We start from the raw sequence: 71,496 nt of genomic DNA, 5'->3' as shown, positions 1-71,496 counted from the left end.
TTTACTGAGAATGATGTTTTCCAGTTTCATCCATGTCCCTACAAAGGACACGAACTCATCATTTTTTATGGCTGCATAGTATTCCATGGTGTATATGTGCCACATTTTCTTAATCCAGTCTATCGTTGTTGGACATTTGGGTTGGTTCCAACTCTTTGCTATTGTGAATAGTGCCGCAATAAACATACGTGTGCATGTGTCTTTATAGCAGCATGATTTATAGTCCTTTGGGTATATACCCAGTAATGGGATGGCTGGGTCAAATGGTATTTCTAGTTCGAGATCCCTGAGGAATCGCCACACTGACTTCCACAATGGTTGAACTAGTTTACAGTCCCACCAACAGTGTAAAAGTGTTCCTATTTCTCCACATCCTCTCCAGCACCTGTTGTTTCCTGATTTTTTAATGATGGCCATTCTAACTGGTGTGAGATGGTATCTCACTGTGGTTTTGATTTGCATTTCTCTGATGGCCAGTGATGATGAGCATTTCTTCATGTGTTTTCTGGCTGCATACATGTCTTCTTTTGAGAAGTGTCTGTTCATGTCCTCTGCCCACTTTTTGATGGGGTTGTTTGTTTTTTTCTTGTAAATTTGTTTGAGTTCATTATAGATTCTGGATATTAGCCCTTTGTCAGATGAGTAGGTTGCAAAAATTTTCTCCCATTCTGTAGGTTGCCTGTTAATTCTGATGATAGTTTCTTTTGCTGTGCAGAAGCTCTTTAGTTTAATGAGATCCCATTTGTCGATTTTGGCTTTTGTTGCCATTGCTTTTGGTGTTTTAGACATGAAGTCCTTGCCCACGCCTATGTCCTGAATGGTATTGCCTAGGTTTTCTTGTAGGATTTTAATGGTTTTAGGTCTAACATATAAGTCTTTAATCCATCTTGAATTAATTTTTGTATAAGGTGTAAGGAAGGGATCCAGTTTCAGCTTTCTACATATGGCTAGCCAGTTTTCCCAGCACCATTTATTAAATAGGGAATCCTTTCCCCATTTCTTGTTTTTGTCAGGTTTGTCAAAGATCAGATAGTTGTAGCTATGTGGCATCATTTCTGAGGGCTCTGTTCTGTTCCATTGATCTATGTCTCTGTTGTGGTACCAGTACCATGCTGTTTTGGTTACTGTAGCCTTGTAGTATAGTTTAAAGTCAGGTAGCGTGATGCCTCCAGCTTTGTTCTTTTGGCTTAGGATTGACTTGGCGATGCGGGCTCTTTTTTGGTTCCATATGAACTTCAAAGTAGTTTTTTCCAATTCTGTGAAGAAAGTCATTGGTAGCTTGATGGGGATGGCATTGAATCTATAAATTACCTTGGGCAGTATGGCCATTTTCACGATATTGATTCTTCCAACCCAAGAGCATGGAATGTTCTTCCATTTGTTTGTATCCTCTTTTATTTCATTGAGCAGTGGTTTGTAGTTCTCCTTGAAGAGGTCCTTCACATCCCTTGTAAGTTGGATTCCTAGGTATTTTATTCTCTTTGAAGCAATTGTGAATGGGAGTTCACTCATGATTTGGCTCTCTGTTTGTCTGTTATTGGTGTACAAGAATGCTTGTGATTTTTGTACATTAATTTTGTATCCTGAGACTTCGCTGAAGTTGCTAATCAGCTTAAGGAGATTTTGGGCTGAGACAGTGGGGTTTTCTAGATATACAATCATGTCATCTGCAAACAGGGACAATTTGACTTCCTCTTTTCCTAATTGAATACCTTTTATTTCCTTCTCCTGCCTGATTGCTCTGGCCAGAACTTCCAGCACTATGTTGAACAGGAGCGGTGAGAGAGGGCATCCCTGTCTTGTGCCAGTTTTCAGAGGGAATGCTTCCAGTTTTTGCCCATTCAGTATGATATTGGCTGTGGGTTTGTCGTAGATAGCTCTTATAATTTTGAGATACGTCCCATCAATACCTAATTTATTGAGAGTTTTTAGCATGAAGGGTTGTTGAATTTTGTCAAAGGCCTTTTCTGCATCTATTGAGATAATCATGTGGTTTTTGTCTTTGGTTCTGTTTATATGTTGGATTACATTTATTGATTTGCGTATGTTGAACCAGCCTTGCATCCCAGGGATGAAGCCCACTTGATCATGGTGGATAAGCTTTTTGATGTGCTGCTGGATTCGGTTTGCCAGTATTTTATTGAGGATTTTTGCATCAATGTTCATCAAGGATATTGGTCTGAAATTCTCTTTTTTGGTTATGTCTCTGCCAGGTTTTGGTATCAGGACGATGCTGGCTTCATAAAATGTGTTAGGGAGGATTCCCTCTTTTTCTATCGATTGGAATAGTTTCAGAAGGAATGGTACCAGTTCCTCCTTGTACCTCTGGTAGAATTCGGCTGTGAATCCATCAGGTCCTGGACTCTTTTTGGTTGGTAAGCTATTGATTATTGCCACAATTTCAGAACCTGTTATTGGTCTATTCAGAGATTCAATTTCTTCCTGGTTTAGTCTTGGGAGGGTGTATTTGTCGAGGAATTTATCCATTTCTTCTAGATTTTCTAGTTTATTTGCATAGAGGTGTTTGTAGTATTCTCTGATGGTAGATTGTATTTCTGTGGGATCGGTGGTGATATCCCCTTTTTCGTTTTTTATTGCATCTATTTGATTCTTCTCTCTTTTCTTCTTTATTAGTCTTGCTAGCGGTCCATCAATTTTGTTGATCTTTTCAAAAAACCAGCTCCTGGATTCATTAATTTTTTGAAGGGTTTTTTGTGTCTCTATTTCCTTCAGTTCTGCTCTGATTTTAGTTATTTCTAGCCTTCTGCTAGCTTTTGAATGTGTTTGCTCTTGCTTTTCTAGTTCTTTTAATTGTGATGTTAGGGAGTCAATTTTGGATCTTTCCTGCTTTCTCTTGTGGGCATTTAGTGCTATAAATTTCCCTCTACACACTGCTTTGAATGTGTCCCAGAGATTCTGGTATGTTGTGTCTTTGTTCTCGTTGGTTTCAAAGAACATCTTTATTTCTGCCTTCATTTCATTATGTACCCAATAGTCATTCAGGAGCAGGTTGTTCAGTTTCCATGTAGTAGAGCGGTTTTGAGTGAGTTTCTTAATCCTGAGTTCTAGTTTGATTGCACTGTGGTCTGAGAGACAGTTTGTTATAATTTCTGTTCTTTTACATTTGCTGAGGAGAGCTTTACTTCCAACTATGTGGTCAATTTTGGAATAGGTGTGGTGTGGTGCTGAAAAAAATGTATATTCTGTTGACTTGGGGTGGAGAGTTCTGTAGATGTCTATTAGGTCCACTTTATGTAGAGCTGAGTTCAATTCCTGGATATCCTTGTTAACTTTCTGTCTCGTTGATCTGTCTAATGCTGACAGTGGGGTGTTAAAATCTCCCATTATTATTGTGTGGGAGTTTAAGTCCCTTAGTAGGTCACTCAGGACTTGCTTTATGAATCTGGGTGCTCCTGTGTTGGGTGCATATATATTTAGGATAGTTAGCTCTTCTTGATGAATTGATCCCTTTACCATTATGTAATGGCCTTCTTTGTCTCTTTTGATCTTTGTTGGTTTAAAGTCTATTTTATCAGAGACTAGGATTGCAACCCCTGCCTTTTTTTGTTTTCCAGTTGCTTGATAGATCTTCCTCCATCCCTTTATTTTGAGTCTATGTGTGTCTCTGCATGTGAGATGGGTTTCCTGAATACAGCACACTGATGGGTCCTGACTCCTTATCCAGTTTGCCAGTCTGTGTCTTTTGAATGGAGCATTTAGCCCATTTACATTTAACGTTAATATTGTTATGTGTGAATCTGATCCTGTCATTATGATGTTAGTTGGTTATTTTGCTCGTTAGTTGCTATAGTTTCTTCCTAGTCTCGATGGTCTTTACAATTTGGCATGTTTTTGCAGTGGCTGGTACCGGTTGTTCCTTTCCATGTTTAGTGCTTCCTTCAGGAGCTCTTTTAGGGCAGGCCTGGTGGTGACAAAATCACTCAGCGTTTGCTTGTCTGTAAAGTGTTTTATTTCTCCTTCACTTATGAAGCTTAGTTTGGCGGGATAGGAGATTCTGGGTTGAAAATTCTTTTCTTTAAGAATGTTGAATATCGGCCCCCACTCTCTTCTGGCTTGTAGAGTTTCTGCTGAGAGATCAGCTGTTAGTCTGATGGGCTTCCCTTTGTGGGTAACCCGACCTTTCTCTCTGGCTGCCCTTAACATTTTTTCTTTCATTTCAACTTTGGTGAATCTGACAATAATGTGTCTTGGAGTTGCCCTTCTCGAGGAGTATCTTTGTGGCGTTCTCTGTATTTCCTGAATCTGAATGCTGGCCTGCCTTGCTAGATTGGGGAAGTTCTCCTGGATAATATCTTGCAGAGTGTTTTCCAACTTGGTTCCATTCTCCCCATCATTTTCAGGTACACCAATCAGACGTAGGTTTGGTCTTTTCACATAGTCCCAAATTTCTTGGAGGCTTTGTTCATTTCTTTTTATCCTTTTTTCTCTAAACTTCCCTTCTCTTTTCATTTCATTCATTTCATCTTCCATCAGCGATACCCTTTCTTCCAGTTGATCGCATCTGCTACTGAGGCTTCTGCAATCTTCGCGTAGTTCTCGAAACTTGGCTTTCAGCTCCATCGGCTCCTTGAAGCCCTTCTCTCCATTGGTTATTCTAGTTATCCATTCTTCTAATTTTTTTTCAAAGTTTTTAACTTCTTTGCTGTTGTTTTGAATTTCCTCTCGTAGCTCAGAGTAGTTTGATCGTCTGAAGCCTTCTTCTCTCAACTCATCAAAGTCATCCTCCATCCAGCTTTGTTCCGTTGCTGGTGAGGAACTGCGTTCCTTTGGAGGAGGAGAGGTGCTCTGTTTTTTAGAGTTTCCAGTTTTTTTGGTCTGTTTTTTCCCCATCTTTGTGGTTTTATCTACTTTTTGTCTTTGATGATGGTGATGTACAGATGGGTTTTTGGTGTGGATGTCCTTTCTGTTTGTTAGTTTTCCTTCTACCAGACAGGACCCTCAGCTGCAGGTCTGTTGGAGTTTACTAGAGGTGCACTCCAGACCCTGTTTGGCTGGGTGTCAGCAGCGGTGGCTGCAGAACAGCAGATTTTCGTGAGACCACAAATTCAGCTGTCTGATAGTTCCTCTGAAAGTTTTGTCTCAGAGAAGTACCGGGTTGAATGAGGTGTCAGTCTGTCCCTACTGGGGGGTGCCTCCCAGTTAGGCTGCTCAGGGGTGAGGGACCCACTTTAGGAGGCAGTCTGACTGTTCTCAGATCTCCAGCTGCGTGCTGGGAGAACCACTACTCTCTTCAAAGCTGTCAGTCAGACAGGGACATTTAAGTCTGTGGAAGTTCTTGCAGAGTTTTTGTTTGTCTGTGCCCTGCCCCCAGAGGTGGAGCCTACAGAGGCAGGGAGGCCTCCTTGAGCTGTGGTGGGCTCCACCCAGTTCGAGCTTCCTGGCTGCTTTGTTTACCTAAGCAAGCCTGGGCAATGGCGGGCGCCCCTCCCCCAGCCTCGCTGCCGCCTCGCAGCTTGATCTCAGACTGCTGTGCTAGCAATTAGCGAGACTCCGTGGGCATAGGACCCTCCGAGCCAGGTGCGGGACACAATCTCCTAGTGTGCCGTTTTCCAGGCCCGTTGGAAAAGCGCAGTTAGGGTGGGACTGACCCGATATTCCAGGTGCCGTCTGCTTCCCCTTTCTTTGACTAGGAAAGGGAACTCCCTGACCCCTTGCGCTTCCCGAGTGAGTCAATGCCTCGCCCTGCTTCGGCTCGCGCACAGTGCGCTTCACCGACTGTCCTGCACCCACTGTTAGGCACTCCCTAGTGAGATGAAACCAGTACCTCAAGCAGAAATGCAGAAATCACCCGTCTTCTGTGTCGCTGGGGCTGGGAGCTGGAGACTGGAGCTGTTCCTATTCGGCCATCTTGGCTCCACCGGACCGTGAATCATTCTTGACTCCCTGTACCATCACTGCCCCCTGTGCCGTCCTTCACCCATTCCTGTTGTGCCCCTTTCTATTCTGGGAAAATCTCCCATTGTGAGTCATCTGGGTGGGTGACAGTGCGCCAGCTCCCACTATTGAAAGACAAAGTGGCTAACATCCTCCCTCTCTCTGTCTCCTGGCAGCTAAGGCATTGCCTGTGACCTGATGTTGGTTGATTGGCTGTGTCTGCCAAGAACTTTGAATATTAAGAGTAAAACCAAGAAGGTACTATTAGAAGTCATTCATAAATGTATCAGTGGAGTACTGGCGGTGTTGATCCTGCTTCCTGTATTTCTTAGCTTTCCAGAACTATCTTGGTTCCTGCCCCCCCGCCCCACCACATTTTCCATGCTGGTGTGCTAGCCCCCAGTGGATTTATCCTATAAATGCCCCCATTTGCTTAAGATACCCAGAGAAGGATTTTGTTATTTGCCACCAGAGAAGCTGTGACCAATACAGGCACTGATGTTCCAGGTAGATTCAGAGGCCATCACAAAATTTTCTCCACTAATCGGCAACCTAGCCACAGAATGCACAAAACAGCTCTCAAGATCTCTGCATGCAATTTCAGTGCCTATGGGTCCCTGTGGCCATTTCTTAGTGCTGCCCATGAGCCACCATCATCTCTGCCTCAACTTCTGTGAGAGCCTCCCACCTGGTTGTCTCATGAGGTCCTCAACTTCATACTGCAGCCAAAGCCATCTTTTCAGAATGTAAACCTGTTGGTGCTGCTCCTCTCTGATGAAATCTTTCAGGGGCTTCGGATTTCTGTGAAAGACCAAAATTCTTAAACTTTTGTGACCTTTACTCACAATAAGAAAGACAGTTTATATTGAAACTCAGTACACTTGATGTATATTTTATAAAAGTGTCACAAGACAATACTTACCCTTTATTTGATTAACAAATACTTGCATGGCAGTTACTGATTGCCAGACACTGTTCTTGGTATGCTGTGAACAGTAACTCATCTAGTCCCTGTAAGAACCCATGTGATGCACATGTTCCTATGACCACTTTAAAGCTGAGGCCACTTGGGCACAGAGAAGTTCAGTTGCTTGGCTGAGGTTGTACAGTTAATGAGTGGCAGTCTGGGTCCAGACCCGTGCTTTTCACTGCTTCTTGGTGCTACTCTGTGTTGGACTCTGATATTCTATTCTGTTTCATTTTTTAAAAACAGAGATTGGGCGTACACCACATTGCTTTCACAACCTCCTAGCAGGTCACAGTATACAGTTTAAGAAACACTGGCCTGTCTTGGGGTGGGCCCTTACCTTGTATTTCCCAGCTCCACCTGTGCCGTGCTCCTCCTTGAGTTCTATGATCTAGTTTTCATGGCCAGGCTCCTCAGAGCCATGGGGCCTTGGCCCATGCTGTTCATTTACTGAACCTCACTGTCCTCCCTGCAGATCGTGTCCTTGATTCCAAGGGAGAACAGTATGCCTATGATAGGCCCTGAAAGCCCTTGCACCTCTCCTTGGGCACTCATCATGGTTGCAGTTTGGCAGTTATCCACTTGGTGGTTTGAATAAATATATCCATCTTCCCCACTAGACTGTACGTGCTGCGAGGGTAGGGTCTCTGCGTGTTTTTAGTTCACCGTTGAGGAGGTGATCTGCCCTGAGTCCTGAGCATCCAGCACATTCTTGCTGGGTATGCACACAAGGCGAGGCCCTGACCACTCTACTCAGGCTGCTTCTCAGCAGACATTATGTTTGCAGCAGACAACCTTGAGGATAAAGTAGTAGCTCCCTCCAGCTTGGAGAGCAGACTTGCTACTGCTTGCTATAAAATGGCAGGCTCTTCAAGCTCAGTGTTCTTCAGCTGCCATGCAAAGCCACTGTATGTGTGGCATCCACCTGTGCCCCAGCACACTGTCTTCATGGGCTATGGGGCACAGGGGCTGATGCAGACATGCTCGTGCTCATGTTGTCTACTGTTCTGTCGATCATAAAGTCCTGCGCTTCTGACCCAGGAGGCTCGCATCCTGTGCCAGCATCCACAAAACAGTAACAGTCTAACTTACTAACTTGCAAGAAGGGTGAAAAGTCCAGACATGACACTAACCATTTCCTATCAGCCAGCACAGTACCTGGCCTAAAGCAGATGTTCAGTATTTATTTGTGAAACAAATGGATGGTTGGATAGGTAGAAAGTAGATGGACTTTGAGCTCTGCTTAAGGTGTTGCAGGGATCAAATCTTTTCAGAAATGCCAACCATTCTCTGGAATGATTCTGGAACTGTGGGGAAGACAATTGAGGAGAAATGAAGATTATCTTGACCTGAAGTTTCTCATCCTTTGTGTTTCTAAGTAGAGTTTTTGGATCAGCCAGCTCCTTTTCTGATATTAAACTATCTGACATGGGTAGTCCTGTGAGACAGTTGCATTTTATTCTGAATTGCCTGAATGAGTCTGATGTCCCTAACACCTAGCGAAGCTCAGTAATGATGTGTGGGGTGGGCTGATGTGGGAAGTAGGCAGCCCGGAGTGGCAGAGGCCTGGGTTCTATTTTAAAAGGGAATTCTGGGTATCACTGGGTCTCTTAGAGGGGGAGTTAGGGAGGGGGAACTGGAAAGTGAGAAAGGGAAGTTTGCACAGCAGCAAAGCCAAAGTTAGCCTTAAGTTCTCCCCAAAGGCCAGGTGGCAGTAATTTGGGACATGTTGCAGAAATTCATCTCTGAAGCAACTGGGACCAGAAAGCTTCAGACAACAACTGTCCCTCCTAGGAGGGCCTGTTCCCCTTTCACAAACAGCACTGTGTTTCCTAATATAAGCACAGTTCTTGCACATAGATAAAACTGTCTTTAGAATAGAGTGAAGAGAGAATAAGAATGTTAAATTTATAACTATTAAGATGTATTGAAAGTTGAATAATGTGCAGAAAGCAAATAGTTCTACACAGAAAGAGAGGGTGATAGAAGGGTTCTTGGAGACAGCAAGCGTGAGACTTATCTAGGGTTTGATGAGATTTTCAGTAAGAGCTTTATCATCCCCATGGGGGCAAAATTGATTCTTGGGAGACAAAAAGGAACTTAGATATTTGATGGTTTGTGGCCTTCAGAGGGTTGCAGTTGTACATAAACAGAAACACAGTATATCAGTGGTATTAAAATTTCAGGATGGGAGAGAGATTGGGGAAAATACCTAAAATGTCTCCTTACAGGGGTGATAATGAGAAGCAATGGACTAGAGGATTCAAGTGGAAGAGTTTTGATCACCAGTGAGTTTTCCTGGGAAAGTGAATTGGAAACAAGCTAAGTGCATTTTCTCAGCAGAAGGAAGATCTTACACATCACCTAGTGAATATCCAGTTGGGAATCTGAAAGCAGCAGTGGGCAGCTGAGCTGTCCCCACAGCTGTTCAGCAGGCGATGAGCTTACTGGCTCCAGGAAACGTCAGTGTGCTCAGGATGCAGCTGATGGCCTCAGGCACCAGGCCAGTCCCTGGACACACCAATAGGGTGGTGGCAATAGAGGGTGGAAGTTAAGATTCCAGGAATTAGCCCACCCACTTCCTTCCTCCCTTTCTGTTCTGTTCTCATCTCCCTCCTTCCTACTCTCTTCTCCGGCTCACTCATTCATTTTTGCTACAGGCAGGGGAATCAGGAGCAATGTTCATCAGTGAATGAAAGGAGTGCTGGAAAGAGAACCACATGCTGACATCAAAGAACCTTCAATCATATGATTTTAGTGTGGAAAGCCAGATGATACACTCTAACATCTGTGAAATCAAATCAAAACGCAAATTGGTTTTTGGCTTTCCTAATCTGTGTTTCTGGATATGTGTTCACTGGGACACGTGGTTCCTTGACAGAATAAGACTGAAGACAATTTCAAGTATAGACAACGGTTAGTTCCAATCCCACAGGTATTCAGCCTTGGAAATGGGTTCCAGTCTCTGGGCTTAAAAGACTGGACTTTGCTATCAGTTTGAAAATGGCAGTGTCGTAGAGGGGCTCTTGATGTTAGGAAGGATGGCCTGGCAGAGTCTCCTTTTTTCTCTTGCCCTATCCCTGATGCTCATTAAGGCAGTGCTGGAGGAAAAAGTTCTCATTAGGTACCAGGAGTTGCCACTGGAAACTGTTTAAAGTGCTTTACACCTATTAATTCATTTACTCACAACCAGACAATTCTGCAAGGGGAGCACTGTTGTATGGATGGGGAGCTCAGGTACAAAAATGCTAAGTCATTTGTCCAAGGTCACACAGCTTCTGGTAGCACCGGGATTTGAACCCAGATCCTCAATCTCCAGAGAACTTGCCACAATAGTGTTCTTTTAATGTGCCCTCAGCTGACTCTTGCACTTATTGATATCTTTGAACTCATGGATGAATAGGCTTAAAATTGTTTTTAACACAGTGTACTTTGGTTTGAACCTTATTTAAATAGAACAATGTGCCAGTCACCAGACCCCATGCACAGTTGAATCCTTTGGCCACTTACATAATGGATTAATTACTAGACACATGCTGCCCTCTTGTGATGAAAGTCACTCAACTGCAACCTTCTCCACTTCTCTGGAATGTACCCAGTTACTTCCTTTGTTCCAGTCTCATGGTTGGGGGATGGAGGATCTGTAGCCAGTGACGAAGCTGTTGGCTCTGTAGAGCCAAGATGTCACCTGCCATTCTGCAGGGTGCTCCTGGCCTGTGACTCCAGCCATGAGACATGACCCCAGAGTCCTGCAACTTGTAGCACCTGAATATAGGAGAAAAGATCAGGCTTCCTGAAGAAATCCTAGGAACATTAAAGAGACCCCATCTGTGTCCTTGGGGAAAGAGCTCCATTTTGCTTAACTTGCCCTAGCAGATTGGAACCAGTGATAGTGACAGGAGGCAGCCAAATGCCTAGGTAAATGGGGCAGGTCCCAGGTGAAACCCCACCTTAAAGCCAAAAAACAGCCTGGGGTGAAAGGCCAGATTGCTGGTCCCTGATGAAACCTGCAACCTAGAGTGAGAACTTCTGTTCCTGTTTGCCTGCCCTTTCCTGATTGATTCTTTCTGAATAATGCCTTTTAACCAATCAAATGTTGCCTTTTCCAATACTACCTACGACCTGCCCCTTTCCCATTCTCAGCCCATAAAAGCCCCAGACTCAGCCACAGTGGGGAGACTTTCCCACCTTTGGGTAGGGGGACCACCCCTGTATCCCCTCTCTGCTGAAAGCCGTTTCATCACTCAAACTCCTTGCCTTGCTCACTCTTCAATTGTCAACATATCCTCATTCTTCTTGGGTGCAGGACAAGCACCCAGGAACCAGTGCACAAGCCAGACTTGTCCCAGTCAGGCCGTCTCCTGCAGCAGGGTAGCATGGCTGAGCAAGGCCCAGGTGGGGCGTCGCCAGCCAGAGGTCCCTGGCTTGCAAAGTGGCAAAGAAAAAAATCCTGTCACCAGGTAATAGGTCAGTTGCAGAGTGAACTGAAGGTCACAAACCCTATCAGAACAGAGGGAAAATAAAACCAGACAGAAGCCCTGTTCTTGTTCTACCAGTAGTTAAAGTGACCTTGAGTGAGTATCTTTTGCTCTCTGACACCAGTTTCCTCACTGGGAGAATGAGGAGATTGAAATCTTAGATATTGCCAGGCAAAACATTCTGCATTTGCCTAGATCCCTTCCCTGAATAGTTTTGATAGTTTTGTTTTGCTTTTTTAAATTTTTTTTACAAATCCTGATTAATAAGATACATATTCATATTATTAGTCCTCAGTTTCCTCATTCAGGAAATAATTCTACTTCACAGGGTCATTGGGAGGAAGAAGTTTTTATTTGGCCTGATGTTCATGGGTTTAGGCAGGCTGGGATTGTTTAGGCAAAGGAAGGACACATACACACATTTATAAATAAAAAGGTTTTACATCAAGGAAAACTGATTTTAAAGATTCTGACACTTGCCCACTAGTAAGTGGTTATCTTCAACAGTGCCACTTTAAAACAGATGCTGATGTGTTGATTTATTCTTCCCTGCAGCCAGTCATTGGCATAGCACACGTATGTATGTGGGCAGTGCCTGAACACTGGTCTGGTGTGAAGGTTAGGGCAGGGAGTTTTATTCTATTCAAAGGAGACACTGCTGGCTTCACATTACATTGGTCTCTAATTTTCACTTGCTTCCAAACTTACTACACCCTTGACATAGGTTAAAAAATAATATTTCATAGCAAGGGTCTGGGTTTTTTTGTTTGTTTTTGGTTTTGGTTTTGTTTTGAGATAGGGTCACACTCTGTCACCCAGGCTTACTTACAGGCTTGACCTCCTGGGTTCAAGCGGTCCTCCCACCTCAGCCTCTGGAGTAGCTGGGACCACAGTTATACATCACCATACCCAGCTAATTAATAGCAAGAATCTTTGCCTTGATAATCTCATTCCAAAGAAATAACCATAAAGAATTTTTTAATTCCATAGAAATATTGTCTATAGTGACCACCACCACAATCTGGAAACTTGAAGGTCTAACCTGAATGTCTGGAATATTATTAAGCAAATTCTCAAACTGGTAGAATATATTAATAAATAATTACAAAGACTAACAATGTGGGAAAATGACAAAAATAACGCTAATGTACTCTGTGATTATAATTATGTAAAAGGATGTCTCAAAGTAGAGCATGGAAGATTACAAAAATTAAAATAGCCATGTTAGTGTTGTGTTATTATGAACATTAAATTTTTCCCTTTATGACATTACTGACAAGGCTGATCCCCCCTAAAATGGAGTATTTTCCTATTTGGTGCCACAAAGCCAATACACAAAATTGAAAGTGTGCATCTAGCAGTGCAGGCTTTATTTGATGCCCATAGAATTGAGATGTGAGAGCCTGGCTCACAAATCAACTTCTCAGCCCATGAGGGATAGGGTATCCCCCTATGACAGCCAAGAAATCACAAATATAGGACATTCCCCATGAGAGCCAGGAAGTCACAGATATGGAGCATCTTTAATGAAGGGGTTGGGGAATTAAAAGCAAGGGGAAAAGTATTCATGTCTTTTCTGGGAATTAGGTAGATAACTTCTCAGAACCAGAGTTTTTGTCCCCATTTTTTGGCCTTTTATGGTTTCTTCTGGTCATTGTCATGTTGATTGTCAGCTGTCTTGGCACTGGGGGGAGTGTCATTTAGCATGGAAATTAGATTATAATGAAGTTAGAGGTTCTTCAGAGGTCAAGTGAGCTGCCATCTTGGATCCCACCACTCTCAGCTGGTTTGGTCATGATGGGGAGCTTTTGACCACAGACATCCCGTTTCCTAAAGATACCCAGAGTTAAGGTGGGGAAGATATTTACTTAGGTCACACAGGCATTACACTGGGTAACAACATTACTTTGACAACAAAAATAAATGCACTTTATAACAGAAAAGAGTCCAGGAAAAAATGGAAACACTTTAATATTGTTATTGGTCTGAAAAAACACCCAAGTAGTCATGGGAAAAATTAGAAACTTGTTTAACATCTTTGCACTTACTTTATAATTTAGTATTTAAATATTTTCATTATAGATCCAGAGGGGCCTATAACCTTTTCAGTACTTAATGTCTCTAAGAGTCTTAAGCTGGTCTTGGGTGCAGTACGTTCCATTTTAAGGTTGAGAGAGTAGTGCTGGGATGTCCCCTGGTAACATGAGTCAGCCTCCTCACAATGCCATTCTACTTTCATTAAAATTCTTCATGATCCGGGGTTAATGGTCATGGTCTTGCCTTTCAGCTCTAGAGCAAGGTTTTTTTCTTGTAAGTAAGCAATTGGTTACTGGAAACAGACCTGTGGTCCACCTGGAAGTGAACCAAAATATGGATGAGCAGAAAGCGCTTTCCTGCTTGGCAAAGGCTCATGGGCCTGGCTCCGTAGGGTGGTGCCAGCTCCTGCTCTGTTCTTTTGTGCAGTGAAGACACAGGTGCCCCCTATGTTCAGTGAGTTGACACTTAAATGGCAATATGGTCTTTGGTAATGATAATGAAAACTAACAGCTATGCTTTTCACTGACAAAGGTAGAATATTGCAGGAAGCTTGATGTTGAATATTTTGGGGTTTTACTTTGAGAACTCCTAGTCCTGTATTGGACTTTGTTGGAAAGTTCCCTGAGCCTACGAGTGAGAAGAGGACAACTTGGGAGTCCCACGGTGAGTGGAAATGAGACCCGCTGGCTTGATAGTAACAGCCATATGTTGAGCAGGACCCTGTGCCAGGCTTTGTGCCAGCTACTTTCCATGACGCATTTAATCCTCTCAACAACCTTTTGAGTCAGATTCTCTCAGTTTTTTCTAGGAGGAAATCAAGATTCTGGCCGTCTTAGACTGCTCCAAAGCCACACAGCTAGGGTGCTCCAGAGAGCTAATACCACATGGCCACACAGTGGCTCCACATGGCTTTTTAAAGAAGTCCCATGTCAGCATGGACGTGACACAAGTGCAGGTATGAAATATGGGAGCTGTAGCTTCTTTCCCAAAATCAATCAAGATGTCCTGTGGAAAGAAGGAGACATAGCCCTCGTTTACAGAATTTTTTTTTTCAATTGTCTTTTTCTTGATTAGGAAAAGTCTCCATGTTTCTGCTCAGAAGCTCACCTGTTTCTAATAAGAGAACCTTTCCATCAAATTAGGAGCCTGGTCTCAGTTTTACAGGAGGAATAGAAAATCTACCACTTGCCATCTGGAAGATCAAAGTATTTTCCAAATAGAATTTAAGTCAATACCATACAAATTCTAATTCCCTAGAGGCGGCAGTTTTAATTTTGATAGTCTCTAAAAGCAATAACATTTGGTAGTTTCTGAGTAAATTTTAGACTCTGAAGGGTTTAGTTTTAGCAGTTTAATAAAATGTGAATTTTGTCTGCTGAGAAGTGAAATTCGTGGTAAGACTTGGCGAGTCTGAGGTCTGTGGCACTCTCCCTTTGGCCTTCAGTGGGCCATGCTCATTCCCTTGTTCTTTCTGGGCATATTTGCTGCCCAGATTCTGCAGTAAAGAGAGAGTTGCTGCCTTGGGGTGATTATTAGGTGAATACTCAGGTCTGGGGTTGGGAGGGACCTCGTAGGAACCACCAAAATCGAGCCTTTAAGGGAACTGCCGCCTCGTAGTTGCTTAACCATACAGGATTTCCCCCGCAACAGTCCCTTTCCTAACAGGCTGCTCTACAAAGCCAGGCTTGGACTCTGAGAACTCAGAGGTGGACCGTTGGAGGCCCCGCATGCCTTCCCCTGTCACGTGCTGCCCCGGCAGCTCGGTGCTTCTTGCCATGGGCCTACCTGGGTCCACCACTCAGCAGTGAACAGCCGAGAAAGGTAGTGGACGTCGAACCTGGCCTGTGGGCTTTACCATGGCATGGTGATGAAGGCATGAACTTTGGCTCGCTTGGCCTGTCCTGGCAGCAGCCACCCCCTACTCACAAGTTATTTCCTCTGAGAAGCCACCTGAAGAGATTCAGAGGCCAGATGGAGAGACCTCAGACGCTGCTGCAGCCTCTTCCTGTCCCTTGGTAGGCAGAGAGGCCTGTGAAGGATCAAACTGGTGACGCCCCGGCCTTCATCAGGCTCTCCTCACAGCACATCATCACCCCAGAGCCCCTTCCCTGCTGTGGAGTGAGTCAGGATGGGGCTCAGGAGTCAGAGTGCTTACCAGGCCAAGTCCCTTCAAAAACTCCAGACTCAACCCGTAAGAGTGTTTTCAGTATTTTATTAACAAATGAGCCTGCAAGAGGACAAGTGATCTAGTAATATCAATCACCCCCACCCTCATGGAGCAGCCACCACAAGCCCACCATGGTGGGGGGTGTCCAACATGCTCTGCTGGCCCAGTTCCCAGCCGATCCCCTGACTCTTGGCACCAGTTTAGTCACCCTCCAACCGCTCGGGAGGCAGGAAGAGACTTCCCCTCTTCATGAGGTATGGGAGACAAAAGCAGCCATTTGGATGCCAGGGCCACAAAGGCAAGCCATGCCGTTTCTTTAGGGGGACAGAATCACTTCTTCCCGAGGCCAGACACCGTAGTCCATGGTACTCAGCCTTCCAGAGGAGGGTAGCCTAGCAGAGAAGCCCTGACTGGAAGCAGCATTTTGAAGGCATCGTCATTCTTAGACCAGCTAAGAGCTGAGGGCATTCTCTATCTTTGCCAGCAGACAGACTCCAGGATTAAAATTAAAAGGCTGTGGTGCATCCTTTCCTTGACATTAACTTTCCCCAAAACCATGGAGGAGTCAAATCCCACACTGCACATACCCCGCTATCTCCAGCTGTGAAGTGGGACCAGTATCAATATATGGGAAAGTGCTGAGAAGGAAAAAAATAGTTCAGTTATAATACTAATCCATCAAACACGTTTTATTCAAGAAGCTTGGCTCCAACTTTGTGCCACATCCTCAACTCTTCAATGAAAACAGCGGTGACCAACTCGCTCCCGTTGGTCCCCATGGCAGGTGTTAGAATGAGCTGAGGCTGGCCTCCTCTGTTTGGCTCACAGCTTTATTCCTGTAGCTTCAGATAAAAATAATTATAATAGGCAATAAAGTCTCTTCACAGTGTATTTACTGTAACTACAACAGCTCACAAGACACATTCTTTTTTCTGCAGAATTGTAGCAGGTACTTAGGGAGTCTGCCGACCAGACCTTCTGCACAGGAAGCTGGCTTGCATCATGGAGGCAGTGGACTCCTGATAGTCCCGCCTCTGCCGGCCCCTTTAAGACACTGACACGAAAGACTGCCCAGAGTGGCATTTGCTGCTGAGGCTCCAGGGCAAAAACCCCATGCACAGGAAAGCATCCTCTCAGAAACAGATAATCCGCTTCTCATCTTCATAGACTTTGGCCTCCTCTGGTTTTATCAGGTTTCCATTTAGGCTGTTGAAAAGGAGGAAGACAAAAGTACACAGGTAAAATGTTAAGGACCCTCGCACACTCCTTCCCAAGGTGTGTTCATAGTACACACTCGTGTATCACACAATACACATGTATCCCTGAAATTAAGGAACATACCCTTTTCAGATAGTTCCTTCATATTAGCATGGATCCTCTCCAGCTGCCATCCCTCTGTTCACTGGGTCTCACTAAGGTCACCTGTAGCCTCCATAAGCCTGAATTTAATGACATTTTCCAGGTCTTGTCTTTCTTGGCCCTCACAGGATTTTGGCTGTCCTGACCTCTCCTCTCCCTCCTTCTTGAAGCACTCCCTACCCTTGGCTTGGTTATATGCCCTGATTTTTCTCCTGCATCTGAGCACTCTACCTCCATTTCCTTTCCTATATTCTCCTCCATGTGACCTCTACATCTGAGATTTCCTCCAGGCTTGGGGCTAAGCCCTTTTCCCCACCCGATCTCATCAATGCCACGGCCTTGTTTATATGTCCGTGGAGGCAGTTACCTGCTTGGCATCCTCATTTGGACCTCTCCCCCACACCTCAAAGTAGCCACACCTCCTAGGGTCCCCTGGCTTAGTGAATGGACCACTCTCATCCTGCTGTGCAGGTTAGTAACCTGGGGGTCAACCTGGACACCTTCCTTCTCATCCACATGTTCCTTGTATCACAAAGTTCTCTCCTAATTCCTAAGAATCTAGAATGCCTCCCTGGAACCTCTCTATGTCTTCGGCCGACCATCTTGGTCTGAGCATCCATATCTCTTTCCTGGATCAGTACAATGTCCTACTGACAGGTCATTTCCATGTACTGTGGCCTTCTCCAATCCAGTTTCCTAGAAGAGCCAAGAATTGGTCTTTTTGCAATACAGATCTGATCACATTCCTCTCCTTCTTCAAACTGTTCACTGACTTTCCATCACTTTTAGGATAAAGACCAAAACGCGCATCATGACCCACAGATCTTTTATGGTCCAGTCCCTGCCTATCTCCTCAGCCTCCTGTAGTCCCCTCTTCCACACTGTCTGAACCCCGGGGCACAGCAGCTTCTGGCAGTTCTTCCAGGACACCACACTCCCTCCTGCCCCAGACCCTTTGCACATGCTGTTCCCTACATGGAATACTCACCTCAGCTGACTATCTCCTATTCATTCTTCATGGCTTAGTGTAAGTGCTGCTTCCTCAGAGAGGCCTTCCCTGCAACCTCATCTAAATCAGGTTCCCTCTTGGCCTTCCCCTTTGTGATAGTACCCATCACAGTTGTAATTAAATAATTACACAAATGATTTTTTCGTTAATGTGCATCTCCCTTTCTAGACAGTGAACCCATGAAGCCATGTTCACCACTGGATTTTTGGTGCTAGCACAGTCCCTGATGCTGAAGCATTTCGTTATTCAAGGAATAAATGAAGACACACCACTAGTCCCTAGGACCATAGCCACGACCTTGACTCACGCCCCACCCTCCCAGAGCCACAGTCTGGAGGAGATAGCCTCACAGAAAGCTGTTATATTGGAGTGGGATACATTTCTGTAATTTACAGTGTTCATTGTTCACCTCTAATTTCTGCTCTTAAAGACAGAACTCATCAAGGGACTTCAGACTTCCAAGTTATTTTCAGAAAGGAATGAGGTAGAAATAAGTGTCAGTACAGATAACAAGTCCAAGGAGAAGGCTCACTCTGTAAGTAAGTGTTGGCTCCAAGCAGAGCTGCTCCCTGAACCTGGCTCCCCGGCCAGCTCAACCACAACCCTGTGGCCTGGTGTGGCAGTCCCTGGCAGGGCCAACAAAGCCACGGCCTTCTCAGAGCCCAGTCCCATGAAGTCACACTCAGAGGAGCATGCTTTGGAGGCTCCTAGAACAAGCCAGGGACCTAAGTGAAGACACTCCCAAGACCAGCACCCATGCCGCCTGTCCTGCCCTCTCTGAATTGGTGGCCAGTTCCCCTCTCCACCCTGACACAAGTGCAGGCCTTGAAGCTGAAGGCTCCTGGCCCTACTCAAATGGTTCCTTGTGTAGGAATGGTGACCCTCAAGAGGGAAGCAATGCAGATTTTGAAACTTGACAGAATTAAAGGAACTGTAGGTCTTTACTACCCGCCTGACCAGCTACAGAGAAAAGTGGAAGCCAACTGTGCTCTGCAAACTGTTCTGTAGTCCGGCAGTCTCCTTCCTCTCCCCCTCTGCCTGCTGTCCTCAAAACATAAGAATCAGCAGAAATGGAGCGGCCTGAGGGCAAAGACCCATGCAAACAGTTCTAGTGCCCTCCAGTGCTTCCCAGGCTGCTGGGCAGGCTGGGCATCGCAGGCACACAGGCCACAGGTGTCTGGTTAGATCTGGGCTCTATTCTCTATGACAGTGTTTTTCTTTTTTGTTTTTTGAGACAGGGTCTCTGGCACCCAGGCTGGATTACAGTGGCATGATCCTGGCTCACTGCAGCCTTGACCTCCCATGCATACATCCTCCCACATCAGCTTCCTGAGTAGCTGGGACTACAGGCACATAGCACCATGTCGGGCTAATTTTTGTAGTGACGGGGTTTTGCATGTTGCCCAGGCTGGTCTCAAACTCCTGTGCTCGAGATCTGCCCATCTTGGCCTCCCAAAGCGCTGACATTACAGGCATGAGCCACCATGCCTAGCCAACAGTGTTTTTCAAAAAAAAAAAAAAAAACCTTTTGTCTACAACCCCAAATAGGAATTATGTTTTACGTTGTGAACCAACACTTATGCAAACACACACCCACTCACATGCAAGCATGAACTAAGATGAATGAAATGATACTTCCATACCATGCACATTGCATCCTGATATTTCTGTTCTGTTTTCTTTTTAAATATTGTTGGTTGCAACTCACCAAACTGATCTGATTTTATGACAAGTTCCAAACAAGTTCTAAAGCAAAGTTTAAAAAACACTGTATGAGGAGCCTGTGCTGGCCAAGGAGCTGTTTTTTGTTTTTTTGGTTTTTTTGTTTTAATTGACTATGAAATTTTCCCCAGTCATGAAAGGAGGACATAGTTAATGAGGAATGGGCACCTGAGCCAAGGGTTTGGGTCCATGGTGAGACTGCCCCTTAGAGCTTAGAGAAGCCACAGTGGGCTCAGGAGCTCCTGTGTTCTCACTGGAAACTGGCTCTGCCCTCTGCCAGTCTCCACGTGGGTTGAAGCTTCACATTGGGAAGGGCTGTCTCAGGCTCTGAGGTTCAAAACAAGTTTCCAGAGCATTTACGAGTCTGGGTTGAGGTATCCTGGGCCCTCCACGCTCAGCTTGGGTCAGCCAGCACTTTAGTCACATTAATTGCCGCATCCCCAGCCCCTAACACAGTGCCTGGCATGAAGCAGGTGCACGAGCATGGCGACCGTTGTTTCTATTGTACACACCATGCATGCGCTACAGGCCTAATATGGTTTGGTTGTGTCCCCACCCAAATCTCACCTTGAATTGGAATAATCCCCACGTGTGAAGGACAGGCCAGGTGGAGATAACTGAATCATGGGGGCAGTTTCCCACCTACTGTTCTCATGGTAGTGAATAAGTCTCATGAGGTCTGATGGTTTTATAAAGTACAGTTCCCCTGCACAAGCTCTCTTGCCTGCTGCCATGTAAGATGTGACTTTGCTCTTCATTTGCCTTCTGCCATTGGATTGTAAGGCCTCTCCATCATGTGGAACTGTGAGTCAATTAATCCTCTCACTTTTATAAATTACCCAGTCTCGGGTATGTCTTTATCAGCAGCATGAGAACAGATTAATACAAGGCCCCTCTCCCAGCATCCACCCAGTCCCACGTCACCCAGGCAATTAAGTTGTTAAGGGAGCTGCTGAGTGGGGAGTGTCCGTGCCTTATGGGAGGCAAGAAAGAAGTGGCATGGCGCTCAATGTCACAGTAAAGCAAACTTTTTTTCTTCTATTAGCATAAGGAAGTTCTCAAAGCAGAAAAAAGTAGACAAAGAGCATAAGTCAGTTCAAGTCAGCCTGGAAATGTCTCACGGAGCCCAGAAAAGGGGAAGAACAAGCTCCAAACTCCTGGCCAACACATTCACCTCTCAACTGCTGAGTCCCAGGGGGATTTACTTCCACTAGGAAATCATTTCATTGGCCACTTCCCCCATCCTACCCAATGAAGGTAGACGAGGGCGGGGGCCCAAGGCAGGAGAGCACAGACTATGGAATCAGGCATTCTGGGCTGAATTCTAGCTTCTCTCGTAGTGACCTTGGGCAACCTTATTTCACTGGTCTAGGCCTCTGTCTACATCTGTAAAACAAGTAATACCACTACTGTCCAGGGCTGCTGGAGGAATAAACAGAAAACACGCTGCACTGTGCCTTGCACATAGTCAGTGGTGGTGAGTAAACAGTCACTGGTGTTACTACTGCGACAAACGCTGGGATCTTACCAAATCTCTGTTATGCCAGTGTTGCTCTGTAATGCATCTGCCAGCTGGGCCGTCCCCTTAGCTGTGATCTGATTCTGGATAAGCCTGAAAGAAGAACATAACTTGTATAAAATCCGTAATACTGGATCAAATTTGACCCCTTCATAAGGGAGTTGCAAGGGTGTTTTGGGATAAGAGACAAGTTGGTCAGGGGAAGAACTGAGTCCATGTGACTTTGTATCTGGCTAAAAGTGTCTAGATAAGATCCACTACAGTAAAGGATAGCTTGACATTTTTAAAATTTTCTGTTTGTATTTATAGTGAACATAATGTAATACATGAACAGATGTATGTGTTTGCATTTTTCATTGCAGAGGTGCATAATCAAAATATTTGGGGCTGGATGCCATGGCTCACGCCTGTAATCCCAGCACTTTGGGAGGCCGAGGTGGGTGGATCATGAGGTCAGGAGATTGAAACCATCCTGGACAACCCGTCTCTATTAAAAATACAAAAAAAATTAGCTGGGCATGGTGGTGTGTGCCTGTACTCCCAGCTACTTGGGAGACTGAGGCAGGAGAATTGCTTGAACTGGGAGGTGGAGGTTGCAGTGAGCCAAGATCGTGCCACTGCACTCCAGCCTGGGTGACAGAGTGAGACTCTGTTTCAAAAAAAAAATATATATATATTTGGGAGACCACCAATCTGAACAACAAATTCTAAGAAACACATCATGGGGCAGGAAGTCTGACGTCTCTTTCCAGGTAGCTGGAGAAAGGCAAGGCAGGTTTTAAAGTTAAGAGGCCACCAACATGCAAGAGGGAGGGAGGAGAAACAGTTATGCTGCCATGAAATAGTTATCATGAATAGTTCTCATGGGGCTCAGTAGAAAAGCTTTAATAATGGAGCCTCTGAGAATGCACCCCATTGTTCTGGGTAGCAGTGATTCAAATGAAACAAAGTTTTCAGCTATCGCTAGGAAGCCAGGCCTCTCCTGAAATGCTCCCTTGCGCAGCTATGCTTCTAACCCAACCAGGAAATAAATGCATCAAGAGGCTATGGTGTCTCCGCTTCATCACAGAGTCATTCCCTGTTCCTGGCTGTTTGTAGAATAGGCTCCTGCTAAACCTGACCCTTAGAAATCCTGGCACTGACCCAAGAAGGAAGCCCTTACCAGGAAGACGAGGGCCCTATGCTGTCATGAGTGAAGAGGACTCCCTCGTGAGAGGCAGTATTGCAGAGCGGTTGCAGCTCCTCTTAAACCCTCCCTCCCCACTTTTCAGCTACAGAACCTTGAAGAAATAAACGTATCTGTCTGTGCCTCAGTTGTGTCATCTGTAAAATGAGAATAACTATAAGAGTGCCCCCCATTCACTGGGTATGTGAGATTTCAAGAGGAGGGTTTGTATTAGGCACAGTGTCCAGGGGAAGGGAGCTCTTGTCACTGTTACTGCCCAAGCACACAGGACCACTGGTGGCTGGGCTGCAGCCAGGACCTGGTGCTCCCAGCCACACCTCACAAGGGCTAGGGCCCCTGGGTTCAGTGGCAGAGGTGATGACCTTCCCTTTCAAAAGGGACAAAAATAGAACCAAGAAGTGGGCACTGAGTTCTGTATTCTGTTACACTCTGCTTTTTTTTAGTCACCACTTAGGCTTTTTTGAAGGCAGGGAAGGCAGCCTCCAACCAAGATGTGGCAGGAGGCCAGGAAGGAGAGCACCTAATGCCCCTAAAAAGCCTGCAGTGTCCAGGCACATCCACCCACTCGGGCTGCCTTCACTAGGGCCAGTGCAGGTTGGGAATGCACAAAGCGGCCAAGACTCTCTTTCTGGCCCTGTCCTAGCTCTGCTCTCCCTGGAGAGGCTGGCCTGCACTTAGGGAATGGGATCAAATAATTATGCAGGCTAAAAAGCAAAGAAAAAACAATATGTAGCAGAGTCTAGTCTTTTTGCAGAAATTGACAAGGCGAGTCTGAATTCATAAGAAATGCAAAGAACCCAGAATGGTCTAAACAATCTTGAGAAAGAAGAACAAAGTAGAACTCACACCTCCTGATTTCAAAATGTACTACAAAGCTACAGCAATGGTCCTGGCATAGGAGAGACATATAAATCAATGGACCAGAACAGAGAATTCAGAAATAAACCCATACGTTTATGGTCAATTGATTTTTGACAAGGGTGTCAAGGCCATTCAATAGGAAAAGATAATCTGTTCAACACGTGGTGCTGCCGGGACAGCTGGATATCCACGTGCAAGAGAATGAGGTTAACCCTCACTTTACACTATACAAAAATTAACTCAAAATGGATTGCAGACCTATGTGTGAGGGGAAACAACTATAACACTTAACAGAAAACTTAGGTGGAGATCTTTGTGATCTTGGATTAGGCAATCATTTCTTAGATAAGACACTGAAAGTACAAGCAACCAAAGAAAAAAATAGATAAATTGGACTTCATCAAAATTAAAAACTATTGGCCGGGTGCAGTGGCTTTTCGCCTGTAATCCCAGCACTTTGGGAGGCCGAGGCAGGCAGATTACCTGAGGTCAGGAGTTCAAGACCAGCCTGGGCCTAAATGATGAAACCCCATCTCTACTAAAAATACAAAATGAGACAGGTATGGTGGCTCATGCCTGTAATCCCAACTACTCAGGAGGCTGAGGCAGAAGAATCGCTTGAACCCAGGAGGTAGAGGTTGCAGAGAGCTGAGATCATGCCATTACACTCCTGCCTGGGTGACAAGAGCAAGACTCCATCTCAAAAAAAAAAACAAAAATTAAAAACTTTTGTCCTTCAAAGGTCACTATCAAGAAAGAGGAAAAACTCCAAAGAAAGAAAGAAAATACTTGCAAAACCTGTATCTAGTAAAGGTCTAGCACCCAGAATATATAGAGAACCCCTATAACTCAGCATTAGAAGACAAACCCAATTTTAAAATGGGCAAAGGATATGGAGACATTTCTCCAAAGAAGCTATACAGACTCCCAGTAGGCACATAAAAAGACATTCAACATTGTTGTCACCAGGGAAATGCAAATCAAAACCACAATATTACTTCACATCCACTAGTATAACTAGATTTTAAAAGATGGACAATAACAAATGTTGGTGAGGATGTGGAGAAATTGGAACCCACATACATTGTTGGTGAGAATGTAAAATAGTACATCCACTTTAGAAAACAGTTTGGTGGCTCCTCAAAAAGTTACAGAATTGCCATATGACCCAGAAATTCTATTCCCAGGTATATTCCCAAAAGAGATGAAAACATATGTTCACCCAAAAGCATGAACAGGAGTGTTCACAGTAGCATTATGCATAATAGTCAAAAAGTAGAAACAACCCAAATGTCCCATCAACTGATTAATAAACTACAAAATTTCGTTAGAGTGAATTATCATTTTAGAGTGAATTATCATTTAGCCATTAAAAGGAATGAAACATGCTAGAACACAGAGCCAAAAGGTCACATATTGCTTGATTCCATTTATATGAAATGCCCCGAGTAGGCAAATCCATAGAGACAGAAAGCAGATTAGTGGTTGCCAGGGTCTGGGAAGGAGAAGGATAGGGAGTGACTGCTTAATGGATACCGGGGCTTTTTGGAGTGGGGAGGAGGAGTGAAAATGTTCTAGAATTAGGTGGTGATGGTTGCACTAAAAACCTCTGAATGGTATACTTTAAGAGAGTGAATTTTACAGTATGTAAATTTTATCTCAAAAAATACTTTTGAAAAGTAGCACAGTCTGAAATTCTAAGGTTCTCTGAGTTTACCATAAATGCTTTAACGTCTGGTTGACTTTCAACATTTCTGCCAAACTCTCTGCCACTTCATCGTTGAGTTCATTTTGGGTCAGCCTAAGGAAAAAAAAAAGGAAGTATTTACTCAAGAGAGCCTACTTGGCAGACATTGTTTTAGAGTTCACAGGAGCGGGAACTCAGCCCAAGGCTCTCCAGCTACGCAGATGATCACTTGCTGAGAACCCAGAAAACAGCCAGGCTCCAAGCCCAGCCTGTCAGCCCCACAGAAGGTCAATGGGACTCATTTCTAATGCAAATCCTGTACCCGGGCTCCTATTTCTTAGCCCGGCTACCTGTAGAGGAGCCCACCCTCCCTCCCAACCTTTGCTGAGCCCTCAGATTTCATGGAAGATGGGGGCCCATGGAAAACAAAGGGCCAATGCCTGCTTCTCAGTTCTCCTCTAGTCCCAAGGTCCCTTGAACACCACTGACAGTGTGTTATCCAAGTTAGTTTGAAGACCTGAAACAGCCACTGACTGCACATTAAAATGCATTCAGTACTTTGCTCTCAGTTAACTTGTGAGGGACCCAAGTTAAGTGACTGAAAGTTCAGGAAGTCTCTCAATGGTCCTTAGAACCAGAAGTGGTCTGGATAAAGCACCAAAGCTCCTCAGTGTAAACAGGGTAGGACCCACTTGTGCCAGTGGACGAAAGAATCATTAGGAAGAAGGATAGAACAGAAAGAACATTTTAAAGAAATCATTCCTTGAAGGGCAGTTTGGATGTGCCTGTCCAAATTTTAAATGTGTTTCATTTTAAGACAATTAGACTTCTAGAAATTTACCTTACAGTGTGCAAGGACATACACACAAAGCTTTATACATTGCAGCATGCATTGTGGTATTATCCTAATGTAAAATCTGAACAAATTTAAATCAGAAACAACTGATGAAATACGTTGTGGTATGTATTCAACGAGATGTTGTGCAGCTCGTAGGGAGAATGAGGTAGAATGAGGAGGGAGAAGAACACAGCATTGACACCTGCTCCGGACTCAGCCTGGGCAGGTTTGTATCACCCACCAGCAGGGTGACCTCGGGCAACAGGCTTAAGTTCTTTGGGTCTGAGTTTTCTCACTGGTGAACGTTAACAGTACAGATCATATAGAGTGGTTGTGAGGTTGAGTGAGTTAACACAGGGAAAAAGTGTAGAATAACACACGGCATGCAGTCAGCACTTGAGGGCTTCTAGGTGTTGACATTACTGCTATCCACGCGATTTCACTCTCCATGGGGCACCTGGCCATGTCCGGAGGCATTTTTGATCCTCACCCCTGGGAGGTACAGGGCAGAGATGCTGCTAAACCTCCTATGATGCACAGGACAGCCCTACCATAATAAAGAATCACTTGGACCAAAATGTCAACAGCATCAAGATTGAGAAACCCTAAAGGAGACATGTGAAATATGTGTAATCTGTGATTACAATATTTTTAGAGCCACTGGTTGAATGCTATTCTATTTTGCATATCTTTGAACATATATAGAACAAAAGGCTAGAAAGGAAAAGTTATTTTGGAAAACACGAAGGGAGGTACTTTCACTTCCTCCTTTTAGGAGGAACTTTAGGAGGTACTTTCATGTCCTCCTTTAGTGTCTTACATTTTTTCCAAAAAACATATACTACTTTTCAAAATGTTAAATGATTTGTTGAGGGGAAAGAATTTAAAATGCACTTACTGGACAGCAGGCCTAATGTCAAAACTCTCTCATGAAGATGATATTGTCATTATTCTCAGTAACTAATTTAGCAAGATCAAATGAGCACTGGGCTCTGAGTAGATGACAGGGAGGGGTGTAATACAACTCCCTCAGCTAACCTGTAAGGAATTTTTTTTTTCTTTTTGTATATAGAGGGTCTCGCTATATTGCCCAGGCTAGTCTCGAACTCTTGGCCTCAAGCTATCCTCCCACCTCAGCCTTCCAAAGTACTGGGATTACAGATGTAAGTCACTGCTCCCAGCCACCTGTATGGAATTTATGATACAGAGATGTAAATAAAATACAAATAAAGCAAAATAAAACATTAAGTGGCCATAAAAAAGGGAACACCAACAAAAAACACCCTCAGGAGGCCACATCCACTTAGTAAGTGCCCTGGAGTGCAGAGAGGGAGCGAGGATTGTGGGCTTCAGGTGACAAGTGACAGGTGAGCTGGATGGAGCATAAAGGCCAAACCCTGATGTGAAGACCTGGGGAAGGAGGAGGCTGCCTGGGGGAAGGCAGGTGAAGAGGAGGAAGGGAGAAAATTTTGAGCCAAGTGCATGGAAGTTGGCCTCTGCTAAGCATATCTGAAGGTATCCAAGGATACCTAGATAGTTTGCATGGCCAGCCTTCTGGTTCTCCTGGGGCCTAGAAGGCCAAGGCCTCAGTCCCAGGCTCCTGGAGCCGACTTCCCCCTCCTGTACCTGTTTATGCTTGTGGAAGTGGCTATTCTCTTCTCCAGGAGGAAATTATCAACTTAACTGAAAGGCCTAGAGCCTTTCCAATTAGGAGACACCTTTTCTGTTAAGATTCCAGGCCATGTGCAGCCCCTGGAATAATTCCTGGGACCTAAACCCTCCAAAATGACTCTGTGCCAGGTGCAGTGGCTCACACCTGCAATCCCAGGGCTTTGAGAGGCCAGGCAGGAGAACTGCTTGACCCCGGGAGTTCAAGACCAGCCTAGGTAACATAGCAAAAACCCATCTCTACAAAAAATTTTTAAATTAACTGGGCATGGTGGTGTGTGCCTATAGTCTCAGGACTCGGGAGGCCAAGGCGGGAGGTTTGAATGAGCCTGGGAGGTCGAGGCTGCAGTGAGCCGAGATCATGCCAATGCACTCAAGCCTGGACAACAAAGCGAGACCCTATCTCAGAAACACAAACAAACAAATGAAGTGACTCGAGCTATTACCATAGTATTTCTAGAGACGTGTTCTGCTGCAGGGCCCTCGCCAGGCTCTTTCCTCCTTCTGTGGAGACGCCGTTGGATGCAAGACTAGGAAGGAACACGCTTGGGGTGAATTATTAAAGACACATCTACATTCAATCTTAGCTTCAACATCAGAACAGCTGGGAAGCCTCTGCCTGGCCATGGCCCCAGCCCAGGCTCACTCGGGGCAGGATGCAGAAGTGCTCAGCTGCAGCAGCAGTGTCCAGGCGTTGCTGCCCCAGAGCCCACACAGAGAGCACAAGGGCAGGCCGGACGGGAAACGGGCCATCAGCACGGCCTGCTCACACAACGGTGGGCTGGGGTCGGCGCCTCAGGTTTCCACGCATGGGCAGGAGGCTGTGGAGGCCTGGCAAGCTGTCCTTCCAAAAGCTGGTCCCATCAAGGTACCCCATCTGCGAGACCTGGCAAAGTCTCTTCTGCTACTGTCCCCACCTTCTTGGACTCTTTTTCAGTGGTAGGAAGGACAGCAGCAGAGCCTTGGACATACCAAGGTCCCAAGATTTGGCCAGCAGCCTAAGCAGGGGCTGGGTAGGAGCATCCCCGTTTATAGAGCGGAAGGGTCCCTCTTTTCCAGCATCATCGTGAGGACAAGGAGGGGCAGGAACCTGCTGGCCAGCATCTTATTAAGTTTCATCTGCACTTAGGAAACCCTCCCTCTACCAGCAAGGGACATGCAGGGATGGCTGAGGAGCTGGAAATGTCCTCTGTCTTGATGGGGGTGGTGGTTGGCTGGTGTGGGACACATGCAGAATTCACTGAGCTGAATAAACACTTAAGGTGATTTCTCAAGGATCTAGAACCAGAAATACCATTTGACCCAGCAATCCCATTACTGGGTATCTACCCAAAGGATTATAAATCATTCTCCTATAAAGACACATGCACATGTATGTTTACTGCAGCACTATTTACAATAACAAAGACTTGGAACCAACCCAAATGCCCATCAATGATAGACTGGATGAAGAAAATGTGGCACATATACACCATGGAATACTATGCAGCCATAAAAAAAAATGAGATCATGTCCTTTGCTGGCTCATGGATGAAGCTGGAAGCCATCATTCTCAGCAAACTAACACAGGAACAAAAAACCGAACACTGCATGTTCTCACTCATAAGTGGGAGTTGAACAATGAGAACACAGGGACACAGGGAACAACACACACCGGGGCCTGTTGGGGAGCGGGGGGCAAGGGGAAGGTGAGCATTAGGACAAATACCTAATGCACGCAGGGCTTAAAACCTGGATGACAGGTTGATAGGTGCAGCAAATCACCATGGCCCATGTTTGCCTGTGTAACAAACCTGCACATCCTCTACATGTATCCCAGAACTTAAAGGTAAAAAAAAGAAGAAGAATGTGCTTTACTAGATGGCCTCTTATGCATCAAAGAAAGGTTTGACAAGAGTAAGGAAAATCACACATGCAAATCCCTCTTCTATTAGGAGCACGAATCACCCTTCCCCGGCAAACGTAGAGCAGCTAGGAGGGACCAGGTTGGCCCCTGGAGACAGCAGGGCCACAGTTACCTCAGGGTAGTCAAGCTGGGGTGGTTCCGCAGAGCCTCTGCGAAGGCTTTTGCTCCTTCATCCCCAACTTGATTGCCCCACATCCTGAGGGAGGAGACAAGATAGTGAATGTTAGCTCCCCCAGAAACAGCCACGCTCACCCCTCCTTTTTTGCCAATGGCCACAGCTCAGTTCCTACTCAGCAGGTAGATGTTTGTGCCCAGTCCCTGGATCTGTGGCCTGGACACTAATTCCTCGCACTGGCCTCCGAGTGGGCTGCTCTGGATTTCAAATTCAAGGGGTGATGCAAGATGGACGAGCAGGGGAAGCCTTGTGAACAGAGGCCATTGGCAAGTGGCACAGTTAGAGACCGAGCCTCACTGTGAGCTTCGGAGAGCTGTCAGCCCAGGAGCCTGAGCTTATGAGAGAAAGCACCTGCATGTCTCCTGTGGAGCACAGAGGTCCGCAGAGTCCTGGAGGGAAGGCTGTGTGCAGGTGCTGGGTTCCCAGCATCCGTTCAACTCTGGGCAGGGTCAGAGACATTTCTGAAGACACAGTCTTCCAGGAGACAAAGAGCAGGAAGTACCTTCAGAAACCCTATCAGCAATGTTCCTGTCACATAAAGAGGACGTTACCCAACCAAGCTCTGTGGCTGTGGCCATCTTGGTGGAGAGGTGCAGCGATAAAGCTGTATTCTGTCCCCTACAGCAGATCCGGAGAGGCTCTGGCCAAAACAGTCTGCATGGTAAGATGGTGGACTCCTGACCTGGCTCTGCCATCTGCTACCTGTGTGAACTTCGGGAAATTAGGTAGTCTCTTAGACCTCAGTTGCCCCATCTATAAAATGGGGATAATTAGAGCATTCCGTCATGGAGTTGTTGTGAGGATTCATTGAGTTAACAGATGCAAAGCACTTAGAACAGTGTGTGGCTCACACAAAGCGTTGGCTGTTCCTAATAGGATCAGCACACACTGTCTACACACAACAAAGCAACTTCGTGTGGCCCACTCACAACACAGTGGCGGCTGCCTCAACAACACGTTCACACCAAGCAAACTACCTGCTTACACCATTCCAGGTATGGCTTGCTGGAACCCAGAATAAGAGTTTTCAGTGTTTTGCTTACATATATGTATTTACTATACAATTGAATGGCATCACATTTTTAATAAAGTGGAAAGCTACTCAAGGCATGAGATTAAGTGAAAAAGGAAGGATACATATAGTCTCACCCCTACTATAGTATAGATACATATAGTCTCACCCCTACTATAGTGTAGATACATATAGTCTCACCCCTACTATATTTTTTAAAAGTAGTACAAAGAGAGAGAAGAAGAAAGAGAAAGTGAGAGAGCTTAACTGAGCTTAAATGTTAACAAGAATTATTTTCTGAGAAGATAATTTTTATTATTTTTCAGTTTCCAAATAAAATTACCTGTGTTCCTTTTATAATCCAATACAAATTATAATGATCCAAAAATCTTTAAAAAGCCTCAAGAATCAAAACCACAATGAGACAGTACCTCACACTCATTAGGATGGGTACTATCAAAAAGAGAAAATAGCAAGTGTTGACAACGATGTGGAGAAACTGGAATGCACTGTTGGTGGGAACATAAAATGGTGCTAGTGCTGTGGAAACAGTATGATGATTCTTCAAAAAATTAAAAATTACCATGTGATCCAGCAATCCCACTGCTGGATATATACCCAAAAGAATTGAAGGCAGTCCTTGAAGAGATATTTGTATGCCCATGTGCACAGCAGCATTATTCACAATAGCCAAAGCATAGAAGCAAGCCAGTGTCTGTTCTTGGATGAATGAGTAAACAAAATGTGGCATAGCCATGCAATGGAGTATTACTCAGTCTTAAAAAAGAAGGAAATCCTGGCTGGGCATGGTGGCTCACGCCTATAATCCCAACACTTTGGGAGACCGAGGTGGGTGGATCATTTGAGGTCAGAAGTTTGAGACCAGCCTGGCCAACATGGTGAAACCCTGCCTCTACTAAAAATACAAAAATTAGCCGGGATTGGTGGCGGATGCCTGTAATCCCAGCTACTCATGTGGCTGAGGCGGGAGAATCGCTTGAACCCAGAAGGCAGAGGCTGCAGTGAGCCGAGATCATGCCGCTGCACTCCAGCCCGGGCAACAGAGCGAGAGTCTGTCAAAAAAAAAAAAAAAAAAAAAAAAAAAATGGAAATCCTGTCCCATGCTTCCATGTGGATGAACCTTGAGGACATGATGCTAGTGAAATCAGCCATCCCCAAAAGGCAAATACTGTATGATTCCACTTATATGAGGTAAAGTAGTCAAAACCATAGAGTAGAAGGGTGGCTGCAAGGGGCAGGGGAGAGGGGGACCGGGGAGTTGTTGCTTAATGGGCACGGTTTCAGTTTTGCAGCATGGTGAAAGCTCTCCACTATCTCTCCCTGACAGCGAGCCCCAGCGGTCCTTCTGGTGTACTGATGTATGAAAAGAACAGCCGAGGCCCCCCACACACACAGCAGGTTGTACCACATACATCCGTCCCCTTCTACTCACCCAACGTCAGAGATTGATTTGCTGTTCTTCACAGCCAGGGCGAGACACTTCCCTCCTTCACTCGTTATTTTGTTTTTTCCCAGTCTGCAGAGAGAGTCATGCACAGTCAGCCTCCAGCTATGCAGGGGCTCCAACGTGGGTCACCCTCCTCCCCAGCACAGAGCCCCTTCCAGCCCCATCTTGGGAACTGTACACTTTCTTCTGGGATCCACAAGAGCCATGCCCTGGGCCTCCTGTCAGGGAGGGACCTGAAGCCCTGAGGACAGTCAGTCAGGGTTCCTCTCCAGGAGATGGCCCACAGTCTCTGCAGAAACTCAGGGACCTGAGCCCTCCCTGGGGTCCTCTAAGTGACCTCAGCAGCATCACTGACTTCCCTCGGGAGACCTGGGAAAGTCCCACTTTGACTGCCAAGGGTCAAGGTATGTGGCCACTGTCAGGGCAGGACCAGAGGCTCCAAGCCTGGCACACTGTCATCCCCTGCGCAGGGCACATCTACAGCAGGGCAAGGGCCCAAGCTCTTCCTTGCAACCAGACAGGAAACTCCCTTGGGGCAAAAAGACCACCAGAAAGGGTGAGAGTTAGTCCTTTCTTCGGGCTAGTAGTTAATGAAATCAAAATGCCAACCTTTCCCCCTACCAACGACAGGTGGCCCTTCCAGAATCCAAGCCTCACAGATCACACAGAGGTATCTTTACTCGACCAACATGGCCCTGGGACAAGTGGAAGGCTTTAGGATGAAAGCTCTTTACTGTTACATGTAATCTTTGAACAACAGAAGGGGGTGACCAAGAGAAGATACTAAGGAACCTGGTGCCCACCCCACTTACTTAAGATGCGTGAGGCCTTTGCATTCATCCAGGATTTTGGTGACGTACCTGGCTCCGACATCGGTGATCTGGTTGTTGTATAAACTTCAAGAGAAAGCACAGCCATGAGACTTTCTGGCTCCTGATGTCATTTTAATAGCCCCTGTTTTTTGAAGCATATGCTGTCTACTGATTTCCAAAGTCTGGGTTGAAAGGGGAACACACAGGCACCAGAGTTTAGGGCTCTGAGGTCTCACAGCCCAGGTTCAAAACCAGCTCCACTACTTTCCCCAGCTTTATGGCCTGAGACAAGTCACCTCATCTCTCTGTGCCTCAGTTTCTCCATCTGTAATACAGGGGTAATGATGATAGCCCCCTTGCAGGGTGGTTATGAGGATCTTAGGACATAACGCAAAGCCCTGGTGCATGAGTGCTCGGTGACTGGCAGGTGATGGGTATTTACAACTAAGATTACATTCAGCATCTTGAGAAGAAAAGATTCTGCATAATGAAACTTCTCAATGTCTACCTTTCAGCCATCTCACCGCTCAATGCCAATTCAATAATACAGCAGATGGAAGTTGAAAGGCAGCTAAGCTCAGGCTTCCAAGGTTCCACAGCCACACAGAGGCCAGGAGCCGAGTGTGGCCCGGGGTCGTTTGTGCCATGTCCTCATTAACATAGAAGGCCACTGAGGCCCCAAGAAACTGAACAACTGCTCCAGCTTGCAGAGCCACCAGTGGTGTGGGGCTGGCCCGCAATCCCTTCTCTCAGACTCCAAACCCTCAAAGGCTCTGAATGCCCAAAGTTTCTCATAATTCTTTTGGCAACTGATGTGGAGCTATTTATAGTCTTTCTTACCACACTTGGTTTGACTGTTTTATACATTCTGCAGGAGAAATATGAAAGTGTTTGAAAATGGGGCACTGCCTTAGACCCCTGTGACCACGTCATGCCATAGCATGCACTCAGAATCCCCATTCAGGTCTTGCCCCAAAGGCTCTGGATGAGGGATTATGGACCCAAAATAGTCCAGCCTAATATATAAACAGGATTCTAGCATTTATTAAATATATCCCCTTATATTCTCGTTGCATCCCCCGATAACAAGTTGTGAGCCTACTTGCCTATACTGGGATCACAGTTTTACAGGTGAGGAGGCTGAGGCTCAGCAAGACATCATGACTGGCCGAGTCACAAAGAGAACCCAGGACTCTCAACTCCTGGGCCAGCACTCTTCCCAGCCCTGGGCCATCCGTGCCGGTCATCCAGGGACCTACAGAAATGTGAATTCCCTGCAGCTCTGTATTATTACTAGGTAGTTGGCCCAGTGTTCAGGAGAAAGACATACCCCAAATATGTCACAATTTTGTATTTGGTCAGCTCTTCACTTAGCACCTTTACCCCACCGTCAGTGATCTGGTTTACGCTGAGTCTGAAACAAAAGAGCAAAAAAATTATGAGTCAGGGCAGGCACTCATTATGAAGGATCATTAATCTTACAAAGATCCAGAAGCCTTCAGGCCCTGGAGTTTTCTCAGGTATAGACGCCCCTGGAGAATGGCCGCAGCAATCAGCCAAATAGCCCCTTACAAAGCCTGGCCAACGTGGGGCCACCAGACCCATCCTGCACCAGTCCATGAGCGAGGCTGCAGCACAGCCCTTGGCTCCTCACATGACCATGAGGGACATAGGGAGGACATGTGAGGCCAGCCACCTCTGACATCCACCCTTTGCGTGTGACCTATGTGTCAGCCAGACCCTGTACCTGGTTCTCATATGGTGGAGGGCATGGGTTTGGAAACATCAGGGGCTGCTTTTAGTGGTTGTGACTGGAGGAGGGAGTGCCCCTCATCTTGTGGGCAGGGCCAGTGATGTTAGGTGTCCTGCAAAATGCTGGACAGGTCTCACAAGAACTGTTATACCCCAAATGCCAACAGCCTCCCCCCATCCAGAAACACATGGGCTAACCCTGATTTGTCACTGGAAAAGGCTGTGGGTCCCACTGTCAAAGGAGACTGCTCATTGTCATTCTGTAAAGTGTCGGACAGAAAATATTTTAGGCTCTGTGGGCCATGTGGTCTCTGTCACAACTACTCAACTGTGTAGTGTGAAGCAGCCAGTAAGTAAATAAATGGGTATGGCTGTGTCCCAACAAAACTTTACTTACAAACACAAGCCTTGGGCCCAATTAGACCCACAAGCTGACCTTGATAACAAGTAAAAGGCTGAACAATTAAAAGCTTGATTTTTAGGCCACATCAAAATGATCAAGTCAGACACTCTGGACCCTTCCCCTCAGAGTCCCCAGCTTGGTGCTGGGAAATAGTGTGTATGTACATGGCATGGCCAGCCCAAGACAGCACAGGCTACTAGACATTCCCAATATCTATACTTCCTTAGCAATAGATTCCCCCATCTTTTAGCTGGGCCCATCTGATTAAGTTCTGCCCATACTATTAAGTTCTGAAATCTAAGCAGCAGTATAATTAGTAATAGCCAAGAAGTGTTCTTAAAAGATTGAGGCATGCCCTCAATCTTTACCCTTCCTTCTTACTGATAGCTAGAGCATCGACGAGATGGCTGGAGTTTGAGCAGCCCTCTTGGGCCAAGATGGGAAAGCCAGGTAGTGAGGATGGCAGAATAGGAAGGCAGAAGAGAGCCTGGGCTCCGGAGGGTCATGGAGACTCCATACCAGTCCTGAACTACCTACCTCTAGACTTTTACATGAGAGAAATAAGCTTGTAAGTCACCAAGATCTGGGGTTTTCTCTCTCAACTAAAACTAATCCTAACTGATGCAGCCAGAGAGCTGAGTGTGCTTCCCGTGGCTACCCATATCCTCTGCCTTTCTACAAGCTGTTTTTTTCTTGCACTGGTGTGAAGGAAAGCTTCACCTGGGGACAGCAGGAAGGGCAGGGCCACCACCCTGGTGTGGAGTTTCCCATTGAAAAGATGGACAGAGGGGCCAGGCGCGGCAGCTCGTGCCTGTAACCCCAGCACTTTGGAAGGCCGAGGCGGGTGGATCACCTGAGGTCAGGATTTCGAGACCAGCCTGGCCAACATGGGGAAACCCCGTCCTACTAAAAATACAAAAAACTTAGCCGGACACGGTGGCGTGTGCCTGTAATCCCAGCTATTCAGAAGCCTGAGGCAAAAGAATCGCTTGAACCCAGGAGGCGGAGGTTGCAGTGAGCCGAGATCACGCCACTGCACTCCAGCCTGGGCAACAGAGTGGGACGCCATCTGGGGGAGAAAAAAAAAAAAGATGGACAGACGGTGGCACTGAGTGTGAGACTGCCTGGGGCTACAGAGGGAGAGTCACTGGCTGAGAGTACAGAGAACAGACTCCAGGTTTTCCAATTCCCAGGCTAGGGCAGCCTTCGGCCCCCTGCACCCCATGTCCCCATGCAATTATTTACACTCTGACACTGGTGTGACAGGCACTGGGAGTCAGTTCCAAATCCCTACTGCTTTTTAGAAATGCATGAGTTAAGTAATGGCAAATTTAACCCCCTGTAGAGATTTACAAGGTTTATTTTACATAGGAAATGCTAATAGAAGAAAACAGACTGGCCTCTGTTTCCCCTAAACTATGGAACAGGAAAACAACCACGAGTCAGCATTTTAACTGAGATCTCTAGCAGTGTGAAGGGCTGCTAGCTTTGATCACAGAAAGTCACCAATGCCAGCTGGCACAAGGTCTGCTTTCTCTGCAGTAATAAAAGCTCCCGTATTCCAGAAACTTTTCGAGGGCTATCTTGGAGCCTTACGTTAATCTTAAAAGGAAGGTTCTTTATGCATTCTGGCACTATTATATCTGAGCTGTGTGACCTAAAGCAAGCTATTAACTTCTCTGTGCCTCCACTTCCTTATCTGCCAAAATAGAGACAATAACAGTACCTAAGTTATAGGGTTGTAAAGAGCATTCCATTAGGTAATATTTGTAATGCACTTCACCCATTCTCAATTAACATTGGTCCTTGTGGCCATAACTGATAGGATTATGAGCATCTTCTTTTTCCAGATGAGGGCACGGAGGCTCTGAGAGTTAAGCGCTTTGTTCAAGGCACCCAGCTGTGGCTGATCCAGGTCCACCTGCCTTGAAGCTTTGCACCTTGCCCTCTGCCCTGCTGAGAGAGAAAAGGTCTGGACATTCCAAAGGCCATGGTCATGAGTCCTAGGGGATCCTGGTCCATGATGCCAATCCTGGCGCCCCCCCGAGCCTGGCCCACCCGGCCCACCTGCTGCTCCCCTTGCCTGGCAGCCTCACCTGAGAACAGTGAGGCGGCTGAAGCAGGGCCGCAGCTCCCGCACACCATAGTCGTTGAGATTGTTGTTGTCTAGGTCTAGGGCCAGCCGCTTGGAGAAGTGATACAGGACGAAGGAGAGGGCACTGCAGTCGGCAGAGCAGGCGTTGCAGTAGGTCAGCTTGAGGTAGTTGGCACAGATGCCCCTGGCCGCCAGCTGCCCCACCTTCTGGCTCTGTGTCTCGTAGATGCAGCGCAGCATCCAGAGGAACGTGGGCATGGCCTGCACCTGGTTGAAGCTTTCGACCTGAACGCGGGGCAGGCTCTTCAGGTAGCCCCGCAGGCTGGAAAACAGGTGTGCCCACAGGGCCTTGCGCTTCCTCCTCAGGGCTGCCGCGGGCACCAGGTGCCGCAGGAGTTTCTGTTTGGCTTTGGACAACAGCCCGCACAGGAAGAGGTTGGTGAACTGGAAGTGATCCTTGTTCTTGAAGAGGTCTTCCCGCGCCAGAACGCTGCCCCGCAGGCACTGGAATGGGAGGAAGGGAGGATAGCAGGATGCGGTCGCTGCCCCCCCAGGGGGCATCCACTCCTGGAAAAACCTGAGCAGCTCCTGAGTGCCCACCCTGTCGTCCAGCACGAGGAAGAGGGCTGTAAAGAAGGCCTGGAGGGTAAGGTGGAAAAACTCATAGGACTGCTGGTCACGCCCGGGGCCCAGCTCCGGCAAAGCCCGCAGGAAACCCAGCTGCATGTCTCCCTCCTGCAGCCCGGAGGCCTGCACCTCCTCCTGGGTGAAGACAAAGAGGCTCTTCTCCATGCCCCGGTGGGCCACCTGCCCCAGCGAGCACAGAGTGTCCCGGCCGGCGCGGAGGGTCTCCACTGGGCTGCGTGTGTTCCGCTGCACCAGGCTGCTGGGCTGCATCCTGTTCAGATGGACCTCGGTGACCAGGAGGAAGACGTCCGTCAGGGTCATCGTGCAGTCGGGCAGCTGTGGTGAGCCTTCAAAGGCAGCACAGAAGTGCTGGAAGCACCGGAAGATGATCCAGCAGAAGAGGGGCACAGAGCACAGGCTGCAGAGGTTGGGGTTGGCCTCCAGCTGGCTCAGCAGGCGGTCCTGCAGAGCCCGCTGGGGGAACATCCTCCTAGCATAGGCGCGCAGGTGGCTGGGGGAGAAGCCCCGGAGAAGCACCTTCTTCCGCAGGAACTGGCATGGGATCTCGACGCCTGTGCGGGCTGTGAGCAGCTTGCTAGCCCCCTTGAGCAGCTTCCCGCTGAGCAGGTTGGCCAGCAGGACCAGGGGGTGGGCAGGCTCCCAGGGGCAGGAGCTGTCAGGCACACGGCTCAGGTCCAAGTCCGAGTGCAGCTCGTCCAGGCCGTCGAAGGTGAAGAGGGCCACATGGGGGAAGCGCAGCAGGAAGGCAAACACCTCCTCAGGGTCCCGCTCTGGGTAGCAGTAGTGCTTGAAGAGCAGGTCCTGCAGACACAGCCTGTCACTTTGCTTGAAGCAGCTGAACATGCGGCAGCGAAAGTGGAAGAAGAATTTGACCCCTGCGTCTAGCCGGCCTGTGGCCCAGAGGCTCTGCAGCCGCTGCAGCAGCATGGACTTGCCCACCCCAGCATCGCCCAGGATGAAGATGGTCTCACCCTGCTCATTGAGGATGCCGGTGGTGTGGTCGAGGAGGCAGGCCAGGCTGTCCAGGCTGCCCAGGCTCTCATTGCTGAAGCCAACCAGCTCCATGATGCTGTCCATGTAGATCTCCTCCAGCAGCAGCTCCTCCTTCTGGGCATAGCACAGCACGAACTTGGAGTCACTGCCCAGATGGTGTCGCAGCTGCTGGCTGTACCTGCTCACTGGAGGGCGGGGTGGCAGGGCACAGCAGCAGGGTGAGAAGGAGAGAGGCAGAAACAGCATCAAACAGGGAGGTCTCAAAGAGGAGAGGCAAGTGCATAAACAAAATTCACAACCTGGACCCTGAGGCCAGTGCAGCCACTCCTCAGATGCAGGACCTAGAGAGTGTCACAGAGCCAGCATTCCTGACCTTGAGGGCCCCAGGCTTCGATCTCTCTGCTTGACCTCAGATTTGCCAGAGAGAAGGTGACAGACTTCAGCTGGGATCAGTGTCTGAGACAGGCCACCCTTATTCCTCTGCACAGTGTCATCACTGAACTGCAGCTAAACGCTGAAGCCCCTCGCACTCGAGGGCCAGGCCAGATGGCCATGCTGGCCCTCCTCCACCAACACTGCTTTTTTGTTGTTAGAGATAGGGTCCTGCTCTGTCACTCAGGCTAGGGTGCAGTGGCCCAATCATGCAGTCTCAAACTCCCAGGCTCAAGCAATCCTCCCACCTCAGCCTCCCAAGTAGCTGGGACACAGGCATATGCCACCAGGCCCAACTAATTTTTGTGTTTTTTGCAGAGACGGGGTCTCGCCATGTTGCCCGGGCTGGTCTCAAACTCCTGGGCTCAAGCGATCTGCCCACCTCGGCCTCCCAAAGTGTTAGGGAGTGTTATATATTCATCAATAACTTTTAGTAAGTTTACAAAGTTGTGCAAACCTCACCACAGTCCAGGTCTAGAACATCTCCACCATCTTCCCAGAGTTTTCTGGAGCCTATTTGTAGTCAAGCCCTGGGCTGTAGGCAACTACTGATTTGCTTTGTCTATAGATTTACCTTTGCTGGACATTTCATATAAACAGCATCATACAGTATGTAAATCTTTTGTGTGAGACTGCTTGTAGAGTGAATTACACTTTAAAAGCTAGTAAAGTAGCTGGCTAACGGAACCAACAGAGAAGTCTTTCGAAAGAATGATTCCTCATGGGAATACTTTCCTTTTTTTCATGGGGGAAGGAAACAAGGGGAGACAGGAAGGGGCAGACAGAGTCAGAAGCTAGCAGTGGCTGGCCGGCACCTGCAGGGGCTGTAGAAGCCGGAGCCTAGCACTGACACTCTGCCGGCTGGCCTTGTTTCTCCTAAGCACACACCTGTCTTGTGCTTCTGTTTCCAACAACATATTGGATTATTTAAAAGGCAGGATTTAGGTCCTTGGTGCTGGTATGTTACCAACAGCTGTCTCAAAGTGGAGAGTTCAAAAGCAGGGAAAGAAGACTCCTGCCCCAGAGCAGATCCTGGCCCTAATGATATGTTCTCACATGCCTTGGGACTGCCGCTGTCCTGACTGCCATTTGCAAGGACACATTTGTGAGATTGCTGACTGGTGATCTCTTCCAGCAGACTTGAAGCTCCCTGAGGGCAGGAACCCTGTGTCTGCTCACCACTGTCTCCCCGACATCCAGCACAGGGTAAGGTCTTGGCATGTGGTGGATACAGCAAAAAACACTTATTGAACTAATCAATTAACTAATGGGGTCTCCCATTAGTTTGGAAATAAGGACTGGCACTCAACGGTGACAGAATACTTTGCCTAGAACCAAATCTGGCAAGGCTTTTTTATTTTTTTCTTTCCTTTTTTAGAGACAGGGTCTCACTCTGTCACCCAGGCTGGAGTGTAGGGACACAATCAGAGCTCGCTGCAGCCTTAGACTCTGGGGCTCAAGCAGTCCTCTTGCCTCAGCCTCCCGAGTAGCTGGAACTACAGGTGTGTGCTACCATGTCCAGCTAAAGATATTTTTAAAAGAAAAAAAAATACAACCTTGAATTTGTGCAACCATTAAAATGTCTACATATGTCAGAATAGGAAGAAAGCAAGGGGTCAGAACAGAGGCCATTCCCACACTTCCAAAGGCCCCTCTATAAAGCAGACCACCGAGGTGTGGGCAGTTCAATCGCAGCCACCTGGGCTGCACTTGGGAGACAGGGTTCAGCTGTTCCTTTCTAAAATCAGAATAGCACCTGGGCCTGCTTCCTGAGGTGGCACTCAGGGCTGGCCCAGCCATTACCAAACCCCCCAGGGCCCTGCTTGCACTGGTGCCTGTGGTCTCACTGGGGCTGACTCCTACCTGGGTCAGTGTTGACCACGACTTTGCTCTGAGTGAGCAGCGAAGGGGAGAAGCCAATCTCCAGCAGCCAAGGCCTGAGGTCCACGTAAGCATCTGCGAGTTGCTGGAGCAAGTAGAGGAAGAACTCGGACACCTCCTCGCCCTTGCTCTGTACCAGGTCCAGAATTTTGCGGACCTAGAGGCGACACAAGCATGAGGGCACGGGCTGGCATGAGGGGCATCCTCCTACCGTAAGGACCCTCAGGCAGGCTCAGGGCAGGGCTCTGAGTTCTTCCTACAGCCGGTAGCTACGCCATCCCCCCAGCTGCTGTGACAGTCAACATGTTGGAGCCCGAAAATCTGTGAAATGACCTCCTGAGCAAGAAATAAAACCACCCAGCTCCAAGGAACCAGGAGGCTTCCACGAGCCTAAAGATAAAAAGGACAGACAACTAGCCATGGAATTCTCTACCTCCTTTTCCCTCTTTTTTCTTTTTTTTTTTCTTTTTTGAGACAGAGTCTCGCTCTGTCACCCAGGCTGGAGTGCTGGAGTGCAATGGCACAATCTTGGCTCACTGCAACCTCCACCTCCCAGGTTCAAGGAATTCTCTTTCCTCAGCCTCCCAAGTGGCTGGGATTACAGGCACCCACCACCATGCCCGACTAATTTTTGTATTTTTATTAGAGTCGGGGTTTCACCATGTTGGCCAGGCTGGTCTCAAACTCCTGACCTCAGGTGATCCGCCCGCCTCGGCCTCCCAAAGTGCTGGGATTACAGGCGTGAGCCACGGTGCCCAGCCTTCTCCTTGTCCCGCTTAACCTGACACAACTGCTGTGCAGGAATGAGAGTGGAGAGGGGAGAGCCACCCCTTGGGCATAATGAGGTGGGCACCTGGGCTACACAGTAGGAGGGCGACAGGCCATACATTAAAAACGGCTTCTTTTCTTGTTAAAAATGCAGGAAAACAAATCAAGAGAAGAGAACAAAGCACACGAGTGTGCTACTGCTTCCCCCAGAAACCGTCCTGGTCTCTTCTGAGTCCCAGCGGGGTCATGTCATAAACGGGTTATGTCATTCCTCTAACCAAGAAGGAATTTGTGGTCTCCATTTTATTTTTCAGGAGATAACGCAAAGCTTAAGTGAAAGTAAGGGCTGTTAAGGCGTCCCACAGTGAAGCGGGGAAGATTCTTCACTGTGGACCCACTGTGGGATGTCATCATTCCTGACCCTGAGGCAGTTCCCCTCCCAGTCTCACCCAGCAACGAGCAGCCCTCCAGCCTTCAGAGGCACTGAATGAACATCGCTGCTGGGGATGCTTTTATGCTTATGTTCTTTTTCCCTCCTAATTTAAAGAGGATCTAAAAATGAAGTGTCTGGGAACCAATACACACAGCAATGAGAACTGAGATGTCAGGGTTTGCTCCAGACACAAACACAGAAGTGAAATACCTGATTGTGCAACCTGCTAACCCAGGCATTTGTGTGCTATTGGTACCCCAAAATGCAGCCCTGCCCGCTGGACTAAACTCCCACGCTCTTCACTCAGATCAGCAAGGAGAGGCCTCTTCCAGCTCCTGGGGTCCACACAATGCCCATGCCTGTCCCTGTCCCCAGGGCACCTTGTCGGGCTGGGTGGGGCAGGCACACACAATCTCCGCATCTTCGGCTGAGAAGTAGTCATTCTTCAGCAAGTTGTCCACCAAACACTGAGTGTTGCGGATGTGAGTGACCAGAAGTTCCCGATTGCTTTTCAGTAATTGAATGTGGGGGTGAGACTCTGATGGGATTATTTCCATCTCACTGTAGCCCTGTTCTTCCATAGTTAAAGTAGCAAGCGGCTACTTTTCCCAAATTCATCTTCGGCTGCGTGTGTCCTCCCAGCAGAAGGGCAATCAGGATTCAGGCCCCGCCCTCCAGGGCCCCTGCTACTCTGCGCAGCCCCTGAAGAGACCAATGACATCATCAGCAAAGCAGAAGCTACAGAAAGAGCCCACCCCACCTCCCACTGGTCCTGGGGTTTCTCTACCTAGAGCAGGAAGGAGCCATGCTTAAGACCTTTATCTGGCCAGGCGAGTTGGCTCATGACTGTAATCCCAGCGCTTTGGGAGGCTGAGATGGGTAGATAGCTTGAAGTAAGGCCAGTAGTTTGAGACCAGCCTGTGCAACATAGTGAGACCCCCATCTCTACAAAAAATAAAAAAAATTAGCCAGGCATGGTGGTGCATACCTGTAGTCCTAGCTATTGGGGAGGCTACGGCAGGAGGATCACAAGAGCACAAGAGTTCAAGGCTGCAGTGAGCTATGATCACACCACTGCACTCCAGCCTGGGTGACAGAGCAAGGCACTGTCTCTAAAAAAAACTTTTATCTTAGATGCATTAAAGAAAAAAAATCATAATTTAATTGTTTGCATTTGAGGGTTACATCACTAGGGTAGGTGACCAGAGATAGCCAACTCTTTTTTTATTTTTAAATCAAAACTTCTTTATTATTACTATAAATCAAAAGTGTGCTTCGATCCTAGGCGGGGATAGAGATGGAAAGGTGTTTATTTTACATAATAAGGTTAACAGGGCTTGGAGGTTTCTGCATTCCCCGAGCAGGGAACAGGCCCAGAACTGGGAAAGACAGACCTGTGGAGTTTGGTGGGGGACGGTCTCAGAACAAAATAGCCCAAGGACAGAGACAGCAGCATGAAGTCTCCTGTGGTAGCCAGAGCCAAGGAACCAGGGGACAGTGATGTCTCAGTCACTGTTGCCCATTTTGGGTTGTGCTATAACCTCTTCCCCTATGTCCTTGACCTTCAGCAAAGTCTGTTATACACAAGCACCCTGGGGAAGGAGGGAAAAGCAATGGCCCATGTGGCATGAAGCGGGACAGAGGGAGGGTAGAGGTGCAGGAGGAAGAGGGAGAGCCGGCACGGAGTTCCCGGGATTAGATTCCCAAGAGAGGTATCTCTCTGGAAACCCTTGAAAACCTGGTGCAAGTGCTGAGTTTCTTGTCTGGGTAGGAACAGGGACCCAAGTTATTTTATTTGGGCATTAAAAAACACTTGCGTTCATCTGAGTTATCCCAAAATTGCACTCACTACCTTCCTTGTAACAATAACAGCAAAAAATAATAATTAAACAAAAAAATCCCACAGAAGATCCTTCAGCCTCTTCTTGTCCAGGAATACTTGTGTGTAAAATGATCTTGGAAGTGGAAAGGCCTGGAATTGGCCACTTTGTCATTTGTCTAGGCAGGAAAACCCATGCATTTCAGAGAGAGAGTAAAAAAAAAGGTTTTTTGTAGTTCAAAAAAAAGTTCATAGATCTTTTAACACTATCAACATCATTAATATATTTCACAGCCACATCTGTTAACATTCAGGTCCAGTGGTTCTCAATTTTTTTTCCACCAAGTGGCACATGAGTCTCCTGCTCTTTGACATGCTTCCATGTTTTCTTTTGTTAACCTATCAAATGCCAGACGCCATACAATAGCTTTCTTTTTAGAACCCAAATGACAGAGCAGGAAAGAGTACAATTTAAAATTATCAGCAACAGAAAGGCAAGAGATCCTCACCAAAAAAATTTAAAAGGATGAAAATATTAGTTATTGTTCCAATAAAAGTTATTAAATCCTAATCCAGCCTTTTCTTTTCTTTTTTCTTTTTTTTTGACAGAGTCCCACTGTGTGGCTCAGGCTGGAGTGCAGTGGCACAATCTCGGCTCACTGCAACATCTGCCTCCCGAGCTCAAGCAATTCTCCTGCATCAGCCTCCCAAGTAGCTAGAAGTACAGGCATGTGCCACCACACCCAGCTAATTTTTGTATTTTTAGTAGAGACAGGGTTTCACCATGTTGGCCAAGCTGGTCTTGAACTCCTGACCTCAAGTGATCTGCCTGCCTCGGCCTCCCAAAGTGCTTGGATTACAGGTGTGAGCCACCATGCCCAGCTATTTTCCATGGCAGTCAATTCTATGACCCACTTTAGGATCCTTAGCTTTAGAAAGTCGGTTCATTTAAAGCATACCAGCTGACAATATTAAATTTAAATTAGCAGTTAATAATACCTTTTTAAGTTTCTGGCATCATTCTTTGAAGTTAGAATATTTTAAAACAACATTCTTTAAATCTTCAATTTCCAATTTCTTTCTGGAATCTGCAAAATCAAAGAGAGACTTAAAAAAATTATTGTGGCACATGGTGAATGAATGAATAAAATTGGCAAGAGAATAATTTTAAAATCTAGTACTCTCAGGTATCAGACTACTCTCTGTACCTTCTTCTTTTAGGACAGTGTTTTCTAAATGTTCAACATCCCCACCATAGTCACTTTTTTGTTGTTCTTGCCATAATTGAGTCACACCTGTACTTTATTTGCTTAACTTTTTGCTTTCAATTGAGTTTTGAAAACTCTAATAATTTTAAAGGAATGTTATGTCACCATTAGAAACAGAAAAAAAAATATCCTTTGCAGTACATAGAAAGTAACACAAAAGTTAATTCACCAGAAATACAACGTTACTGTATTCCAGCTAGTCCTGCTGCCTGGAAAGGCTCTAGGGTTGGGGCCTGTTTTCTCTCGGAAGCATTTGAGAGATGTTAAAGACACAGTAGCACAGAATTGAGACTTTCTCTTTAAGATCATCACAAGGCTGAGAGAAAACTGGAGAGAAGTCACTTCTCACTTTGTGATTTAGCATTTTTCAGTGCCATGCTCCATTCTTTAGAAAGCTGGGAAGGGGTGTTGCACAACTTCCTTCATCCCTCCTTTCCCGACCTTTGCCCGCCTACCACGAGGGGCCCATTTTACTCACTGCTTCTGTCTCTTCCAAGCCTGCGATTCCCATAAAAACAGCGACTTGTCTTCCCAGATGTTTTCTGTAATCGCCACCACAGACATCTCCACCTCTTGCCATCAAAGGCAGAAACTGAAGGAAAGTCTCCTGACTTACAATCACCTAAATAAAGCAATATATTATATGACAGCCACCTGGCAAGGAGGCTGCTTTATAATGTCCAGAGCCCTGGCTAAAGATTTAATCAGGTGTGCAGAGTTAGCTCAATTCAGCAAGAACTTAACAAGGTATGGATGTTGGAAGGGAAAGTAGAAACTGAACTCTGCCTTGGTAAACAGAATCTAAGGGTAGACCAAAACCATACCACGGGAGACTGGAGATCAATTCAAAGTTCATGGGCCCTTATTACCAGAAACGCCAGACAGCCAGAGATCTGCTGGCCCTGGGAGGCCATCCTTTCCTTTCTTTACTTGGTAAAGGGTGGGTCCAGTTGATGAAGAGGGTCTGGTCCTCTCTTCCAGGCAAAGAGAGGACCGAGATTGGGCCGGGGCCAGGTATCTGGGAGCTGGGTCCGCTCTCCTGGGTGGGGCTTTCCCTGGCCAGTGGTGCAGACCTATGGGGACTGAAGTTGGAGATCCTGGTAAGGCAGCTCCAGGGATACCCAAAGGAAAAAACCAAGCTAATGGAGGCAGCCAGAAAACAGGACGCACCGCAGAACAAAAGATGGATCACCAAGTGGAAAAATGAAGCACAGGAGATCGGAGGAGGAGGGTGGTCCACCACCAAAAGCCATCTCCTGAGGCAAAGGCAGGTGGGGGTAGAGCCTGTGGGCAGTGAGGGAGCCCCGAAAGGAGCTGAGGCTTGCACAGGCATTTCCTCCCAACTCCTCCTCTTTCTAGCTTTCTGCCCTCAGAGAGGGTTAGTTCCCAGGGTAAGGGAATCCCAGGGGCAATTCACCACTCCGGGCTTCTCACAGAAACCAGTGCCCAAGTCCCATCCTGCAACGTGATCTTCCAAACTAAAGAAAGGTCTGCAGAGCCTCCAGGAGAAGATTCAGGGAAGCTGCTCTGGTGAAAAGGAAGCAGGGATTGCAGGATGGCGGATCTTTGAAGGGAAAAAGGAGACCACAGAGCAGCTCTGTTGAATTGAAATATGACACAGCTTTCCTAGTAATTTAAAACTTTCTAGTAGCCACACTAATAAAAGTAAAAATGGACAGGTGAAATTAATTTCAATGATATATTTTAATTCTAATACACTCAAAATATTTCAGTATGTCATCCATACAAAATTTATTTATTATTATTATTTTTTTTGAGATGGAGTCTCACTCTGTCGCCCAGGCTGGAGTGCAGTGGCGCAATCTCGGCTCACTGCAGCCTCTGCCTCCCGGGTTCAAGCAATTCTCCTGCCTCAGCCTCCTAAGTAGCTAGGATTACAGGTGCACACTCCCACGCCTGGCTAATTTTTGTATTTTTAGTAGAGACAGGGTTTCATCATATTGCCCAGGCTGGTCTTGAACTCCTGGCCTCAAGTGATCCTCCCACCTCAGCCTCCCAAAGTGCTGGGATTACAGGTGTGAGCCACTGCACCCAGCCCATCAACAAAAAATTTATTAATGAGATAGTTTACATTCTTTTTCTTCATACTGAGACTTGGAAACCTGGCACGTGTTTTAATCGCACATCTCAATTTGGGTCAACCACATTTCCAGTGCTCAAGAGCCACATGTGGCCAGGGGCTACTCAAGTGGACAGCGCCACTCCAGGGCAGTCACTAAAAGCTAGGGTGGTGAGACATCGCAGTTCCTGCCTGCTGCCCTTCCATTTGAAATACTGATGCCAGGAATGATCTTTTTTGTTGTTGTTGTTGTTGAGACGGAGTCTCGCTCTGTCGCCCAGGCTGGAGTGCAGTGGCACAATCTTGGCTCACTGCAAGCTCCGCCTCCCAGGTTCACGCCATTCTCCTGCCTCAGCCTCCCAAGTAGCTGGGACTACAGGCTCCCACCACCACGCCCGGCTAATTTTTTGTATTTTTAGTAGGGACGGGGTTTCACCATGTTAGCCAGGATAGTCTTGATCTCCTGACCTCCTGATCCACCCACCTCGGCCTCCCAAAGTGCTGGGATTACAGGCGTGAGCCACCGCACCCAGCCAGGAATGATCTCAATTGGCTTTTCAGATCAGTTTCATCGGCAACTCAGTGAGACAGAGGTTAAAGACGTGAGGTCACTGAAAATTCTGCAAACTCAGGAAGAAAATACATACTGGACCTACTGGTTTATACTCAATGTAAAATTCCCTTCACTGCTGCAAACAATTTTGCAGCTTTGCATCCTTGCAAAGATCAGAGAGTAAGATACAAAAATGCTGTGATGTTTGGTGAGTCAGGACTCTCCTATACCACTGGTGGACATGTAAATCTGTGGAAGTCTCTGGAAAGTCCTTTGACACAGCATGTGTCAACACTCTGAAAACTTTCTATTTAGTAACTTCCCCTTCTAGAAACCCGCCTTTTGAAAAGAATCAGGGGTTCTGACAGGTTTTTTTTGCTGTTTTTTCTTTTTAAACAAGGGACTTCCAGTCCTGGCTATAATAGAATAACTTGTGGCTCACACAGAGGACAACTGCTGGTGAATGGATTGACAAAGTATAGCATATTCATAGAGTAGAACACAATTCAACAATAAATGCCAATGAAACAAGAATACATCATGAATGAGTGTCACAGATACTACGCTGAGTGAGAGAAGCCAGACTCAAAAGAGTACATAGGGCTGGGTGCAGTGGCTCACGCTTGTAATCCTAGCACTTCAGGAGGCCAAGGCAGGTGGATCACTTGCGGCCAGGAGTTCGAGACCAGCTGACCAACATTGTGAAACCCTGTCTCCACGAAAAATACAAAAATTAGCAGGGCCTGGTGGCACACACCTGTAATCCCAGCTACTAGGGAGGCTGAGGCAGGAGAATTGATTGAATCCGGGAGGCGGAGGTTGCAGTGAGCCAAGATCGTGCCATTGCACTCCAGCCTGGGTGACAGAGTGAGACTCCATCTCAAAAAAAAATATTTCATGCATATAATTCTGAAAATCTAATCTAGAAATCAGATCAATGGTTTCCTGAGGGAGGGGGCAGATGGGAGTGGGGGAGAAATTGACCGCAAAGAGGAATAAGGGAAATTTCTGGGGAGACAGAAATGTTGTGTCTTGATTGCATGCTTGCTCTTTCCCTTGTATACAGTCACATATGTGTGTCTGTGTATATATGAATATACATATAGATACATATGACTTGTCAAAAGTCAGCAACCCATATGCTTGAAATCTGTGAATGTTATTGTATGAAATTACACTTCCATGAAATTGATTTTCTTTTAAGGAAAGGCAAAATAAAGTTTTTCCAGGTAAAAACTGAGACTTTGTTGCTACCGTATCTGCACTAAAATAAACACTAAATAGAGTTTTTCAGGTAGAAAAAAAATGATCCCAAGACAAAAACAAAAATGATGAGCTACAGGAAGTATTAATAAGCTGGGTAACAGAAATGGGTACTAACCGAACTATATTATATTAATATCTTGTGAGGTCATCAGGACCCATCAGGAAATGATTGACCTAGAAAGGAGTCTCACCTTCTGGAGAGCAACCAGGACTCTGTCCCTGAATCATGGGGTGGCCCCAGAGAAACCACAGATACACACACACTCAGTGTCACTTTCACCCCAGGCTCAGAGTCACTTTCACCCCAGGCTTGTTTCTTTCCTTGCCCTGTCCCAGGGGACCCTGAGCAGAGATGTGCATTTCTTATAACTGAGATGCTAAGATTTAAAAAAAAAATTTTATAAAGATGTCCTCCACATGTTCCTTTCTATGTTTTAATAACTTTTTCTGTAAGTATAAAACAATACCTGCTCACTGTAGAAAACTTGGGAAATGCAAAAAAAAATTTAGAGGAATAAATTAAGTTCCCTATTATCCACATGCAATAACCACTATTCTCATTTTGGAGCACTTCCTTTCAGCTTTTCTCTGCGTGTGTTTGCGCCTACACTGACTTTTTGCATGTTTGGCATCACACCATGTTTTTGTTTTACTCTTACCATTATCTTGTGTTTCTTTGTAACTGCCAAGGCCCTCTTTGGAGCTGCAGAAGCTGGCTTCTGGATGACTTGCTTCTAGAAAGCAGAATGCTTTGCTTTCCCTGGTTTTTCTTTTATAAAGAAGGGTAAGAACTCACCCGCCACTCTGCTGCTTTAAAGCTCTGCATCTGAGAAATTCCACGTGCCAAAGAGAGGCTCAAAGATAATGGCAAATGTTCTCCCTCTCCTCGGCCCGGCCATGCCTGCCTGAACTGCTACAGCAAACCTGGACACCTTGCCCAGCAGCCTCTGCCAGCTGCGAGGCATATGACAGTGCTCTACCATCAACGTGACCCATGGGATAGCTGCGAGGGGGTGGGCAGGGGCAGAGAGTGGTGGGACAACTCCATGAGGTTGCAGCCTTGTTCATTCCTTCTACAGAGATCCACTGAGCACTTCCTCATGTCCGGCCCTGCACTGTGCAAGGGCCCCAGCAGGGCCTAGTCTGATAATAGCTAACACCAAGTGTTTTACTAGGGGCATCAGCATGGATGTTAAGGCTTTATATACATGGTGAGAGGCAGGACAACATAAGGGGTGAAATCTGTGGTGTCTGGGATCTCTAGAGACAGCAGTGTTCAAATTCTGACTCATGAGCAAATTAGAGGGAAGTTCCTGCTAAATGGACCGTGTTTGCCGGTGATTTTAGGCTGTGGGGAACAGGGGCACTCTCAGGTTATGTCTGTTCATGGGGCTTTATTATAAGATCACTCATTATAAGGATCATCACTCGTTAGCAAGTTAGCCATCCTTTCTGTGCCGTGATTGCCTCAAGGTAAGAGTTCCTACCTCAAAATGTTGCTGTAAAGATTAAGTGAGTTAATACGCACAAAATGCCTAGGCTGGGGGTGGCACTCAGTAATGAGCGAATCATTTACTAATTTCTATTATCTCAATCCTTGCAACAACCCTAGGTGGCAGGGGTCATTGTTACCACCAATTTCCACATGAGGAAACCAAGGCACACAGAGGTCAAGTAGCTCCCTGCCCTCACAGAGTTTACAACTGGGCAGGACAGACAGACACAGAACAAGGAATCACAAGTATGGTGAATGTGTGGAAGAAGCAATGAGCAGAGAGAGATGGGGGTTGCCGTGGCTCTCAAGGGCTTCCTTGGGCTCCAACCAGCACGATCGCAGAGGTGTCTGCTCCACTGCAGCCCTCTGTAATGGCAGGTGACAGGGAGACCCAGTTAGAGCTCCTCTCTCCACGAGTTTGAATTTGAGACATTTAGAGAGATGCTGAGTCCCCAAAACCCACAGTACTTGTGGGTTTGGCTGCCCACAGCTGAGGCCACCAGCCACGGCTTCCCTTATTTTGTGTATCTTTATAATAAACCCCCAAGAACATAGAGCGCTTCAGTGTGCCCCTGTTCTCTGCAGCCTAAAAAACACTAGCAAACATGATCCATTTAGCAGGAGCTTCATGCTGTGCAGAATCACCCAGCAGAGGTTTCCCTGCTCCGTTGTGACTATGAGTGCCATCCTCCCAGCATGAGCAGACAAGACTGGACTCCATCCCAACTGATGGGGCCAGATCAAGAACAGAAACCTCAAGAAAGTCATTTCCCATCATCCACACTGGCCTCATGATTTCACTCTTTTTTCAGGCACCCAATTGTTGGGAATCATTATTCACTCTTTTTTTTTCCATGTTTATATTTCAAAATAAATAACACAGCTTTCCACAAATTGGTGTTGCAACAGTAGCAGCTAAGATTCCTAACAGATCTAAGCCCTGTTATAAAACATTCTTTGGCAATGTAGCAGATGCTATCTTAGAGTTACAACCCAGTGTTTTTCAACAGTGAGCTCTGTGTAGTCAGGCCATTCTGTAAGTTTTTCTACTGTGATACTTGCTATATAGGTTGGAAACAAACACAAGCATAAGCAAAACCAAGGCCAGCTTCGCTGGCACCCAGGTCATATGGAACCTGGCTCAGTGCCATGCCATCTGCCTCTGCTCCTGTCCTGACCCTCCCTCCTCAAGCTCTGACCACTTCTTGAAGTGAGTTCCCAAACAGCTCTGCTCTCTGCAACCTTGGCAGCCACAGGAAAAGGCCAGTGATTTTATGAACACAGAAAGGATTGGCTTCTAGGATATAACTTTATGGGTCATAGGAGAGTTTTCAAAGACTTTCCCACCCCTTCCTTGAAAACCAACACAGTGGTAGAAGTATTCTGTTCATCAAACAGTTCAGGTTCTTCTCCTAGACACTTGGTAGGGTTACACTTCACTACCCCCTTGAAGTTACAGGCTTTAACTCATGAAACATAAGCAGAAGTGGAATGCGTTGCTTTGGGTAGGAGGCTTTTAGGCATCACTGCATAATTTATCAATGTGCAATTTTTTTTTTTTTTGCTTCTGGCACTATGATTAGCACAAGATGGGGGCAGCTGCATTAGCTCAGGCCCACAAATAACCACAATGAGTAGCTCTTGCCAACTCACAAAGGACATAAGATATGAGGAAGAAATCAACCTTGATTGTTTGATAGCCAGGCATGGTGGTGCACGCCTACTGTCCTAATGACTCAGGAGGCCAAGGCAGGAGGATTACTTGAGCCCAGGAGTTCAGAGTTTGAGGCTACCGTGAGCTATGATCACACCACTGTACTCCAGCCTGGGTGACCAGTGAGACCCCTGTTTCTTAAAAAATAAACAAAACAAAAAACCTTGGTTGTCTGAGCCCACTACATTAAAGGACCCCTCTTAGCACAGAAAAGTCACTACAACCTTTTTCAGATACTATAACTATTTATGGAATTAAGATTTAAGATATAACACCATTCCCTGTCTACCTCAGACTTAGAAGTAATCTATACAGGGAGATACTATTTACTAGGAAGAAAAATAGGCAGAACATGCACCTTCTTTATTTGTCCTGAGGTTCCATCATTCACCTTCTCCCAACTTGTGTTGGGTCCCTGGTCCTGCCACCCCACTCCACCCCTCACTTGGCCCCACAAAACCACATCCATCATTTCTGTTAGAATTACTGCGTGGGTACCCTTAAAAGCCAAGCCGACCAGTGATGAAAAAGAACATGGTGGAGCTATATGTACTGACATAGAGCCTTAAGATATCCTGCCACTTGAAAAACGTAAGTTGCAGAAAGAAATATAGAGCATAATAACATTTATATGGCTTGCCCACATCCCCTGCCCTCCAAATACACAAAGCACTCCACATTTTCTATACGCATACGTCCGTGAATGTAAATGCAAAGAAAACTACCTGTGAGAAGACACACGGTGTGAGAATAAAAATTACTTCTGGAAAGGGAGAGGACACCAGGAGTAGGGTAGTACTTTTATTCGTAATGTGTGTTTTTTTTTTTATAAGAAGGCTATACACTTGCATGATTAAAATATTTTAGGGCCTTTTCCTCATTAGGGTATCTCAGGACATCTTGAGGCAGGCCAGCACAACATTCTCAGCGACTGCCTTGTTTTGAGGAACTATGACTTTCAACTCAAAGGGCCCACCTGCCCTAGAGAGAAAATGCTTGGTCTTCATTAAACTAAACGATGGTTCATTAAGACCAAACAAACTCAGATGAGATGTTAAGACTTTCTGTGCACCTGTAAATCAATAAAAAGCTCTTCCTGTTTTGCGAAAGTATCACAGTAAATCTGATGGGATCGTGGGTGGGAACAGTTTTTTTGTTGTTGTTGTTATTTTTGTTTGTTTGTTTTGAGACAGCGTTTCGCTCTTGTCGCCCAGGCTGGAGTGCAATGGCGCGATCTCAGCTCACTGCAACCTCCGCCTCATGGGTTCAAGTGATTCTCCTGCCTCAGCCTCCTGTGTAGCTAGGATTACAGGCACCTGCCACCACGCCCAGCTAATTTTTGTATTTTTAGTAGAGACGGGGTTTCACCATGTTGGCCAGGCTGGTCTTGAACTCCTGACCTCAGGTGATCCACCTGCCTCGACCTCCCAAAGTGCTAGGATTACAGGAGTGAGCCACCGCGCCCGGCCTATATTTTGTTTTAAATTTAGTAGAAGGCCATCAACTTAGGGTATTACCATTAAGCCTAGTTAGATATAAGGAATATAAAGTGAAAAATAATCGGTCCCCACAAAAATAGTACAGAGCAAAAGTCAACAATACTGGCTTTCAAGTGGATTTTTAAAATCCCAGAGCCACAAGAAATACCATATTGAAGAAATGCTCAATGATTGCCAAACGTTTCATTTCCTTTGTCTTGTATTTCCTCTTTTTTTCATATAACACATACCTCTGAACACTTTCAAACATTAGCGATTGCGCCACTGCACTCCAGCCTGGGCGACAGAGCGGGACTCCGTCTCAAAAAAAAAAAAAAAAAAAAAAACCTTAGCAGCTCAACTGTCTTCTGGAACATTCTGACACCGAGTGATGTTTTAATTTTGATTTCTCAGCAGCAAATGGAGGATGTCAAAGGGGCCTCACATTTTCCCACCCACTATCAGTTCCCCAACCCAAATGTTTATTATTCCAAGGAAACTAGTTCAGATTCTTTTTCCCTTTCTGTTAAAAACACATCCTATCACTAAAGTTTAACCAGAAAATGCCATCTCTGGTAAAGTCACAAGCTGCCATACACAATATGGGCTTCTAAGACATTCTGCCCACCACCATCCTGGACAATAGGAATAGATAACTGATATTCATTTATTGAATGAACTAAGTTAAAGCCATCATTCCCTGCCTACCTCATGTAGGTACCTGCCTACCTCAGAGGTGATATAACCCAGATTGCAAATGTCAATCAGGGTGGGCTCCACCAACCCCCAGCATAACTCGCACACATATATCCATGAATGGGGACCACATTTGAATTCTCCTTTAGGAAATGACTACTCTTGAATATGATTCATTTTGGTGAATTTAATCCACAGGCTCCACAGTTTTACAAGTAAAAAAGATAATTATACTCTAGTTGTTGACATGCACTGCTTGGATATTCAGGGTTGTGGTGATGACGTGAACAACAGACTTCTTCACTCTGCAAGTTACCCAACAGCAAGCTGGGCGGATGAAGCCATGCCAACAGCATCTGGCAGGAGCCAGCACCAAGCACATTTTACACAGCTTCGACAGAGCTGCACAGAGAAGACATATGCTTGGTCAGCTCAAATGGGGTCCTACTTTTCCTGCTGCATGATCCACAACGATCTGTGTTTTGTTGTTGTCTATTTTTCTTGCTTGGTTTACAATTTCTTAAGGAACTTAACCTGGAAAAGAAGCCCGGTCATGTGTGCCTCTGCCATACCAGAACACTATAGACAGCCGACTCTGGAGAAAATTTAGCAGATGGATGAAGCTACAATTATTATTGGAAGCTTTTTAACTCCATTGACACTCACTGACTTTAAGTATCTGAAAGCACTTAATCCCTCAGAATTTGAAAGCAGATGGAATTCAGTCCCTCTCGGTATCTCCTTTCTCGCTTCAGGCTTCCTTTCCCTCCCTACTCCCTCTTCCCTTCCTCTAGCTCCCTTCTGTCTCTCATACAAAGTACCTTATAGCGTGAGCTCCAGACACACAGACACTGCCATCCTGCCTACAAAGAAAGGAATGCAGACACAGCCAACGTCAGCATTCGGGGTGGGACCACAGTGGAATGCATACGTCCTTTCACAGCTGCCAGGGCCTTCTGGGAAGTCCAATGCCTGCCCCCACATCTCTCAGAGCCAAACATCTTCTTCTGGTCAGGAAACCCTGTTCAGAGTGCACAGAGAGCCAGCTCCTCCCCTCTCTGCTGAAATCCTGGGCTCCTGAGGTCAAACAGAATGTTGTCCAAGCCACCGATTTTAGACGTGAGAAAACGGAGGCCCTGGGCAGGGCCCTGGACTTGTCTGGATCAATCAAAACTAGCATCCAAGTCTCCTGGCCCCGAGATAGTTGCTTCTTTTGTCTACTTCTGGCCAGAGTAGCCTCCTCAGTACCAAACATTTCCTCCATTCCCTCCAGTGGGGATGTCACCTGTCAGAATGGGAAAAGGGTAGGGTTCCCACCTTACTCTGTTTCTCCCCTAAGCCCATCTCTCCCTGCTGGGAAGGCCCATGGTATTCTATCCCCGCCTCTCTCAGAGAGTGTGGAACTTTGTGTCCTAAGTTGATTATTTTCCTTTCACATTGGTTGGTGTGGCAGTGAAGGGCACAGACTCTAAAGCCAGGCTATCTGGTTCCAATCACTAGCTATGTGACTTGGACAAATAATGCTCTCTTCTGTGCTTCTGTTTTCTTCTCTGTAAGTACAGATAATAACTGCACCTACCCCATGCAGGGATCTCTGTGAGCATGCAATGAGTTAATACACGTACATACGGTATTTAGAACAGCACTGGTCACATAGTAAGCACTGGCCGTGACCTACAAGAGGGCAGCCTAGGCCAGCATTTCCATCTGTCATCTTCAAGGCCAGCACTGACGACAAGGGAGGGCGTCCATCTGGTGAGTCACCGTATCTCCAGCACATAGAGGGTGCTCGATAGGAACCGTCGAATGAATGAATCTGGCCCGGTGCACTGTGTATAGCAGGTGCTTCATCATGTCCACTGATACGTGGATTTCCATAATTCACAGGCTCACTTAGGAAATGTCACTTACCAAGTTTATTGGTGAATAAATTCAATTTTCCATCACCAATATTTTCTATTGCTCTAAGGCATTTATCTTCGCTGCTGTCTTTAAAAGGTTAACCAGAGCCCAGCTGTCAATGTCAAAAGCATCACCTGTGCGACCACTTGGTACTTAATCACCTACTGCTTGACACTTTCTTGGTTTTAACCAGGCTTTGAAAAACAAAGTTCCCAAAACACTGCACTTGATATTCATCTCTGAGGGGCCAGTGAATAAAAATATCTTAATGAAGAAAGCCAACAGAAAACAACGGCGCCTTGAAGTGAAAACCGGTTTCCTGGAACTCCACTCTGTGAGAGGGCTGAAGTGTTTATGCAGAGGAAAGTGACACAGAAGTGGCCGATCTGGAAGCTGGAGGACATCTGGATATGGCATTTAGGGCTGACACAGAAAGTGTCTGGGGCTTATCAAATGAAAAGCACTCCACAAGAACAAAATATATTAGTCACCACCAAAGTGGGAGTTGAAACCGGGCCCACAGCAAATAAACACTCTGCTGATCGCTGGCCAAAATGCTTAGCTGAAGACTTTTATTAACCCCATTGAACATGTATACAGAGTCAGCAAGCATCTAGGACACAAACCTGTCACAGAGCTAAGTGGGAGAGACACAAACCTGTCACAGAGCTAAGTGGGAGAGTACCCAGGGATTTATGTGTGGTGACTCTGAGTGGCATTAAGAGGCTGAGAAGATGACAGAGCCATAACCCCTAAAGCATCTGCCCCAGACACTGCACCCCCTGGGCCAGGACTGCTCTCTTCCCTCACTAAGTGAGGTCCCATGTTAAGCAGAAGGCCCACCCAACCAGCCGAGATACACCTGGCCTGCAACACATCTGGCACTGCAACCTCATGACCGCTTCACAGCAAGGAAGGAGAAACAGGGTCAGTGCAGATGCCTGGAAGCAGCCAGCACGCAGTGCTAAGGATGTGGGCCCCACACAGTGGAGGCTTTTCCTGTGACCTGAAAGCTCCCAATAAAAAATTTCTTTTTTCGAAACCATGGGCCTCCCAAGTGCACGCAAATGATGAATTCAGATTTTCAAAGGTGAACAAAGCCAGGAAGGCACCCCCTTCGGGACTTCTGGGCAAGAGCTAGGAGGACCAGAACAGACTAGCACGAAAAACTGACAGCCCTTCCCATAGCCAGGGGGCCCTGACATTTTGTGCCTGCAGATTCTGACCCCTTGACCCGTACATGCCCAACCTCCCTCCACTCTTCGGGGTCTTTTGTTCCTGTTTCCAAAGAGCCAAGAAGGACTGGACTCCACCCTAGTCCATCCACTGAAGCTCCTGATGAAGGACGCTGGGTGCCTAGGAGGCCCACACCCATTTACACTCATCTGTCCCAGAAAACTACAGAGCATGTGCTGTGGGCTGGGCAGACCCGGCTCCAAATCCTGCTTCTGCCTTCTTTCACTTTGTTTTGAGCCTCAGTTCCCTCATCTGGAGATTGAAAACCAGACACTCCAGAATTGTTTCACACATTAAGACAAGGTTTATATAGCTGAAGAAGTAGAGATTGTTCATTATCTGAATAAATAGAAGTGGCTAATGATCTTTCTCTTGTATATTATGAATGACAGGAAAAAGTCAGGGGGGGAAATTCCTCCAAAGCTTCCCTCTGCACTTTAGAATAAAATCCCAAATCCTTACCCAGCCCAGGAGGCCCTACTTGGCCTGAGTATGTCTCATTATTTAGCTCTGTACCCTCCTGGGCTTGGGCCTTACCACACCAGCCAGTCAACACACCCACATCCCTCCCATTCACCTCTGGGTCTTTGAACCCACTGTTCCATGCATCCAGCATGATTTCACTCTTGTTTTCATCCCAAGTCCTAGTTGAAAAGGCTCATTCCTTGAGAGGCATCCCCAGACTCTCCTAATTCTAGTTCCGCTCTGATCTCCTGTCTCATGACATGCTGTTGTTTTCACTTAAAGCACTTTCCACAAGTTATAATTATGTATTTACCTGTGTGCTTACTGCCCTAACCTCCCACTTATGGACTGATGTTTATGTCCCTCCAAAGTTCCCATGGTGAGGGAGAACCCCCGATTTGATGGTGTTTACAGATGGGGCTGTTGGGAGGTGAATAGGTTTAAATGAGGTTGTGGGGGTGGAGCCCCAGTGATGGGATTAGTGCCCTTATAGCAAGAGACACGAGAGACCTCTTTCACAAACCAGGAAGAGGGTCCTCACCAAACTCCCATGCTGGCAACCAGGTCTCACACTTCCAGCCTGCAGAAGTGTGAGAGATAAATGTTTGTTGCTTAAGCCCCCAAGTCTATGATAGTTTAGCAACCCAAGCTGACTAAGACATCCTCTCCACCCCGCAGCCTACAAATTCCATATGGCCAGAGGCTGGGTCTGTTTCATTCATTGCTGTAATCCAAGTACTTAGTAGACTCCTGGCACCAGCAAGATTTTCTGATAATATTTGTTGAATTAACATGTTCCAGAATTGAAGCCCCAAAGTGCCAGAAGGAACCAAGAGCTACAAATAGCTTTCTAACAGCCTTCCACACCAGGGTGGGAGGCCAGCAGAGCACTTCACACCCACAGAACGCCAGAAAAACAATTACTACCTCATTATCAGGAATGCTAAAGCAGCCACACCTCACTCAACTGAGAATTTGCCTTTCTGGGCCCCCAAATTCCACTGACCCAGACCTCAGGGAAGATTGACGAACTCAAGAAGAGGCCAAAGCCACTGGGGTAAAAGAGAGGGAGGATGAGTAAGGAATGTCAAAAAAGGTGGTGTACTTAGAACAGACCACTGCACCTTCGATGTAATATTATTTTCAATACTGTTGCTGTCCACCTGAGTCTCAACCTGGGATCTCCTAGGCCTGGTTTCTGTCTTCCAAACACCCCCGACATCTGTCTGGGTGAAGGCATGTTTTATTACACACAGGCTAACAATCTCAGTGCATCAAGATGACATTTATCTCAAAACTAACATTGCAACCCACTCTAAAAATGTTAGTCAATATCGGTATCAGATTTTTTTTTTTTCAGTTGATATTAACCAGCCTAAGCAATGGATGGGTTTAATGTTATCTGGAAGTGGGAGGAGGTGACAGGACGAGTGAGCCGCCACTTTCACTTCCTAAGTAAGCTGCTTTTTGGAAGCAGGGGCTCTGTTTCCAGAAATATGGCCCTACACAGAGCATAGGCACATCTGACTGTTAATGGCAGGAGGTGGGCTTCAGGAGGGAGGTAGAATAAGCAGGGGTGGGGGTACTCACTGAGCAGCTGGGGCGGTGGTTAAGAACAGAGACTCTGCTTCAAGTCCTGGGATAGACTTTGGGTTAGTTATTTAATCTTGTTGAGCCTCAGTCATCTCCTCTATAAAACAGGGGAAATGATAACCACTGCACAGGGTCGCTGGGAAGACAAAATGAGCTAAAAACAAACAACAAAAACCCTAAACTCTTAGACCAGTGTGGGACACAGGAAGTCTATGTAAATGCTATTCTTATTTAGGATCTACCAGATCAGGCCTGTCATCATTTCATTTAATCAAATCAAGCCTCAAAGCAATCTTTCCAGATAGGTAGAGTTAGCCCATTTTACAGATTCAAAAGCCGAGGCTCAAGAAGATTAAAAACCTTATCTGAAGTCACACAACTAGGAGAAGGAAAGACCAGCCCTGGAACCAAAGTAATTATCATAATCTTTATCATCATAATCATGACTTACTAGAAGGTGAGTGATATGCTAAGCACTTTACATGGATTAGCTCATCAAATACTGAAAACTACACAGCAAGGAAAGCATTATTGTAACTATTTTACAAAGGAGGACACAGAGTTGGAGTGGTTAAGTATGCTGACGAAGGTCACACAGTTAGTTAAGGCAGTGATCCCCAACCTTTCTGGCACGAGGAACTGGTTTCATGGAAGGCAATTTTTCCACAGACAGTGGGCAAGTGGGGGCACAGGGGAGATGGTTTCAGGATGAAATTGTTCCACCTCAGATCATCAGGCATTAGATTCTCATAAGGAATGTGAAGCCTAGACCCCTCGCGTGTGCAGTTCACCATAGGGTTCCCCTCGCATGAGAATCTGATGCCGCCGCTGATCTGACAGGAGGCAGAGCTCAGGCAGTAATGCTTGCTCACCGCTGCTCACCTCCTGCTGTGCGGCCCACTTCCTAACAGGCCACTGACTGGTACTGGTCCATGGCCTAGGGATGGGGGACCCCTGAATTAAGGAATAAAATAGGAACTGGATCCTGGTTCTGACTCCAAAACCCATTGTTTCTTCCACTTCAGCCCTGCATGTCTGGTATACGTTATAGACCCAACATCTCTATTTGAAATCATCAACATGCCTGTTTTCATATGAAGTATGAAACACTAGCTTTGTTAAATGGAGTCCAGGAATGACCCACTCACTGAAGGGGCCTGTGTTGTAAGGAGTTAGGATATCCCCTGCCAAAAAAGCCTAGCTTTCCCCCAGTTCCTTCCAAGAAGGTTTGGTTTTGAGGTCATAGGCAGCAATCTGGGCATGTGTTACAAGAAGCAGGGGAAGTTCTTACTCATTAGACTTTTAATCTTTTGGGAATTAGAAAAGGAATACTCTCCCAAGTAAACCATCATCTGCTCTCAGCTCTGCTACCATGTAAGGAGTTTCCTTAGCAATATGTGACTGCCAGGCTCAGTTGCATGTGGCTCTGAAAATATCTACCAAGTGACTACATTCTCCCAATTCTGACCCTAACCTGTATGGTGGCAATGACAGAACAGAAGGCCAAGGGACATCAACTTTCTGAAACAAATGTAATCAAGGTGAATGTTCATGTTTTATTAAAATCTTAATCTGCCAAAACCTGGCACTAATCTGGTGCTCACTTTGCAATTATCTGGGCGCTTACTACAGTGCTCTATAATTTAGAGGAAAAGGACACTTCAGTAAAACAAATTCTAAAGTGGCAGTTTACTGGAGAGTAACTTTTAATTTCCATGCAGTATAATATAAAATTGCCTTGTTGGCTCTAAGGACGTGCATCCCTCATCAGGGAACTCTGCCCCATTAGAGGACCAAGGTAAGATCCCTTCACAGTGGCATTATCCCCGGTTGGCTCAATGGCTCCAGAGACAGGGAGGATGGCAAAGAGAAGGGCCGGTGGCATGCCTGCCTTAGCCAACTCTGCACAGGAATCTCTGCCCACAGTTTGGTCTGTGGCAGTTCCAGATAAAACACATGTTTAAATAAGAGTTCAAGCCAGGAAGTCTTGCTTGGATGAACTTTCTAGCATAGGTAAAAAACATCAGCTAACTGACATGCCGGTGACTACTCACCTCTCACCACAAGAGTCAAGTTTAGAAACAACACTTGCCCTCAACGAGTATTTGATGCGCTAAAGAGTTTTTCCAGAAACCAGGTCAGACCTTTTGGGTAAATCAAAGGAGGCCCTTTGTGTGACATGCAACTGACTGTCCCTAGAAGATAAAAGAAAATGAGACTTCTGAAAACTTGCAAAATACCTAGAGCCTCTGCATGACAAAAATTCAGCAAAGTACACATTTTAGCTTTTCTAATTTCTTCTTGCCTAAAAAAAATCCCCCCAATAATAAGAATGATAGAAGAAACTAGTAACTTAAACCTTAAATCCTACGTTCATATCTTAGATTTTGAACAAATATTGAATCCTTTTCTTTGAATAAGAGATAAGACTTTGATAGTCTTGTGTAAGCAAATATCAGTGATCACACATACACTAGAAAAACACTTGATCTTTATGCCTATATTACTTACTGTTTCTATTTCTGATGTCTAATCTAAACAGCACTGCTGTTAGGATCAAAGTGACCATCCATGATGCACAGAGCGTGTACCAGAGTAAAGTTCCAGCTGGGACGCAGGCATCAGCAATTGTAGAATTTGGGTTCTCCCTTCCTCAGATCCCTGGCTGTCCTTGGTCATTGAAGAAAGATTCACTGCCCCTAGGCCAAGAGTCAGGAACAAAATAGGAACACCAAGGGTATGGTCTGAGGATGTTGTCAGCAGGCAGCAACGTACATGTGTGTGCACGTACACTAATTCTGAGACGCTGTGCACAGCCCAGCTTTCTTGGAAAGCCATTTAAAAGATATATATGTGGCAACAGAGGGGAGGAAGTCTCAAGATTAGGAACAGCTTTTGTGTGTGTGTGTGTGTGTGTGTGTGTGTGAAAATATTCATTCCTATCACATGCAGTAAAACTGTATTCCAGAGCCATTAATACGCCCTGGGGGACTGAGGGGATTTGCAGCCTAAGATTCCAGACTTAAAGCCCGCTAAGGCCCTGAGCGGGGCAGCAGGGCAGGAGAAGGAATGGAGCGTTGAAAGGGACATTTTATAGACATTCTCCCTCATAGTGGCTGTACTAAGTAAACAATTAACGGGCACAAACTGCCACTCCAGTGTCTAATAACTACCCCTGCCAGAGCACCTGCCAGCGCCACCACCTTTCAGGTGTGTGATGCACATCATCTCGCTGAACTATGCTAGCCTCAAGAGAGAGTTGCTCTTTATTTTACAGGTGGGAAAACAGGGTTTTGGAGAGGTCAAGGAACTTGCCCAAAGTCACAGCATAGAAGTGACAGAATCCGAGTTTGGACCCAGATTTGATGGGTTCCAAAGCGTGAACTTATTTCTCCACTCCACAAAAATAAAACCTACTCTTCTTACAATCTTTGAAAGACCCCTCTTCTACCACACTGCTGTTTGTTTTAAACACAGCTTGCTTATCTGTCTGGCATATTCCGTAGAAGTCTGTACTTTGTCAATGCCTGGTTTGCCTGGATTTCAGCTATCTGGCCCCTGGCATCTACACCTGGGTGAGAACAGGGAATCCACTCCTCTCTAAGATGCATTGTGGAGTTACTCTTTTACTCTTCCCTGAAAGTGATAGTTCAATCTTCAACAGGGGCTTTGAGGGAGAACAAACTCGACCCTTTGGCAAGCACGACTTCAGGCTTCACCTCTTTTTTTTTTTTTTTTTTTTTTAACGGAGTTTCGCTCTTGTTGCCCAGGCTGGAGCGCAACAGCGCAATCTCGGCTCACTGCAACCTCTGCCTCCCAGGTTCAAGCAATTCTCCTGCTTCAGCCTCCCGAGTAGCTGGGATTACAGGCATGCGCCACCAGGCCCGGTTAATTTCTTTTTGTTTGTTTGTTTGTTTTTTAGTAGAGACAGTTTCACCATGTTGGGCCAGGCTGGTCTCGAACTCTCGACCTCAGGTGATCCGCCCGCCTTGGCCTCCCAAAGTGCTAGGATTACAGGCGTGAGCCACCGCGCCCGGCCCTGGCTTCACCCTTAAAGCAGAAAGGCCAGAAGTCATCAAGGCCATGGGTTTACTAGCTTCCCCAGACTTAATTTCAAACATCAACAACTGAAACGTTTCCTAGAATGCAGAGCCAATGAGACATCAACATCTGTCATTTCCTATGTTTTTCACAATGTGCCAAAGGAACTGCGCACATTGGAGGCTTTTTTGAATGCGATATTCGGGCGACCTTGCCAAGCATTGTCTCATTTCCTTACTTTGTGGAGCATGAAACCCAAGGGAAGTTCTCACCCTGTCTCCAGGACCAAGCAGGACACTGGGAGCTGCTGTCCCGTCTGCAGGCGGGACTCCATGAAGACCCCTGTCTGCCCTTCCAGCCTTTGGTCACAAACCCTCCAACGCTGGCTGCACACCGGAATCACTTGGGGAGCTTTTAAAAGATACACAGGCCTGGGTCTGACTCCGTGAGATTCTAATGGAATTGATCTAGGGTTCAGCCTGGACATCCGGATTTTAAAAGCTCCCCAGGTGGTTCTAAGCTGCTGGCACGATTGAGAACCCCTGCCTGCGACCACAGTGGGATAAACGATTCCGCTGACGATGAAGTTCATCCCTCTCAACTTTCGCTACATGCTTCAAACTCGCGGGTTTCTCCGCTTGGTTCCATCCAGAGCTCCTCCAGAGCCGCGCTGCGTTCCGCCCGCACGCAGATCCCGCCTCCCTGCGCCTCCTCGCTCGCAGCGCCCAGGACCCCAGAAAGCGTCTGCCCCGCGCGAATCCCCAGTCGCTGGGACTTACTTGGCCACCAGGTTTACAGACTTCGCAGCCGCTGAGAGCTAGAGAAGAGCCCGGAGAGCGCCGTGGTCCGGGGGCGCCGGGGCCGGGAAGCGGCGTGGCCCGGGAGGTCGCTGCTCCCGCAGTAGCGCGAGGGAGGGGCAGGACCTGGGCGGCCGCCTCGCGGGCCCGGAACGGGAACTGGCCGCGACTACAGCCGCAGCCGCGCCCCTCTGTCGGCGCGCCCAAGAGCCTGCCCGCTGCTGGGAGAGGCCGCGGTCGGGCAGGGGCGGTCAAGGCAGGGTCCCACGGTGCTGCCATTCGCCCAGGTCTGGCGCGGGGGGCGGCGAGAGAAGCTGCGCGCAGAGTGGCGCCCGGTGCGAGAGGGTGAGCCCCCGATGCCACCGCGCAGGGCCTAGTGGACAGGCCCAAGTTCGCCCAGAGGTGACACACTTGGGAATTTGTGGTGCCATCGTGCCAGGCCCCTCCTCCTAAAAGTGCCTACCCAGCGCCTGCAACCAGAGCCAACGCCTGGACATGATAGGGAAACTCTTGTTAAAACGCAACACCTGGTCCTGATGAAATGGAGCTGGGCGTAATCAAATTTTAATTACACTGCATACATTTCAATTTATACTTTTTTAAAAATCTAAGCTTTTCTTCCTATCCTTAAATTTGTTCTTGGCAGCGCACATTTTATGTTTTATGCATATGCTGTAATAATAAGTTGTAAAAGAGTTTTTAACATGCTAATAAATGTCCCCAATAAAATAGTTTTAAAACGTTTTGAATGGGGAACGTGTCCATAAGGGATATCATGCTACAGAAAGTTGTCACTTATTCACACTGAAGAAGTACATTCAATCATATAGCCACTAATGCTTGTGAGTATTAAAATTCCCATCAGAGGCTGCCCTCTGAGAAACAGAAAGTATGTTCTTAAATCAAAAGTGAAACTGCAAACTAAAGTTGATAGGATCAAATGTGCCAACTTGTAAGTGTCAGGCCTCTGAGCCCAAGCCTGCATGTATACATCCAGATGGCCTGAAGCAACTGAGGAATCACAAAGGTAGTGAAAATGGCTGGTTCCTGCCTTAACTGATGCCATTACCTTGTGAAATTCCTTCTCCTGGCTCAGAAGTTCCCCCACTGAGCACCTTGTAGACCCCCACTCCCCCCGGCCCCGCCCTTGCCCACCAGAGAACAACCCCCTTTGACTGGAATTTTCCACTACCCACACAAATCCTATGAAACTGCCCCACCCTTAACTCCCTTTGCTGACTCTTTTTTTGGACTCAGCCCACCTGCACCCAGGTGAAATAAATAGCTTTATTGCTCATGCAAAGCCTTTTGGTGGTCTTTTCCCACGGACACATGTGACATTTGGTGCCAAAGACCCGGGACAGGAGGACTCCTTCAGGAGACCAGTCCCCTGTCCTCACCCTCACTCCGTGAGGAGATCCACCTATGACCTCGGGTCCTCAGACCAAACAGCCCAAGGAACATCTCACCAATTTCGAGTCGGGTAAGCAGTCTTTTCACTGTCGTCTCCAGCCTCTCTCACTACCCTTCAATCTCCCTCTATTTCCAATTCCAGTTCTTTTTCCTCTCTAGTAGAGACAAAGGAGACATATTTTATCCATGGACCCAAAACTCCAGCTCCGGTCACGGACTCGGGAAGACAGTCTTCCCTTGGTGTTTAATCACTGCAGGGACACCTGCCTGATTATTCACCTATATTTCATTGGTGTCTGATCACCGCGGGATGCCTGCCTTGGTCATTCACCCACATTCCCTTGGTGGCAAGTCAATTGCCGGGTCGCCTGCTTTGGCTGCTCAGCCACATTGCAGCCCAGGGCTGCTCACCACCCCCCTTCTCCGTGTCTCTACTCTCTTTTCTCTGGGCTTGCCTCCTTCACTGTGGGCAACCTTCCACCCTCCATTCCCCCTTCTTCTCCCTTAGCCTGTGTTCTCAAGAACTTAAAACCTCTTCAACTCACACCTGACCTAAAACCTAAATGCCTTATTTTCTTCTGCAATACCGTTTGACCCCAATACAAACATAACAATGGTTCCAAATATCCAGAAAACAGCACTTTCAATTTCTCCATCCTACATGATCTAGATAATTCTTGTCATAAAATGGGGAAATAGTCTGAGGTGCCTGATGTCCAGGCATTCTTTTACATGTTGGTCCCTTCCTAATCTCTGCTCCCAATGTGACTCGTCCCAAATCTTCTTTCTCTCCTGTCTGTTCCTTCCGTCTCCAACCCAAGCTCTGAGTCCTGTGAATCCTCCTTTTCTATGGACCCATCTAACCTCTCCCCTCCTCCCAGGCTGCTCCTCGCCAGGCTGAGCCAGGTCCCAATTCTTCCTCAGCCTCCGCTCCGCCACCCTTAATCCTTCTATCACCTCCCCTCCTCACACCCTGTCCAGCTTACAGTTTTGTTCCGCAACCAGCCCTCCCCCACCTACCCAACAATTTCCTCAAGCTTAATGCTCCTTTTTCTTTATCCAACCTCTTCCAAATCAATTAGCATTTAGGCTTTTTTTCATCAAATATGAAAACACAGCCCAGTCCATGGCTTGTTTGGCAACAACCTTAGACACTTTACAGCCTAGACCCTGAAAGGTCAGAAGGCCTTCTTATTCTCAATATGCATTTTATCACCCAATCCACTCCTAACATTACATAAAGCTCCAAAAATTAGAATTCGGCCCTCAAACCCCACAAAAGGGATTAATCAACCTCACCTTCAAGGTGTACAATAATAGAAAGGAGGCAGCCAGACAGCAATGCATTTCTGAGTTACAATTACTTGCCTCTGCTGTAAGACAAAACCCAGCCACACCTCCAGCACACAAGAACATCAGAATGCCTAAGCCGCAGTGGTCAAGCATTCCTACAGGACCTCCTCCATCAGGATCTTGCTTCAAGTGCCAGGAATCTGGCCACTGGGCCAAGGAATGTGTGCAGCCTGGGATTCCTCCAAAGCTGTGTCCCATCTGTGCAGGACCCCACTGGAAATCGGACTGTCCAACTCGCCCGGTAGCCACTGCCAGAGCCCCTGGAACTCTGGCCCAAGGGTCTCTCACTGACTCCTTCACAAATCTTCTCGGACTGACGCTGCCCGATCACCTCAGAAGCCTCCTGGACCATCACAGATGCTTTGGGTAACTCTTACAGTGGAGGATAAGTCCGTCCCCTTCTTAATTAATATGGAGGCTACCCATTCCACATTACCTTCTTTACAAAGGCCTGTTTCCTTTGCCTCCATAAATGTTGTGGGTATTGACGGCCAGGCTTCTAAACCTCTTAAAACTTCCCAATTCTGGTGCCAACTTGGGCAACATTCTTTTATGCACTCCTGTTTAGTTATCCCCACCTGCCCAGTTCCCTTATTAGGTCGAGACATTTTAACTAAATTATCTGCTTCCCTGACTATTCCTAGGCTACAGCCACACCTCATTGCTGCCCTTTTTCCCAGTTCAAAACTTCCTTTGCATCCTCCTCTCGTATCACCCCACCTTAACCCGCAAGTATAAGACGCCTCTACTCCCTCCTTGGCAACTGATCACGCACCCCATACCATCCTATTAAAACCTAATCACCCTTACCCCGCTCAATGCCAATATCCCATCCCACAGCACACTTTAAAAGGATTAAAGCCTGTTATCACTCACCTGTTACAGCATGGCCTTTTAAATCCTAAAAACTCTCCTTAGAATTCCCCCATTTTACCTGTCCAAAAACCGGACAAGCCTTACAGGTTAGTTCAGGATCTGCACCTTATCAACCTAATTGTCTTGCCTATCCACCCCGTGGTGCCAAACCCATATACCCTCCTATCCTCAATACCTCCCTCCACAACCCCTCCATAACCCATTATTCTGTTCTGGATCTCAAACATGCTTTCTTTACTATTCCTTTGCACCCTTCATCCCAACCTCTCTTTGCTTTCACTTGGACTGATCCTGACATCCATCAGCCTCAGCAACTTACCTGGGCTGTACTGCCACAAGGTTTCACGGACAGCCCCCATTGCTTCAGTCAAGCCCAAATTTCTTCCTCATCCATTACCTATCTTGGCATAATTCTTCATGAAAAAACACGTGCTCTCTCTGCTGATCCTGACCGGCTAATCTCCCAAACCCCAGCCACTTCTGCAAAACAACAACTCCTTTCCTTCACAGGCATGGTTAGGTACTTCCGCCTTTGGATACCTAGTTTTACCATCCTGACTAAATCATTATATAAACTTACAAAAGGAAACCTAGCTGACCCCATTAATCCTAAATCCTTTCCCCACTCCTCTTTCCATTCCTTAAAAAACAGCCCTAAAAGCTGCTCCCACACTAGGTCTCCCTAACTCATCCCAACCCTTTTTTCATTACACGCAGCCGAAGTGCAGGGCTGTGCGGTCAGAATTCTTACATGAGAGCTGGGACTGTGCCCTGTAGCCTTTCTGTCCAAACAACTTAACCCTACTGTTTTAGGCTAGCCCCCATTATTCCTGATACCACACCTGACCCCCATGACTGTATCTCTCTGATCCACCTGGCATTCACTCTATTTCCCCATATTTCCTTCTTTCCTGTACCTTGATCACACTTGGTTTATTGATGGCAGTTCCACCAGGCCTAATCGCCACTCACCAGCAAAGGCAGGCTATGCTATAGTAGTATCTTCCACATCTATCCTTGAGACTACCGCTCCGCCCTGCTCCCCTACCTCTCAGCAAGCCAGACTCATTGCCTTAACTCGAGCCCTCACTCTTGCAAAGGGAGTACACGTCAATATTTATACTGTCTCTAAATATGCCTTCCATATCCTGCACCTCCATGCTGTTATATAGGCGGAAAAAGGTTCCCTCACTATGCAAAGGTCCTCCATCATTAATGCCTCTTTAATAAAAACCCTTCTCAAGGCCGCTTTACTTCCAAAGAAAGCTGGAGTCATTCACTGCAAGGGCCATCAAAAGACATCAGATCCCATCACTCAGGGCAATGCTTATGCTGATAAGGTAGCTAAAGAAGCAGCTAGAGTTCCAACTTCTGTCCCTCATGGCCAGTTTTTATCCTTCTCGTCGGTCACTCCCACCTACTGTCCCACTGAAACTTCCACTTATCAATCTCTTCCCACACAAGGGAAATGGTTCTAGGACCAAGGAAAATATCTCCTTCCAGCTTCACAGGCCCATTCTATTGTGTCATCATTTCATAACCTCTTCCATGTAGGTTACAAGCCGCTAGCCTGTCTCTTAAAACCTCTCATTTCCTTTCCATCATAAAAATCTATCCTCAGAAAATCATTTCTCAGTGTTCCATCTACTATTCTATTTATCCTCAGGGATTTCTCAGGCCCCCTCCCTTCCCTACACATCAAGCTAGAGAATTTGCCGCTGCCCAGGACTGACAAATTGACTTTACTCACATTCCCTAAGTCAGAAAACTAAAATACCTCTTGGTCTGGGTAAACACTTTCACTAGATAGGTAGAGGCCATTCCCACAGGGTCTGAGAAGGCCACTGCGGTCATTTCTTCCCTTCTGTCAGACATAATTCCTCGGTTTGGCCTTCCCACCTCTATACAGTCCAATAACAGACCAGCCTTTATTAGTCAAATCACCCAAGCAGTTTCTCAGGTTCTTGATATTCAGTAAAACCTTCAATACCCCTTACCATTCTCAATCTTCAGGAAAGGTAAAACGGACTAATGGTCTTTTAAAAACGCACCTCACCAAGCTCAGCCTCCAACTTAAAAAGGACCGGACAATACTTTTACCACTTGCCCTTCTCAGAATTCGGGCCTGTCCTTGGGATGCTACAGGGTACAGCCCATTTGAGCTCCTGTATGGACGCTCCTTTTTATTAGGCCCCAGTCTCATTCCAGACACCAGCCCAACTTGAATTGCATGCCAAAAACTTGGATAGAGCCTAAAAACTTGCCAACCAAGCAAATAATTATGCTGATCCCCTTTGTGCACTCTCTAATCAGATGTCGTGGGTCCTCCCAATTCTTAGTCCTTTAATACCTGTTTTTCTCCTTCTCTCATTTGGACCTTGTGTCTTCTGTTTAGTTTTTCAATTCATACAAAATTGCATCCAGGCCATCACCAATCATTCTATACGACAAATGCTCCTTTTAACAGCCTTACCACAAAATCTTCCTTCAGCTTAATATCTCCCACTCTAGGTTCCCACACTGCCCCTAATCCCACTCGAAGCAGCCCTGAGAAACATCGCTCATTATCTCTCCATACCACCCCCCAAAATGTTCACTGCCCCAACACTTCAACACTATTTTGTTTTATTTTTCTTATTAATATAAAAATACAGAAATGCAGGCCTCCGAGTCCAAGTCTGCATGTATACATCCAGATGGCCTGAAGCAACTGGAGAATCACAAAAGAAAGGAAAATGTCTGGTTCCTGCCTTAACTGATGACATTACCTTATGAAATTCCTTCTCTTGGCTCAGAAGCTCCCCCACCAAGCACCTTGTGACCCCTGCCCATGCCCACCAGAGAACAACCCCCCTTGACTGTAATTTTCCACTACCCACCCAAATCCTATAAAACTGTCCCACCCCTAACTCCCTTTGCTGACTCTCTTTTTGGACTCAGCCCACCTGCACCCAGGTGATTAAAAAAATTCATTGCTCACACAAAGCGTGTTTGGTGGTCTCTTAACACGGACGTGCATGACAGTAAGAACCAGAATTATGGCTAGGATATGTAAACCCCAAATATCTGAGGTGGTCTCAGTTAACTTAGAAAGTTTATTTTGCCAAGGTTGAGGATGCTCACCAGTGACACAGCCTCAGGAGGTCTTGATGACATGTGCCCAAGGTGGTCAGAGCACCGTTTGGTTTTATATATTTTAGGGACACATGAGACATCAATCAATATATGTAAGATGAACATTGGTTTGGTCTGGAAAGGCAGGACAACTCAAGCAGGGAGG

The 71,496-nt window shown here is 46.5% G+C and overlaps 1 protein-coding gene across 2 annotated transcripts; it reads right to left on the bottom strand.

Annotated features, from left to right (window-relative positions):
- Nucleotides 1–15,569: 15,569 nt before the first annotated feature.
- Nucleotides 15,570–64,817, bottom strand: NOD1 (nucleotide binding oligomerization domain containing 1). 2 transcript variants are annotated; one of them, XM_003270480.4, is made up of 14 exons: nucleotides 64,557–64,735; nucleotides 45,737–45,880; nucleotides 44,990–45,078; nucleotides 42,552–42,873; nucleotides 40,953–41,127; nucleotides 37,018–38,842; nucleotides 34,097–34,180; nucleotides 32,767–32,850; nucleotides 31,940–32,023; nucleotides 29,412–29,495; nucleotides 27,840–27,923; nucleotides 24,918–25,001; nucleotides 21,163–21,246; nucleotides 15,570–16,750 (listed from the first exon to the last, which is right to left on the bottom strand). In XM_003270480.4, the coding sequence occupies exons 4-14, from the start codon at nucleotides 42,750–42,752 to the stop codon at nucleotides 16,678–16,680; spliced, it is 2,862 nt and encodes a 953-aa protein (XP_003270528.1). In that variant the 5' UTR covers nucleotides 42,753–42,873; nucleotides 44,990–45,078; nucleotides 45,737–45,880; nucleotides 64,557–64,735; the 3' UTR covers nucleotides 15,570–16,677. The 2 variants fall into 2 exon arrangements, with proteins under 2 accessions (XP_003270528.1, XP_030652369.1); XM_030796509.1 differs by lacking the exon at nucleotides 29,412–29,495 and having other exon boundaries at nucleotides 64,557–64,817.
- Nucleotides 64,818–71,496: the final 6,679 nt, after the last annotated feature.

Source organism: Nomascus leucogenys, chromosome 17 (genome assembly GCF_006542625.1).
Source record: "Nomascus leucogenys isolate Asia chromosome 17, Asia_NLE_v1, whole genome shotgun sequence".
NCBI classification, from domain to species: domain Eukaryota; kingdom Metazoa; phylum Chordata; class Mammalia; order Primates; family Hylobatidae; genus Nomascus; species Nomascus leucogenys.
Note: the sequence above shows the minus strand (reverse complement) of the source record. Positions and strands in the feature narration are given on the sequence as shown.

Excerpts from the sequence above, each read along its gene's own strand:
- NOD1 (XM_003270480.4), bottom strand. The coding sequence starts at position 42,752 with ATGGAAGAACAGGGCTACAGTGAGATGGAAATAATCCCATCAGAGTCT. Across the intron at positions 32,851-34,096 it reads AAAATTGTGACATATTTGGG|TTTATACAACAACCAGATCA; the intron begins GTATGTCTTTCT and ends TTTCTCTTGAAG. Across the intron at positions 32,024-32,766 it reads AAAGGCCTCACGCATCTTAA|ACTGGGAAAAAACAAAATAA; the intron begins GTAAGTGGGGTG and ends CTCTCTCTGCAG.